The 61679-nt window shown below is 42.4% G+C and overlaps 3 protein-coding genes and 3 pseudogenes across 6 annotated transcripts in view; 4 read left to right on the forward strand and 2 right to left on the reverse strand.

The window, feature by feature from the left end:
• Positions 1 to 6: 6 nt before the first annotated feature.
• Positions 7 to 3900, reverse strand: LOC146969764 (uncharacterized; annotated as a pseudogene). The gene is made up of 4 exons (XR_015038064.1): positions 3077 to 3900; positions 970 to 1269; positions 780 to 851; positions 7 to 223 (listed from the first exon to the last, which is right to left on the reverse strand). The product of XR_015038064.1 is annotated as an uncharacterized LOC146969764 (transcript).
• A 9364-nt stretch (positions 3901 to 13264) lies between these two features.
• Positions 13265 to 15812, forward strand: LOC146969765 (immunoglobulin lambda-1 light chain-like; annotated as a pseudogene). Its single transcript, XR_015038061.1, has 3 exons — positions 13265 to 13895; positions 15234 to 15578; positions 15652 to 15812. The product of XR_015038061.1 is annotated as an immunoglobulin lambda-1 light chain-like (transcript).
• A 2701-nt stretch (positions 15813 to 18513) lies between these two features.
• On the reverse strand, positions 18514 to 21978 carry LOC146969766 (uncharacterized; annotated as a pseudogene). Its single transcript, XR_015038055.1, has 4 exons — positions 21594 to 21978; positions 19488 to 19787; positions 19298 to 19369; positions 18514 to 18741 (listed from the first exon to the last, which is right to left on the reverse strand). The product of XR_015038055.1 is annotated as an uncharacterized LOC146969766 (transcript).
• A 9108-nt stretch (positions 21979 to 31086) lies between these two features.
• On the forward strand, positions 31087 to 49943 carry vcpip1 (valosin containing protein (p97)/p47 complex interacting protein 1). Its single transcript, XM_085804316.1, has 5 exons — positions 31087 to 31625; positions 34666 to 35281; positions 38303 to 40190; positions 45781 to 45867; positions 47328 to 49943. The coding sequence occupies exons 1-5, from the start codon at positions 31306 to 31308 to the stop codon at positions 48101 to 48103; spliced, it is 3687 nt and encodes a 1228-aa protein (XP_085660442.1). The 5' UTR covers positions 31087 to 31305; the 3' UTR covers positions 48104 to 49943.
• Positions 49944 to 52775: 2832 nt separating this feature from the next.
• Positions 52776 to 55301, forward strand: LOC146969768 (uncharacterized). The gene is made up of 3 exons (XM_085805354.1): positions 52776 to 52957; positions 54040 to 54398; positions 54630 to 55301. Exons 1-3 carry the CDS (start codon positions 52776 to 52778, stop codon positions 54995 to 54997), a joined length of 909 nt encoding a protein of 302 aa, XP_085661480.1. The 3' UTR covers positions 54998 to 55301.
• Positions 55302 to 61198: 5897 nt separating this feature from the next.
• LOC146969769 (uncharacterized) overlaps positions 61199 to 61679 on the forward strand; it is a 7736-nt gene continuing 7255 nt past the window's right edge. The window contains exons 1-2 of the mRNA XM_085804528.1: positions 61199 to 61228; positions 61500 to 61656. Coding sequence (XP_085660654.1) covers positions 61199 to 61228; positions 61500 to 61656 — 187 coding nt within the window. The remainder of the gene's footprint in view (positions 61229 to 61499; positions 61657 to 61679) is intronic.

Raw genomic sequence — 61679 nt, forward strand, 5'->3', positions numbered from 1 at the left:
CAAAGAGATAAATGAGATGAAGTGATGAGATGTGATGGAGAGAAAAGAGGAAGAGGAAACAGTCAGTCAGCTTGTGTGCAGCTGGTGGACGGTCCCGTGTTTCTGAGGCTCATCAGCAGAGCGAGTCCACAGCAGTAGAGCAGACTCTTCACTATCAGCACTGTGTAGAGCAGACAGAGCAGCTTCACCCTGCACTGAGGCCGGAGAGGATCCAGGGGAACCACTGCAACAGAAAAGGAGTCAAAGAGAAACCAGTCAGTGCTGTGCTGCTCTGCTCTCTGTGACAGAGTCTCCACATGAAGCTGAATCACTGCTCAACACAGTCACCAAGCCTCCATCACCTTCTTCTGTCAACTGGCCATGACTATTCAAATCACTCCACCATCACATGGAAAGTCCAAATGGGAAAAGACACAGGTGGTTATTGATTCACAGAAGGACTTCACCACCACAGGTTCAATTTGACCTTTGACCTCACACTGAGTCCTTAGATTGACTCTTCAATAGAAACCTGACTGAGTGCAGCTCTAAGATTCAGTCCCTACAGTTGTTATATCTCCTCAGATTGAGTTCAGGGCCTCCAACACGTGTTATCAGTCGGAATGGGCCAGTGAAAGCTCTGGGACTGGACTTTGTTGTGCTGTTGGACACTAGGACAGAATCAGGGAGTGTGTGTTGAAGTGTGATGTGATGAGCAGAGAGTGAACAGACTGATACTGGGCCCTAACTGCAGCACAACATTGGAGCTGTCCATGCAGAGAGGCAGCAGGTGATCTTACAGTCAGCTTGGTGCGGAGCTGCCAGGTGTGCTGGCTGTCTCTCTGGAGGACAGGGGGCTGGAGCTGGAACCTCTAAAACAGAAAAGGAGTCAAAGAGAAACCAGTCAGTGCTGTGCTGCTCTGCTCTCTGTGACAGAGTCTCCACATGAAGCTGAATCACTGCTCAACACAGTCACCAAGCCTCCATCACCTTGTGCTGCCTGGGCCTCCACCGTGCCCCCCTCGTGCTTGACGTAGCAGCGGTATTTATACGTGTAGAAGGCGTCCCGATCCACCAGCAAGATGCCGACGGAGCGTCCCGGCTCTGTGAGCTGCAGCTGCTCTCCCTCAGCAGGAAGCAGAGGACCATCCTCCTTCTGTCTTTTCCAGGAGAACTGGACCAGAGGAGGAGACATGGCTGAGGCCAGACACAGCAGGGAGCTCCTCCCCTCCAGGTGGGCTCTGGATGCTGCTGGGTACACGCTCACCACGGGCTTCACTACCTGCTCATCTGAAATTTGACAGCAGCAACAAGCAGCACAGACACATTCACACAGTCAACAGCAGCTTCCAGCACTGCACTGCATTCAGTCTGATCCTGGACACTACATGGACTCTGATCACTCAGCTCCTCATCAATACAGCACAGAGGTCACCACCTGTCCTGGACTCACCTCCACACACATTTACTGTGCTGTACATCATGTTTATAGACGATGTTTATCATCAGACAAAGATCAGCTTCAACAAAGTCTCACATGGAAAAAATCTTAATTTTTATATTTCCCTTTATAAATAGTCAGCACAGATCATGTCCTCATGATGTAATATATTTACTATTGAACAACTATAGAATATTTTAAACTTCTTAATAAAATACATATTTACAATATTAATATGATGTGTAAAATATATAGTCTTAAGATTCACATAAATAATTAAATAGATAAATAAAAAGGTAAATTATTTGAAAATCCAATTTAATGCTAATACAAAAAACACATAACATGTAATATATATTCTGACAATAAACAGTATAATGACAAATTAAGTTGTTCGGCTAAGATTTAATTTCTGCACAACCATACATTTTATACATTAAAACTTAATTCTATTTATTATTAAATAAATTCATCAAATATGTATTATAATCATATGATTAAAATATGAACATGTAAATGATTTTAGCTAAATTCTACATTATACTAATTTGTGTTTCAGATAAATAAATATTGATTCATATGATTAACTGTTACTACATAACTAATGCAATAAGTAATGTAGTACTTCTTAAATTAAACTTCTTAATATGATACATATTTACAAAATTAATATGAAGTGTAAAAGATACAGTCATAAGATTCACATGTAAATGAATAATTTAAAATGTAAATAAATAATTTAAAAATCTAATTTAGTGCTAATACAAAAATTACATGACATGTAATATTATATATTCTGACAATATATAATGACAATTTAAGTTGTTGTGTCTTCTTTTTAAAAAACCTGCCAAGGTTTAAGTGTAATTCTTCTGTGTATACATAACCATACATTTTGTATTTATTTACGCTTATTTCTTAAAACTAGATTCTACATTATACTAATTTGTGTTTCAGTGAAATAAATATTGAATCATATGATTAACTGTTACTACATAACTAATGTAATAAGAATAATACATAGAATCATTCTCAAAACATTTATAAATACATTTCCCAATTAGTTAAATATATTTTACACAATCAGAAATGCATTTTTAACACGACACAAATTATGTTTGTCATAATTTTTTTATCTAATCAATTATTAATATTGACCGCCAAATAAGCAATACATATTTTAGAAAATGTGTCTTTTGTCATATTTAAAGTGCACTTATGTATATTTATCATTTAATTTATTATTATATGTAATATTTTGAATGATATACATTTTGTTGTTCTTTAAATAAATATTTTATATTATGTGAATTGATTTTAGGAGAAGAGAGAAAAGAAAAGCCGTGTGATGGTTGATGAAGCAGCAGCTGATGAGAATCCAGACTGAACTCACAATATCTCAACTTTTTAGACTCTTCACAAACGTTTCAGCTGCAGCAGAAATAAAGAAATAAAGAATTCCTTCTGCTGTTCAGAGATTCAAACCTCTTTTCACTCATGGTTGAACTGTGTCATTGAAGAACGGCTGCATCAGAAACTTTGTACTAAACTCTGAACAAACTAACATGTAAAGTCTGAAACAGCAGAAACTGACTTCAGACACATTTTAACTTCTTCAATAAAAACAACTGAAGGGAAATAAAAGTTTGTTCTTACCTGTTACAAACAGTTTAGTTCCAGAGCCAAAGATGTCGTAGATGTGCCACGACTCTCCTCCTCCACAGTGAGAAAGACTAATACAAAAACCCGTCTGCTGCTGAATGTGTCAGCTGAGCTGAACGAGTCCACATTATGAACCAGGATCATGTTTCAGCTCCATCATGTGTTTCTCTAACGTTCACATCAACATCACTGTCTCTTCTTCTCTTTTCTTTTGGCTTCACACTGAAACATATCAACAAATATTCACATTGAAGTTGGTCCAGACGTTCATGTTCCCCTCAGGATGAACCGTTGCTCCAGTTTTATCACATGATTTAAAGTTGGTTTGTTGTTTAGAGTTTTTCTGTTTGATATGATTTTATTCATTTAGCTCCTTTGACTGTTTCTGTTGCTCTTGTTTTCTCATTGAGCTTCTGTGTTTCTTCTCTGTCCTCAGTGTGTGGAACAACAGGAAACCTGCTGAAATATCTGATAACAACATGGATCAACATCAAAGAAAAGTCTAGAAAAAGTGTGTGATGTGGAGGTGAAGTGTGTGAACCTGGGCTGTGGTTTACTGCTCTCTTCCTGTCACTGACGCTGTTTGACACCTGTTCATCTGGAGGTTTTTGTTCAGGCTGCAGGGATCATTTCTCACTGTGGAGGATCATCCTTAAAACACCAGCAGTAGTAGGAGGCTGAATGAGAGAGTTTAACTTTCTCTATCTTCAACTCACAGCTCACATTCTGTTTATTAACAACTGTGAAATCATCTATCTGAGGATGATTTGACCTTGAATCTATTTCACCACTTTGCCTGTTAATATCAAGAATCCGTCTAAATGGTTGATTTTCTTTCGTCTGTAACCAATGTACCCTTCCACTGGTGTCACACAGCTCGGTTCGTTCACATCTGAATGAGGCAGATTCACCAACTCTCCTGGTCAATGATAACTGGTCCTGGACCAGCTCTGCTGCCATGGCAACCAGTGCTGCAGAGACACAGACAGGTAGATGAAGGTCAGTGTGACGGTGGTAGTGACAGGTAGAGTGTGTGGGCTCCTGATTGGCTGGAAACACTCACCTGAACACAGACAGCACAGAGCAGCAGCTAGGAGGAAAAGCATTTTGTGAATCAGTGGTGTTTCCTCTGGAGAAGCTGAGGAGAAGTGGAGCTCTGATGCTGCTGAGGCCAAACAAGGACGAGCTGTGAGCTCAGACGAGGCCACGTGGTTTCTGACGGCTCCTCCAACTCCCATCAGCCCCTGCTGCTGCTGATTGACAGACATTTGTCCCTTGCCCTCATTTCTGTTATGTCTGCCATTTTACTTTGTTTAATTCAGGGATTAGCTTTTATTTCTTAGCTTTTATATTTTTTTTTTTGTTTTGTTTTTTTTAAAAACCTCATGTGTTCCCTCATTATAAAGTAGTGTTAGCGTTTCCTCAGTTCACTGTGGTTTTAACAGCTCCCTGTCATGAAAGCATTGTGGGATGGCAGGTGGGTGGGGCTGTGGTCTGTCTCTCATGTCTCTGTGTAAAGCACTTTGAGTTACAATTACTGTATGAAAAGTGTTGTACGAATAATTTAATTTGATTTGATTCTGCTTATTTTGTTGAAATTGGTTTAAACTTTTCTTATTTCCAAAATGTGAAGTAACTTGTTTGATTTGAAATACAGGTTGATGTGTTTATTTAAACCCAAATGAAAATATGTTCATTTGGGTTATAGAGTAGAGTAGAGTAGAGAATACTTCATTCATCCCTAGGAGGGAAATTCAAATTAGTCCAGTAGCTCACACGACAATGACACAAAAAAGAAAGAAAGATGGAGCAGGGCCGCCAGGTGGAGCAGGACCGCCGGATGGAGCAGGACCACTGGATGGAGCAGGACCCCTGGATGGAGCAGGACCACCGGATGGAGCAGGACCACCGGATGGAGCAGGAACCGCTGGATGGAGCAGGACCACCGGATGGAGCAGGACCACCGGATGGAGCAGGACCACCAGGTGGAGCAGGACCTCCAGGTGGAGCAGGACCACCAGGTGGAGCGGGACCTCTGGATGGAGCAGGACCACTGGGTGGAGTAGGACCGCTGGGTGGAGCAGGACCGCTGGATGGAGCAGGACCGCCGGATGGAGCAGGACCGCCAGGTGTAGTAGGACCACTGGATGGAGCAGGACCACCAGGTGGAGCAGGAAGCCGCCAGGTGGAGCAGGACCCCCGGATGGAGCAGGACCCCCGGATGGAGCAGGACCCCCGGATGGAGCAGGACCACCAGGTGGAGCAGGACCACCAGATGGAGCAGGACCACTGGATGGAGCAGGGCCGCCGGATGGAGCAGGGTCACCAGGTGGAGCAGGACCCCCGGATGGAGCAGGACCACCAGGTGGAGCAGGACCACCAGGTGGAGCAGGACCACCAGATGGAGCAGGACCACCAGGTGGAGCAGGACCCCCGGGTGGAGCAGGACCCCCGGATGGAGCAGGACCACCAGGTGGAGCAGGACCGTCAGGTGGAGCAGGACCCCCGGATGGAGCAGGACCACCAGGTGGAGCAGGACCCCCGGATGGAGCAGGACCACCAGGTGGAGCAGGACCACCAGGTGGAGCAGGACCGCCGGGTGGAGCAGGACCGCTGGTGAAGTGGATGATCCAGGCCGTCCAGAATGGCCTCCTCCATCCTCAGTGCTCATCTCTCCACCACACCCCCCAGTGAGTCCATCAGGGAAACATGACTGAAGTATGTCGTCATTAAAGGTGCCTCAGGATGTTTAGTCTGTATCCTAGCAACAACTTTATGGAGAACTTCAGATGGAACTTAAGCAGTTGCCATTGGGTGGGATGTACACAAGTGTTGTTATGATGCAGAGAGTTGATATTTCCAATGATGACTGACCTGACCTGCTCTGTATATTAACACTCTCAACTCAACTCAACTCAACTCAACTCAAAATTTATTTCTATAGCACATTTAAAAACAACCTTTGTTGCCCAAAGCAGGACTCTCACAACGGGAGGGAGGAACAAACACCTGTAAACATAAACAGCCCACAAAGAGGGAACGGTTTCGCATATTTTTAAATCAACATCAGGTGTATCCATGGGGGGAGGGATGGGGAGGTAGCAAAACGGTGTTGCTCTAGTTTATTTAGTTTAATTGAATAAAACTTCATATTTAAAAAGCAGCGCTATTAGAGCTGTGAGAAATTAAAAGCAGCCTCCTCTTTCGTCATATTCTGCAGCAACACTGTTGCTTCAGGCTGCGATCGTGCTTTTTTAAAGGGATAGTTCACCCTAGAATGATATTTCGCTCATTATCTACTCACCCTCATGTTGACTAAGGGCTGGAAGAATTTTCAGAGTCCACCGTCCCTTCTCTGAGTTACAGGGGGTCTTGGCGTAGCAGTGCATTTCAATGCAACGGTTGCAAAGGGACACCAGAGCTCACCAGAGCGGAAGCTTCTCGAAGCTCCTCTTCCTGGTCCGTCCAAATCTCGCGTGATTCGCAGTAACCGCACTGACGCCGGCGCAAATCACACGAGATTTGGACGGACCAGGAAGAGGAGCTTCGAGAAGCTTCCGCTACAAACAAGCTTAAAATATAGACTTATTTAATTTTTTTCGGGACAATTACGCAATTTGGGGCTTCAGCACAAGACGGACATTACATACGAGCATCATGGAGGTATTTGGATGTTTTTTTGTGTGTGTTTTTTTACGAAGAGCTCTGGTGTCCCTTTGCAACCGTTGCATTGAAATGCACTGCTACGCCAAGACCCCCTGTAACTCAGAGAAGGGACGGTGGACTCTGAAAATTCTTCCAGCCCTTAGTCAACATGAGGGTGAGTAGATAATGAGCGAAATATCATTCTAGGGTGAACTATCCCTTTAAAGCAGAAGTAAGTGGTCCGGTCGTTTTCGCTAATGCTGCGTTCCAGGCAGGCTTTTGAAATCGTAAATTACAGCTTCAAGTCACAACTTACGACTTTGTAGCGTTTCAGGCAACCCACTCGTGTTTTTCCTACCTGTTTTACCGGTGAAAGTCACTATAACGGCCACTCGTAACTTCCGACCGGTGAACTCGTACCAGATCGAACTGGTACGATTTCACAGGTCGGAAAAATACGAGTTTCCTTGAACGCACCATAACAGTCCTCGTCCCTACGTCGCCACATTCACGGCGTCCCTTGGCTGCACACACAGCCCTGCATGCCGTTCTCTCTCCTCATTGGATAAAACTTGTAGGATACGATAAATGTTTTCTCCTCGGCTCAGAGCAGAGCAGAGGGACTGAGAGACCCGTGTTTCAGACCAAACACTCTATGTAAGTGATTGCTGTCGGAAGATATAACTATTTAAGACTTATATTAACACAAATATATCACTTACTTCTGCTTTAAATTGTATTTTATTTTATCACTCATACTGTTCATTAAAACATATTAAAATAACCTGCTGCTTGTGGCTGAAAATCAGCCCATTGTCACACCATTTCATGCGGATATAGAATCTTATGACAGAAAAAAAAAAATCCCTCCTTTGATTTGAACACGCACAGTGTGTACAAATCTGTGAGCTGGGTTAACAAACCGAGTTGATAATCGCCCTGGGATGGAGGGAGGTAGCAAAACAGAAAGTCTGTCAACATTTCCCCTCCACAAAAGGGATCGGATGCGGTTGGTTCAAATAAACATTTTAACAGACTAATTCATTTCTCCGTGAAACCGGTATAGTGGGCGGATGCGCATGGTTCAAATAAACATTTAACAGACTAGTTCAATTCTCTGTGAAATCTTTGATTATTTGCTAGCCTATGTCGCATCATAGGTTACAGCCAGATCAACTGGTTTATATGTAAATTCCAGACCACCACATATATAGTATGTGGCCTTACAGACCCCAGTCATTACTCGCCATTTCAGACCCTCACACACATCGCGGAGGCTCGCTATTTTATCCACACACTGAACTGAAGACCCGGCTCTTTTTTTTTTTCTTCATCCCAAGAGAAATGGCTGCTCGTAACGGTGAGTTTTAATTATATTAAATCCGATATTCTATCTTTTTTTTATATATAGCCTATATAAATTATTTACACATTATAAATAGTCTTTTTTTATTAAGGCTACATTGTGTCTGGATGTGGCGCTATTGACATCTATTTCCCGAAACCACAGGAGCTTCTACAACCAGTGTATACGTTTATTTTTAAAAAGCTGTGGTATTGAGGGTGGTTGTATGTGCTTGCTAATGTAGGCTAATTTACAATACAGTCAGGCCGACCCATAGCAAAAACAGACTATCCTTGAAGAGGAATCGCGGGATAGAAAATAAAAACACCGCAGAATCTGTGTAAGTATCATAATAAAATAGCTTCGCAATAAAATGATTGAAAATGTTGGTCCATGTTATTGATTTTTTCTTTCTCTATATAGCTCAACACCTAAGAAAAAAATGCATTGGGTGCAGGGAAGCCCGGTCCTCGGAGAAATCGGTAACGGTGAGTGTTTTGTTTTTGTTTTATTTTTGTTTTTTTCACTCTATCCTCATCTTAGTGTTATTATGTAACAACTCTTTTCTGTGTTTAAAATAGGTCAGAGAAACGGGGAAAACCAGGAACCCTGCCATTTTGCGGCTCTGAATAGATCTCTAACCCAGCTCGCCAATAAAAACAAAGCCTCCTGTCCACAACCCAGGTATGTATAGAAACAATGCTCAGCCCATTCAGATTTTAAAAATACGTGTATGCGTTTTTCTTTTGTTTTTTTTTTACCTGCTTTTTTTTTTTTGGTGTTGTTATATTAAAGGTACAGTATGTAAGAAATCTAAAGCAACTGGCCGTAAAATCCTCCTAATATGTCACAGAGACTCAGGAATAATGTTCATATAACATGATAAACTCACCAATAACAATAGTACAGCCAGAGTATTCGCATTAAAAATCTTTTTTGCAGACTGCAAATCATGTTTATGTTTTGAATTTACGTGTTTACATGTTGTGCCACCTAGCCCTCTCTCCCAGTCACGGCGGCGTCAGTGGTATTTCAGCCTCAGTCTGCTTCCACTGAGCTGCTGCTGTGGCTGGGAGAAAAAACGAGGTCGCTGTATTTTGAATTTGACTGCAGTAACCGTTTTTGGCCACATTCTTACATATTGTACCTTTAATGCTTGCTCTCTATAGTCCTGTGACAGAATCAGCAGAGGGCCACAACAGCCCCACACCTGCATCACCACCCCCATCACCAGCACAGCCGTCTACAACAGCAACATCTGCGGAGCTTACGGACGAGGAAGGAGAGGCGGGCAGAGAAGCGGTCGTTAATACCCAAGATTCCATCGTTTCGGACTTTGAATGTGCACAGCGGCTCGAGACGGAAGCGGATTGGTACGGTAGGGTTCACAGTCCTATACCCACAGCCCCCACCCTGCTAGTGGAGGACAGTCTGCCACCAACACAGCCCAGCAACTCAGCACCTGCTATCGCTATCCCGGTAATAATGCCGCCACTACCATTCTACTAGACTTGCTAGAATAGCCACAAGCGATTTTTGGAGGCCCCACAGCCATGATGATCACCACAGACTATTTGAACAGCATTTACGTGATCTGCAAGTGTTAATGCAAGAGATAGATGCGCATTATGTGAGACTGGGCATAGGCCGTCACACATCTGTAGGGTCTGTCGATGAACCGCCGTGTCTGCAATCAGGGTTTGATACACAGCCCCGTAGCCTACAACGCAGTGTCAAACACAACAAACAGCATCACACCCAGCTGCATCAACACCTGTAGTAGCATCAGCTAACAACACCACCGCCAGCATCACCACCCCCATCACCAGCGCCACTAACACCAACAGCAGCAGATGCGCCAGCAGTGTGCTTAGATGTGTTAACAGGGTGCGGCCCTGTAGATGTGAGGGAGATCAGGCCTTTTAACTCACTACAAATGCACCAGCGTATCGATATGAGATTTGTACCCATTGATCATCCGGAGCAGGTCCCAGCAATAGTCAGTTAATTTATTTACTTATTTATTATTTTATGTATATTCTTTGTTTATTTTTCGTTCTACATACTATTGATTAACAATGTGATTTCATTTAATTTTATATTTAAACCCTGTATTCGGTCTTTATAAAACTATGAAATTGTTGTTGTTTATAATAATGCTGTTACATTGTTAATGTTTTTTTTTTTTTTTCTGTCATAAGATGTTGTTGAATAAATACAGTACTGTTTGACAAACGAATACACACAATATACACTGATACTGCTTCCTCGTCTGTACAAATGTAAAATTGTACCCTCTGCACACAGTTACACCATGTATTATGTTAACAAACTTACAAACCATGACATTATTACAAAACAAATCATCTTTATACATTTTCATCACTCTGTCATAAGACAGTCCTTTTTGTATGTTATACAGAAAAAACACGCAATGGGCTCCGCACGTCCCTGTATGCTCGCTTTGCACACGCTTCTTAGTCCATGAGCCAAAACCCCAAAATCGGCCTCCCGCAATGGAACGGGTGGGCAATTTCTGGTTTGTTTTTTTGACTTGGTAGACATCTCTAGTGAACAGTTTGGCATGATAACCATTGCAAACAGGTAGCTTAGTGGTGGTTTTCATGTGTTGAATAGGTGGACTGGTAGAGTGGAAACCGTGTATAGTGCTTGTTCGATATTATGCTGTTTGTTGACCACTCAGGGTGCCTAAATCACTTCAAGGATGTTTTTCCCTTTTATCAAGACCCTACTGTAATAATAATAGACTCACCTCAGGAATATGTGAATGAAAATGTGATTTAAAAAGATTAGAACATACACATGAAATAGCCTACGATTTTAGAGTGTTTTACTTTTCATGCAATAACAAGAACAAACAAATGTTTTTTTACACAATTAAAATAAACTAAAGAGCTTGCTCCTTCTGTCACAAATAATGTGGAGCAGTACAGTATTTCAAGTGTCCCTCTGTCAACGACCTACGCCTGGCCAACAGCCTGAACGAGTTCTACTGCCGCTTTGAAAGACAATGGGACAGACCTGATATCCCCCACACCTCCGACCACATAGACCCATAGAATTTTGCACAAAATTTGGCCTACATGGTCTGATAGATGAGTTATTACACTAATGTTAGGACCCACACTGGGCTCAAAATCTATTTTCTTTTCTGCACAGCTTTAAATACTGTTTCTTCATCGGTACAAGTACTACATGGTATCACAGTAGAGCTGGTGTGGAGCAGTGTGTCACTGCAGCCATGAGAGGGCAGCAGAATAACAGTTTTATTCATTACAACAACAGGAGCAGAAGAGGAAGATGTTGATTTAATTCATTGCAGCTCATTTCATTGCAGGTGAACTGAAGCAGTGTGTTGTTTGAACCAGCAGAGGGCAGCAGTGTGAAGGTTTCACTCCTGACAGCAGGAGGAAACAGAGAGGAGCTCATCAGAGACTGAAAGATGAACTGATGTTGATTCAAAACTCATTCAACACTAAACAAACTTGATTTTAATTTGTTGTTTTTGCTTCTTTAAGATCACAGCTGAGGAGCTCTGTGGATTTGTACTGTTGTGTTTCCATCACAGCTGTTCAACAACAGGTGACAGTGTGTGTTACTAAACTCACCACTGACCTGAATGTGTTGTTGTGTTTCTGCATCATGGTGACCCAGATTCTTTTTTTATTTGCTTCCAGATTAAAATCAAGAGCAACTTTCCACTGATTCACTTCAGAGAAACAGAGAATTTCATTAAAACAATCACCATTCATAAAAAACAAAAAAAAGGTGGAAATAATGAGAATAAACCAAGATAAAGAGTTGAATTAGTAAATGAACCTCCTCTGCAGGCTGCCACCTCCCACTCAGAGGAAAAACCACACAGCAGCTTCAGCTGAAGACAGACATGAAAATAATGTTAGAAAAAAAGATAAAGATATTAGATGTTTGAAATAACTCTATTGAAATACGTAAAGTAGTGGAGGCCAGTCTGTTTAAGACCAGAGAGACTCCATGTCCTGTCATTTCCTCTGACTGTTTCATGCAAAGAGTGTTAATATACAAACAAGAACAAACATCCATTCAGATAATATTCAATATAATCTTAAAATAATCATCAGGTTTCAATGGATGATAACACATTTTCATTTTGAATAAAAACATTAACCTGTATGTCAAATCAACAAAGCAGAGCAAGTGACTTCACATTTTATAAATATGAAAAGCTTTAACCAATTTCAACAAAATAAGCAGAATCAAATCAAATTAAATGATTTGTACATCACTTTTCACACAGTAATTGTAACTCAAAGTGCTTAACACAGAGACATGAGAGACAGACCACAGCCCCACCCACCTGCCATCCCACAATGCTTTCATGACAGGGAGCTGTTAAAACCACAGTGAACTGAGGAAACGCTAACACTACTTTATAATGAGGAAACACAGGAGGTATTTAAAAAAAAACAAATAAAAGCTAATCTAAAAAAAGTAAAATGACAGAAATAAAATAAAATGCAGTCAGAGGCGTAGATCACAACAGAAATGAGGCCAAGAGACAAATGTCTGTCAATCAGCAGCAGCAGGGGCTGATGGGAGTTGGAGGAGCCGTCAGAAACCACGTGGCCTCGTCTGAGCTCACAGCTCGTCCTTGTTTGGCCTCAGCAGCATCAGAGCTCCACTTCTCCTCAGCTTCTCCAGAGGAAACACCACTGATTCACAAAATGCTTTTCCTCCCAGCTGCTGCTCTGTGCTGTCTGTGTTCAGGTGAGTGTTTCCAGCCAATCAGGAGCCCACACACTCTACCTGTCACTACCACCGTCACACTGACCTTCATCTACCTGTCTGTGTCTCTGCAGCACTGGTCGCCATGGCAGCAGAGCTGGTCCAGGACCAGTTATCATTGACCAGGAAAGTTGGTGAATCTGTCTCCTTCAGCTGTGAAGGAACTGATCAGTGTGACTATGATTATGTGGGCTGGTTCCAGAAGAAAGAGACAGAAACATTCACTGAGATTCTTGGTATTAACAGGCAAAATGGCAACTTTCATGGAACTTCAAATCATCCTCAGAAAGATGATTTCACAGCTGTTAATAAACAGAACGGCTGTGAGTTGAAGATAGAGAAAGTTAAACTCTCTCATTCAGCCTCCTACTACTGCGCCTGTTTGAAGAAAGTTCCCCACGGTGAGAAATGATCCCTGCAGCCTGAACAAAAACCTCCAGATGAACAGGTGTCAAACAGCGTCAGTGACAGGAAGAGAGCAGTAAACCACAGCCCAGGTTCACACACTTCACCTCCACATCACACACTTTTTCTTGACTTTTCTTTGATGTTGATCCATGTTGTTATCAGATATTTCAGCAGGTTTCCTGTTGTTCCACACACTGAGGACAGAGAAGAAACACAGAAGCTCAATGAGAAAACAAGAGCAACAGAAACAGTCAAAGGAGCTAAATGAATAAAATCATATCAAACATAAAAACTCTAAACAACAAACCAACTTTAAACCATGTGATAAAACTGGAGCAATGGTTCATCCTGAGGGGAACATGAACGTCTGGACCAACTTCAATGTGAATATTTGTTGATATGTTTCAGTGTGAAGCCAAAAGAAAAGAGAAGAAGAGACAGTGATGTTGATGTGAACGTTAGAGAAACACATGATGGAGCTGAAACATGATCCTGGTTCATAATGTGGACTCGTTCAGCTCAGCTGACACATTCAGCAGCAGACGGGTTTTTGTATTAGTCTTTCTCACTGTGGAGGAACAGGCAATAACTACGACATCTTTGGCTCTGGAACTAAACTGTTTGTAACAGGTAAGAACAAACTTTTATTTCCCTTCAGTTGTTTTATGGAAGAAGTTAAAATGTGTTTGAAGTCAGTTTCTGCTGTTTCAGACTTTACATGTTAGTTTGTTCAGAGTTAACAGAGAATTAGTTCTGTAGCTTTCTAACGTAACAAAAAGTGGTTTAAATGGTTCAGCTCAGCTCCACATGAAGAAGAGACAAAGATATATCGGTGAATTATTTATAAAATGAGGTCATTTCTTTATATCTTTAGATTTTGACTCCTTACTCTAATATAGATTATAATATTTATGCTGATGTTGGTCGTTGTGGAATTCTTCACCTTCACATTCATTTGTAAAATGAAAATAAGTTTAAACATTTTTTATGTTAAGTTAAAATCTGACTTAAAAGAGTGGAAGTGCATGAAAAATAGGAGCAACTCAGGCAGTTAATAAATAAAACCTTTTGGGTTTATTGTGAAGCTTTACCTGCGTTACTGCCGTCAGCATTATGCCATTTCAAACAATTTTCCCTTACAACTTCTTCTTTTTGTTGGACAATTCATCCAAAACTATAACTTACGTATGAAAGTATGAAAGCTATTTATTTGTACTAATTAAATGTTGACTATCACTGTCTTTATTCTGTCATTTACAAATAAGTCTAGGTGAAATAAAAAAAATGCCACCTATAAAAGTAAGTCTGTTCTCTGTAAAACCTTAACTTTTAAGGTTATACATTTAATAATTAAGGAAGTTAATTATGTTTAACAAAACATAAGTTCAGTGGCATATTTCAGAAAAGCTAAATAGATTCCAACTTTGTTGTCATGTAAGTGCAGTTTTGCGCGATGGAAACTGTTCATTGTAAAAAATGAAATAATAATAATAATAAATCATAAAGATAAACATTTAAGGATATATGTATATATCATTGATAGTAGTGAGGATTTTTAGATAATAATTTTCTCCAATGTATTAATTTAAAACAAATATTTCTGACAAATTATGTTCATTATGATTTTATGTAGAAAACGTGTATAAATCATACACATTTTCCCCCTATTATGCGCAGAGAAAAAAAATCGTATATATCTTTTCATATGAAATAAACTGACCATCAGCAAAGATAATTATTATATGGAACTGAAATCCATTTCTCAGATACATATTTATCTGTTATGTGACAAACAAGACATTAGATGATGACTGGGTTTGATGGTGACCTCTGTGCTGTATTGATGAGGAGCTGAGTGATCAGAGTCCATGTAGTGTCCAGGATCAGACTGAATGCAGTGCAGTGCTGGAAGCTGCTGTTGACTGTGTGAATGTGTCTGTGCTGCTTGTTGCTGCTGTCAAACTTCAGATGAGCAGGTAGTGAAGCCCGTGGTGAGCGTGTACCCAGCAGCATCCAGAGCCCACCTGGAGGGGAGGAGCTCCCTGCTGTGTCTGGCCTCAGCCATGTCTCCTCCTCTGGTCCAGTTCTCCTGGAAAAGACAGAAGGAGGATGGTCCTCTGCTTCCTGCTGAGGGAGAGCAGCTGCAGCTCACAGAGCCGGGACGCTCCGCCGCCATCTTGCTGGTGGATCGGGACGCCTTCTACACGTATAAATACCGCTGCTACGTCGAGCACGAGGGGGGCACGGTGGAGGCCCAGGCAGCACGAGGTGATGGAGGCTTGGTGACTGTGTTGAGCAGTGATTCAGCTTCATGTGGAGACTCTGTCACAGAGAGCAGAGCAGCACAGCACTGACTGGTTTCTCTTTGACTCCTTTTCTGTTGCAGTGGTTCCCCTGGATCCTCTCCGGCCTCAGTGCAGGGTGAAGCTGCTCTGTCTGCTCTACACAGTGCTGATAGTGAAGAGTCTGCTCTACTGCTGTGGACTCGCTCTGCTGATGAGCCGCAGATACACGGGACCGTCCACCAGCTGCACACAAGCTGACTGACTGTTTCCTCATCCTCTTTTCTCTCCATCACATCTCATCACTTCATCTTATTTTTTGTCTTTGATCACGGCTCAGACGTTTAAATCCAACAAATCTTTTTACATGTTTAGATAAAGTCAACCACAAAGATAACAACATACATACAGATCCATGTTTTCACTTCTTGAATATGGTTTTCTGGTTTTAGCTGTATTTTATTTCTACTTTTAATAGCCATCATTAAATTAACAGAACATCAAACCAAATCATCAGTTGTCTGGTAAATATTCTGTTTTTTATTAAACCTTTGCATGCTTTGTACATTTTCTTTAGAGTGTGGTTGTTTTGTCAAATGAATTCACTGTAACATCCTCAATTTATTAATAAATCACAGTCTCATAGAAAACAAAGGATGGATATTAATTTATTTTCTTGTTTCAAATAATAACAGACAGATGTGACTATGTTGTTCACACATATTGACACCAACTAGTTATTTGCCCGTGGCTGTAAACAGCTCTACCTTCATAAACCTCAAATACAAACAGAGGAAGATTCAAACAGGATCAAGAAGCTGAACTCAGACAAAGTTAAATCAACACCAGCACAAACACAAACACAGTTTTCATACACAATCAAGGAGGGGTGAATGTTGATGTAGCAACAGGATCAGTATTGTTTGTATATATCATTTAGCCTACACGTAAATCATCTTTTACAACCCTGTCAGTGTAAATATAAAACTCTACGCTGATGACACTGCTGTTTAAAGACAAAACCGCTGGCAAGTTGTTATCATCAAGTTTCAAATAATCTGAGTTGTAAGAAATGTCACAAACAACCCTGAATAAATATAAATGCACATCAGTGGCATTATTCACAATTAGTTTAGATTTATACTGTTCTCAGTGGTTATTAGGACTCATAAAAAACTGTTGACAGCGAATCAACACTTCCTCTCCTGCAGCTCTCAGGCTGTGTGGTTTCAGCTCTGCAGCCTCCAAACTGTGAGCTGTGGCTTTTCACTCTGATAATCACCATGACAACTACAACCATCCACTCTGTTAAAGACTCAGGAAGCATCTGTGTAACGTTACACAAACATTCAGCAGCCTCTTAATTATGTCTCACTAATATCTAGACTTGCATGGATTTAAAAGTGTTTGGAAATATTGTCTCATTTTTTAAATCTGATACAAATGTAGAGTTTCCTCTGAATTATTTCTGACTAACTTCATATGAATTCGTAGTAAAGAGTTGTTTCACTTGTGGGTGCAAACAACAGTGTCATCAACATCGAGTTTTTATAATCACTGACATTTGTCAAAGATGGTCTGTGTTCATGTTACTGTCAATGTGAGACGTTAAAGTGTTTTCAGTCTTTACTGAGTTCACAAGACAAATGACAGAGGCCTGAACATTTTTGTATGAGGTGTTGGTATACATCATTACTATAATAATTATTATAATAAATAATGAAGATATGTCTCAAAAGTAGTAATATTCAATACCAAATCAGAAATATTTTAATAGAAAGAGCTCAAATTAAACAATCAGAATTTTGATTGTTATTCTTTTTTACACAACTAAACACATACATGCAAAGATATATATAGTGTATAGTATAATGTGACAAACAAACCACAAACCACACAGAGACAGAAACAGCACTGACACAAATAAATGTTTTTCTTGTTGAAGCTAAACTAGCGCCTCCATGTTGGTTCACCTCAGCTCTCATTATTTCAGTACATCATAGTTGATATAAAAAATAAAAGCTGTTGTCAGAAGAGTCTGTTCATCTCAACCAGAGCCAAATGTTAATGAGTTCACTGACCTCTACTGAATCATGTTAAAGTTTCATTTGTTACCCATGCAGCTGTCGATGCTCCTGTGTATCAGATAAATATTGTGTATTTAGGTTAAAATTGTATTTGGATAATTCAGACATTATCAAACTAAACATTTTAACTTCAGCTCAGACTGTTCAAGCTGCAGTTTCATCATTTTTATAACAGCTGGAGTTTCACAGCTACTCGATCTGCTGATGGTTCATGTGTGTAAACAACAGTGTCGTCAGCGTAGAGTTTAACAGTCGCACCAACACAACTGTAAAAGATGATTAATGTAAAACCTAAATGATGAGAGGACCCAGTATTGATCCTGGTGGTACACCCACAACCACATGTGTGTAATAAACAGCTACATGTTTATATCTGTCTGCTTTTCCTGGTGTTGCTGTAATTGTTTAGCTCTGGACATTGTTATGAGGTTTGTTCTGTGACAATACATTCACACGCAAAACTAAACTAAACTAATTGTAGGTGTCAGCATCAACATTCAATAAAGGTTTTTATTTTTCTGATGATTTGTTCTGCAGCCAAATGGAAATCAATGATAAAACTAGTCAAAAAACCATGAACACAGCATTTTTTTTTTTTTTACTTTATTCAAAGAGTAAAATTGAAACAATTCAACAAAGTCATTTTAAATGAATAGACTATTAAAATGAGAAACAGGATGTGAAAAAGTACCAGAGAAATTGCCAAGCAGCTAACGATACAACTTAATTCTATGTTATTTCAAGAGTCACTCTGAAGTGAAAATAAAAGACAGCATCAACGTAAAACTATACTGTAATAATTAAAAAACTGAATTGTGAGTACATTTCAATGTTTATCTAAAGCTGTATAAAGATTTATTAGATTTAAATGTCTGAGCCGTGATCAAAGAGATAAATGAGATGAAGTGATGAGATGTGATGGAGAGAAAAGAGGATGAGGAAACAGTCAGTCAGCTTGTGTGCAGCTGGTGGACGGTCCCGTGTTTCTGAGGCTCATCAGCAGAGCGAGTCCACAGCAGTAGAGCAGACTCTTCACTATCAGCACTGTGTAGAGCAGACAGAGCAGCTTCACCCTGCACTGAGGCCGGAGAGGATCCAGGGGAACCACTGCAACAGAAAAGGAGTCAAAGAGAAACCAGTCAGTGCTGTGCTGCTCTGCTCTCTGTGACAGAGTCTCCACATGAAGCTGAATCACTGCTCAACACAGTCACCAAGCCTCCATCACCTTCTTCTGTCAACTGGCCATGACTATTCAAATCACTCCACCATCACATGGAAAGTCCAAATGGGAAAAGACACAGGTGGTTATTGATTCACAGAAGGACTTCACCACCACAGGTTCAATGTGACCTTTGACCTCACACTGAGTCCTTAGATTGACTCTTCAATAGACACCTGACTGAGTGCAGCTCTAAGATTCAGTCCCTACAGTTGTTGTATCTCCTCAGATTGAGTTCAGGGCCTCCAACACGTGTTATCAGTCGGAATGGGCCAGTGAAAGCTCTGGGACTGGACTTTGTTGTGTTGTTGGACACTGGGACAGAATCAGGGAGTGTGTGTTGAAGTGTGATGTGATGAGCAGAGAGTGAACAGACTGATACTGGGCCCTAACTGCAGCACAACATTGGAGCTGTCCATGCAGAGAGGCAGCAGGTGATCTTACAGTCAGCTTGGTGCGGAGCTGCCAGGTGTGCTGGCTGTCTCTCTGGAGGACAGGGGGCTGGAGCTGGAACCTCTGAAACAGAAAAGGAGTCAAAGAGAAACCAGTCAGTGCTGTGCTGCTCTGCTCTCTGTGACAGAGTCTCCACATGAAGCTGAATCACTGCTCAACACAGTCACCAAGCCTCCATCACCTTGTGCTGCCTGGGCCTCCACCGTGCCCCCCTCGTGCTTGACGTAGCAGCGGTATTTATACGTGTAGAAGGCGTCCCGATCCACCAGCAAGATGGCGGCGGAGCGTCCCGGCTCTGTGAGCTGCAGCTGCTCTCCCTCAGCAGGAAGCAGAGGACCATCCTCCTTCTGTCTTTTCCAGGAGAACTGGACCAGAGGAGGAGACATGGCTGAGGCCAGACACAGCAGGGAGCTCCTCCCCTCCAGGTGGGCTCTGGATGCTGCTGGGTACACGCTCACCACGGGCTTCACTACCTGCTCATCTGAAGTTTGACAGCAGCAACAAGCAGCACAGACACATTCACACAGTCAACAGCAGCTTCCAGCACTGCACTGCATTCAGTCTGATCCTGGACACTACATGGACTCTGATCACTCAGCTCCTCATCAATACAGCACAGAGGTCACCACCTGTCCTGGACTCACCTCCACACACATTTACTGTGCTGTACATCATGTTTATAGACGATGTTTATCATCAGACAAAGATCAGCTTCAACAAAGTCTCACATGGAAAAAATCTTAATTTTTATATTTCCCTTTATAAATAGTCAGCACAGATCATGTCCTCATGATGTAATATATTTACTATTGAACAACTATAGAATATTTTAAACTTCTTAATAAAATACATATTTACAATATTAATATGATGTGTAAAATATATAGTCTTAAGATTCACATAAATAATTAAATAGGTAAATAAAAAGGTAAATTATTTGAAAATCCAATTTAATGCTAATACAAAAAACACATAACATGTAATATATATTCTGACAATAAACAGTATAATGACAAATTAAGTTGTTCGGCTAAGGTTTAATTTCTGCACAACCATACATTTTATACATTAAAACTTAATTCTATTTATTATTAAATAAATTCATCAAATATGTATTATAATCATATGATTAAAATATGAACACGTAAATGATTTTAGCTAAATTCTACATTATACTAATTTGTGTTTCAGATAAATAAATATTGATTCATATGATTAACTGTTACTACATAACTAATGCAATAAGTAATGTAGTACTTCTTAAATTAAACTTCTTAATATGATACATATTTACAAAATTAATATGAAGTGTAAAAGATACAGTCATAAGATTCACATGTAAATGAATAATTTAAAATGTAAATAAATAATTTAAAAATCTAATTTAGTGCTAATTCAAAAATTACATGACATGTAATATTATATATTCTGACAATATATAATGACAATTTAAGTTGTTGTGTCTTCTTTTTAAAAAACCTGCCAAGGTTTAAGTGTAATTCTTCTGTGTATACATAACCATACATTTTGTATTTATTTACGCTTATTTCTTAAAACTAGATTCTACATTATACTAATTTGTGTTTCAGTGAAATTAATATTGAATCATATGATTAACTGTTACTACATAACTAATGTAATAAGAATAATACATAGAATCATTCTCAAAACATTTATAAATACATTTCCCAATTAGTTAAATATATTTTACACAATCAGAAATGCATTTTTAACACGACACAAATTATATTTGTCATAATTTTTTTATCTAATCAATTATTAATATTGACCGCCAAATAAGCAATACATATTTTAGAAAATGTGTCTTTTGTCATATTTAAAGTGCACTTATGTATATTTATCATTTAACTTATTATTATATGTAATATTTTGAATGATATACATTTTGTTGTTCTTTAAATAAATATTTTATATTATGTGAATTGATTTTAGGAGAAGAGAGAAAAGAAAAGCCGTGTGATGGTTGATGAAGTAGCAGCTGATGAGAATCCAGACTGAACTCACAATATCTCAACTTTTTAGACTCTTCACAAACGTTTCAGCTGCAGCAGAAATAAAGAAATAAAGAATTCCTTCTGCTGTTCAGAGATTCAAACCTCTTTTCACTCATGGTTGAACTTTGTCATTGAAGAACGGCTACATCAGAAACTTTGTACTAAACTCTGAACAAACTAACATGTAAAGTCTGAAACAGCAGAAACTGACTTCAAACACATTTTAACTTCTTCAATAAAACAACTGAAGAGAAATAAAAGTTTGTTCTTACCTGTTACAAACAGTTTAGTTCCAGAGCCAAAGATGTGGTACCACAGGTCTGTTCCTCCACAGTGAGAAAGACTAATACAAAAACCCGTCTGCTGCTGAATGTGTCAGCTGAGCTGAACGAGTCCACATTATGAACCAGGATCATGTTTCAGCTCCATCATGTGTTTCTCTAACGTTCACATCAACATCACTGTCTCTTCTTCTCTTTTCTTTTGGCTTCACACTGAAACATATCAACAAATATTCACATTGAAGTTGGTCCAGACGTTCATGTTCCCCTCAGGATGAACCATTGCTCCAGTTTTATCACATGATTTAAAGTTGGTTTGTTGTTTAGAGTTTTTATGTTTGATATGATTTTATTCATTTAGCTCCTTTGACTGTTTCTGTTGCTCTTGTTTTCTCATTGAGCTTCTGTGTTTCTTCTCTGTCCTCAGTGTGTGGAACAACAGGAAACCTGCTGAAATATCTGATAACAACATGGATCAACATCATAGAAAAGTCAAGAAAAAGTGTGTGATGTGGAGGTGAAGTGTGTGAACCTGGGCTGTGGTTTACTGCTCTCTTCCTGTCACTGACGCTGTTTGACACCTGTTCATCTGGAGGTTTTTGTTCAGGCTACAGGGATCATTTCTCACTGTGGGGAGCTTTCCTAACACACCAGCAGTAGTAGGAGGCTGAATGAGAGAGTTTAACTTTGTCTATCTTCAACTCACAGCCGTTCTGTTTATTAAAAACTGTGAAATCATCTATCTGAGGATGATTGTAATCTGACTTTATTTCACCACTTTGCTTGTTAATACCAGGGGCGTCACTAGACCTAATACTGTACTGGGGCACACCTGGGCATAGGCGGCCTTACCTATGTTTCAACCGTTTCAATTGAAACGGGCCCCAGCCACCAGGGGGGCCCCCAGCTGCCAGCCACCAAGTAAAAGACAGAACAATAATTCATAGGTTTCACCTTATCATACACACACACACACACAGGCCTACATCCACCACACAACAAACAGCTCTGTCCACCGTGCGGTCACACACACGACCCCTGATCCGCTCTACAACCACTGATGCGCGTATAATGCCACACCGCGACTGTAGCCTACTAGTCGCTCCTAATTAATAATACGGCAGGAAATATCAATAACAACGTAGGCTTACCTTTGAAAACGGCCCGCAAACTATCAATAGACCCTCGTTTTCCTTCTCCCAGTATTATTCCTTTTCTCTTAGCGTTTCTAATGTCCTTTTGTTTTTCCTGCTTTTCTCCTGACGTGCGCCCAGTTGCGTAACCTGATGATTGACGTCTGTCAATCACTTTCCTCCTCTTTTCTTTTTTTCCTCGGGTTAAAATGCCTCCAAACAGGCGATCTATGAGTACACTATGAGCACAGCGAGAGCACAACTAAAATGTGATATTATTGGCAGCTTATTTACAGATTTTAATAATGAAGGAGACAGCTGTCTGTCTACTGCTCCAGCACCGCAGCACCTGTAGACGTCTGTCTGTCCGCATGTCTCGTCCTTTCCTTGTCCGTGGTGCTGAAATAACGCGGAGCACTTTGCTCTCATTACTTTTGTTGCCAATTTAAATTCAGTTAAAGCCTGTAGTTTGTCTGAAAATGTACATAATGATTTTGCTTTTTGATGAAAACCAACTTCAGTCCTCGTTTTTTCTGCTAAGTCCTGGTTTCTTGCCCTGATAGTGATTTTAACACTTAATGTGTTGTGCGTACCTGGGATGCATGGATAGTGCGTTACTGCGTCCTTTCAGGGTTTAAAGCATCAGCGACACATGGGCACATGGCTGGCAAATAATTTTATGTTTAACAGGGTCGGGCCTCATATGAAATATTGAAACGGGCCCCCAGATGTCTAAGGCCGCCACTGCACCTGGGGCACAAAGAATTCATGTGAGCGCGCAAAGTGCACGAGCAAAAACATTTTTAGCACTTATTTATCATAAAAAAACATAAATAGTGCTTTAAACTATACATGTCTACAGTCTGTAGATGATGATAAACCAAATTTTACACAATTTTACAGTTCATGTGGCACATAATGTACCACAGAAACAACTTTTGCAGTCACCAACAAAATATTCTAGATCTAAACTGCCAGCAAGTGAGACCCCCACACACCCTCATTTCTGTTCAAACACAGAGCCACAAAATGCTGAACCAGAACCAAACACACTACCTACATAGCAAAGATGATGGCAGATGTGTTACCATACATGCTCTAATCCAGACAGATTCACATCCTGTACTGGTCCCAATATTGGAACTAAGGATAAGATAGGACTCTATCTATAGGCCCAAAAGCCAGAGCTATGGTGAATCTCATCTTTACCATTGATTCAGAAGTGAGAAACATATTAGAGTATTTTAAGAAAACAGCTCACAAAGTTTGATTTTTTCTTTTTTTCTTCTTTTTTTTTAGGCCTATTAAAAAGATAAAAGCCCAACTAAACCACCACTCAAAGACTATTAAAATGAAATGATAAAACTTTTTTTTATGTGCTACATATAGGCTACACAAATAGCCCAACACTGCACTACAAACACGCAAACATCTACATTAAACTCATTAACTTAAATTATGTTGTTTCCAAAAGGGGGGAAATGTCAAACCTGGCAACGCAGCATGCGGCTTTGTTTACAACCTCAGCGCAGTGCAGCTTGCAGGTTACGATAGCTCCGCTAACCAGAGTGACTGCACAGGGCACAAAATGGATCGATTTCTAATAAGAAAAATCAAACGGACTAACAGGCGGCGTGGTAAGGAATAGTGACAAAGAGTCAGAGGAAGCAGCATTATGAAAATCAACATAAAGACGCCAAAGAAGGACGAGCAGGTAAAGGCCAGGTGTTCCTAGCAAAAAAGAAAGAAAAAAAGGTAGGAGGCATGTACAAGATGAACTGTAGACACCTGACACAATATAATTCTGAAACTCTTAAAGTTAGTCAGTATGTGTATTAAATAGCTTCTTACATTAATTTACAGCGCTCCATGAGATGGCGTGAAGTCTTTTTTTTTTTTAATGCACGCGCCGACTTGGAAGTGAGCCAGTCACTCCTATGAAATGGTTTAGTCCACTAGGGGTGTCTGAAATTTTACTGCAAGCATCTTCCTGGCATAACTATGGAAAATACTGTTTATTGTAGTATTTATGATTACTAATAAGAAAGATAAATGTTTCAACCCCCCTATCTGTTATTTGTACCTATTTTAGGGGAGTCGAAGTCGCAATTGGGGGGGTCAAACCCCCCAAACCCCCCTGTAATTCGCACTATGGTTGTCGGCTAACGTTACGTGCCTCACGCAGCTGCTTCACAGCGCCTCTCTCTCTCTCTCTCTCTCTCTCTCTCTCTCTCTCTCTCTGTCTGACAGCGGCTTCAAATCAGCTGAAGTCGCTACACATGAATAAATTAGGCTACCATATGAAGTAGTTGTGTGCGCATTCCGTAGCCTATGCTATGTAGACTTAAAACTCTGAAGTTAATTTTTTACTGGTGAAATTTTTACTGGGGCACTGCAGATCAATACTGGGGCACGTGCCCCAGTGAAATCTGTCTGGCGACGCGGCTGGTTAATACGTAGAATCAGTGTGAATGTTTCTGTCTCTCTCTTCTGGAACCAATAAACATTTCCACTGTTATCACACAGCTCAGTTTCTTCACAGATGAAGGAGACATTTTCACCAACTTTCCTGGTCAATGATAACTGGTCCTGGACCAGCTCTGCTGCCATGGCAACCAGTGCTGCAGAGACACAGACAGGTAGATGAAGGTCAGTGTGACGGTGGTAGTGACAGGTAGAGTGTGTGGGCTCCTGATTGGCTGGAAACACTCACCTGAACACAGACAGCACAGAGCAGCAGCTGGGAGGAAAAGCATTTTGTGAATCAGTGGTGTTTCCTCTGGAGAAGCTGAGGAGAAGTGGAGCTCTGATGCTGCTGAGGCCAAACAAGGACGAGCTGTGAGCTCAGACGAGGCCACATGGTTTCTGACGGCTCCTCCAACTCCCATCAGCCCCTGCTGCTGCTGATTGACAGACATTTGTCTCTTGGCCTCATTTCTGTTCCTTCCTACTTTGTTTAATTCAGGGATTAGCTTTTATATTTGTTTTTTGAAGAAAAAAAAAATACCTCCTGTGTTTCCTCATTATAAAGTAGCGTTAGCGTTTCCTCAGTTCACTGTGGTTTTAACAGCTCCCTGTCATGAAAGCATTGTGGGATGGCAGGTGGGTGGAGCTGTGGTCTGTCTCTCATGTCTCTGTGTAAAGCACTTTGACTTACTTACTGTATGAAAAGTGTTGTACAAATAATTTAATTTGATTTGATTCTGCTCATTAAATGTGAAGTAACTTGTTTGATTTGAAATACAGGTTGATGTGTTTATTTAAACCCAAATGAAAATATGTTCATTTGGGTTATAGAGTAGAGTAGAGTAGAGAATACTTTATTCATCCCTAGGAGGGAAATTCAAATTAGTCCAGTAGCTCACACGACAATGACACAAAAAAGAAAGAAAGATGGAGCAGGGCCTCTGGGTGGAGCAGGACCACCAGATGGAGCAGGACCGCCGGATGGAGCAGGACCGCCGGGTGGAGCAGGACCGCTGGATGGAGCAGGGCCGCCGGATGGAGCAGGACCCCCGGATGGAGCAGGACCGCTGGATGGAGCAGGACCGCCAGATGGAGCAGGACCCCCGGATGGAGCAGGACCACTGGATGGAGCAGGACCGCCGGATGGAGCAGGACCCCCGGATGGAGCAGGACCCCCGGGTGGAGCAGGACCCCCGGATGGAGCAGGGCCGCCTAGTGGAGCAGGACCGCCAGGTGTAGTAGGACCACCAGGTGTAGTAGGACCACCAGGTGGAGCAGGGCCGCCTAGTGGAGCAGGACCGATGGTGAAGTGGATGATCCAGGCCGTCCAGAATGGCCTCCTCCATCCTCAGTGCTCATCTCTCCACCACACCCCCCAGTGAGTCCATCAGGGAAACATGACTGAAGTCTGTCGTCATTAAAGGTGCCTCAGGATGTTTAGTCTGTATCCTAGCAACAACTTTATGGAGAACTTCAGATGGAACTTAAGCAGTTGCCATTGGGTGGGATGTACACAAGTGTTGTTATGATTCGAAAAAAAAAAAAAAAAAGATCACTACTTTCTGAGTCCTCACCAATATCTCCAGCTCTTCATCACTCTTGTTGGGCAGAGAGTTGATATTATTTCCAATGATGATTGACCGCAGAAAGGACCGATAGGACATCTCCACCTCCAAGCCTTTAACCCTCGCACCACCAGCAGCACGACAACCACCACAAAAGCACCTCTCAGCTGGGACAGGATGGCGTCCTCCAGATCTGTTCATTTTCAATGAAAGAAGCTCATCTCTGAAGAATCTCTTCTCTCCACAGAAGCATCCATCAGTAGATGACAAAAAACACAACAAAAATAAAGCAAATGTTGAGTAAAAACTCAAAAACTCATAGCTACCAGACTTTGCTGCTCCCAGTTGAAGCGGATGTTCAGAACATCCATTTCATCCATGGGTCATCCATTTAAGCCCAGAGCTGCAAAGAGGCCTGAGAACTATGATATTGAATATTATCTGAATGGCTGTTTGTTTGTCTGCTCTGTATATTAACACTCATTGCATAAAACAGTCAGAGGAGATGACAGGATGAATATTTCAAAGGATTTTTTTTCAAGTATCTAATATCAGTTTTATTTATTTTCCAAACATTATTTTCATGTCTGTCTTAAGAAACAGAGCCTCGGTCTCGGTTTACACAGTGAGAAGCTCTTCCTGTGTTTCTTCTGAAATCATCGGCCCACAAAACACAGAAGAAGCCCGCCCCCCTGTGGTGAGGTCGAAGAAGTGCAAGGACATCCAGATGACGCTGACTGCGGTTGCCATGACAACACAACGATGCCCTTCTTGCCTTTTTTTTTCCTTCTGTTTTTTTTTTTTTTTTTTTTAAATCTTACTGGAAGGCCACACAAGCAACCTACTATTAGAAATACTTTGTTATTATACCTGAGCAGGTGTTTATGTTATACAGTCCTATATTCTTGTCTTAACATCCATATATATGACAAACAGGCTGTGCTCTGGGACAAAGTGCAGCTTTGTGGATCAAATGTCTACTCTATTGATCACTGGCGTATTGAAATGTATTCTATTATGGACTGAGATGTCTGTGGACTGAGATGTCTGTAGGCTGTAGGGTGCTGTTCAAAAGTATTAAACGTCTTCTAATTCTGTCAGTTATATAACACACAGATGACTGAACAATCCAGTTTACCCAGTTTTATTTGGTTCATATTTGGACATATTATTGCATATTGACCGAAAGTACAATTCATTTTGTGTAGTTTTTTAACTCGTCTTTAGGATAGTGAAAATTGGAAATAGGAAAATTGTCACATTTCTGAATGGAGTTCGGCGACTGTAGCTTTCTTTTTTATATGCTTTGGTCAGACAAATAGGCTACAAACTGTTACATTATTACAGTAACGTGAATAAGAATAACATTCATTGTGTTCTTTTTCAAGATCTGCCCAGTCTTTTTTTTTTTTTGCAAAAATAAAAAAAATGTAATAAAAAGGAGTCTGCAGTGCAGCAACAACATCAAGCCAGACCTACAACACAAAACATCCCCAAAACAAAAAACAAAGCAAAAACACGACACCCTAGGAAGTCTACATAGTATAAACATCCTGTAACTGAACCAAATAAAAAGAAATATGCAGAGGTAGGTAGTGTCATCCTTTCATATCCAGCAGTTGAGTGATCGTAGCTTTACTTTAAATTCAAATGATGTTTATTTTTTATTTCATTGGATGCTGATAAGTTAATAGGCTACACCGTGTTCAGGGTGATTCTCTGAATTCGGTGCATTTTGCGTCCCACAGGTTTACCTCAAAGATTCAAGAAGATTTAACTAACTCAAATAAAGTAACAGTAACATTTTGCATTTTAAAGTTATAGACTGATGGATCCATATGTCTTTGGGTTATAAAACAAAACAAAAAAAGTAGAAATCTTCTTTTCATTTCATTTTGTTAAAGGTGTACAGAAAAGAAAACTGAATTTGAGCCCACTCTGGATCATAAAATTAATGTGATAACTCATCTTTCAGACGATGTAGGCCAAACTTTGTGCAAAATTCTATTTTTGAGTAAATCCGGGCTGAAAGTGTGTATTTTTCTTTTCGCATTGGATAATGCAGGCGCACGGATTATACGTCTTCCGCTGCCAGCGCGCATGCGCAAGGTTCGCACTGAGACCGACTCGAGTCTCAGTCGGTCTCAGTATCAGTGCGAACCTTGCGCATGCGCGCTGGCAGCGGAAGACCGGACAACAACACTAGGAGCTAATGCTACAAACATGCTTGGAATGTGGACTTATTTAATTTTTTTCGGGACAATTACGCAATTTGGGGCTTCAGCACAAGACGGACATTACATACGAGCATCATGGAGGTATTTGGATGTTTTTTTGTGTGTGTTTTTTTACGAAGAGCTCTGGTGTCCGTTTGCTACCGTGGCATTGAAATGCACTGCTACACCAAGACCCCCTGTAACTCAGAGAAGGGACGGTGGACTCCGAAAATTCTTCCAGCCCTTAGTCAACATGAGGGTGAGTAGATAATGAGCGAAATATCATTCTAGGGTGAACTATCCCTTTAAGGAGTAGGGCCTAGCCTACTCACTGTTTCATGGTTTTGTTCAAACCCTGTAACAACGTACCAATTCCCCTGTTTAAAAGTTCAACATCCTCAGCTTTGAGTAACTGACATAACTCAAGTCTTTAGAAGAACAAACTGTAAAGACAAGAAAGAGTTATCATCATCTTTTCTTACATAGGCCTATGTTTCATCGTGAGATTGTCACATCGTCATGTGTTGTGTGATGCTACATGCCTCGGCTCATTAAAGGGATAGTTTAACATTTTGGCAAATGCCCCTATTGCCAGTGAACACAATGGAGGTGAACAGTAGGCTACAGGTCCCTTGTCCCTCATCAAATACACAATCCAACAACTCCAAAACGCTCTGGTGGACAAGTTGTGACCTGCACATTCACCATGCTATGAGACAGAGGCAAATGCAACCGGAACTACATTCCAGACACGGCTGCTGGGCGGAGGGATTTCAAAAGCGCAAAGTAATTCTGAGTATTTGCTTCATGTGTCGTAATGTTACATAATTATTTCCTAGCGTGGTGAATGTGCAGGTCACAGTTTGTCCACCAGAGCGTTGTGGAGTTGTTGGATTGTGTATTTCATGAGTTTGATGAGGGACAGGGAACCTGTAACGTTCAGCTCCATTGTGTTCACTGAGCAGCTCACGTCTCTGCCCCGCCGATCTCAAAACAACATGCACCGATAATTAAAGGTGATGAACCTATACTGCTGTGACTATAGGGATTATGTAGCCTGGCAAGCCAGACTATATCATTAACATGTCTAGTCTGGCAACGACCAGTAGACCTCGGCTCAATCCAGGGGCGTGATGAAGGCTGTCTTTCAAACTGCCTCTGCACCAATAGGGTAGCGCTACGACCAATCAGAGCAAAGAGCAGGATGACGTTAGCCTGACAAGCCAATTAAAATGTATGTCGTCATGGCGTTAAGCCCGCCCAACGACTCTCTAAACAGATAGAGCGCTGTGATTGGTGAACACAAACGGTGTTTGAGACTCAAAAAGTTCCTATGGCTCGTTTCTAGACCCACCTACGGAGCAAATATATTTGCTGCCGCTAGGGTGCAGCTAGATTTCTAGGCTAGGGATTATGGTGAGAGGACGATCGTCTGACTAAATGGTGAACTGTCCCTTTAAGGATCTTTGGCTTCCTTTTAGCCAAAATCCTCAAACCCGTAACAAAAACCAGTCATTGTTACTGGGTTGAAAGTTTTTTTGTTCTTTTCTTCTTCAAAAATCAGTATGAACTATTAGTATTTTCAACTATTTTGTTGGAGTTGCCACTAAACTCCGGTTTCTGTTGTTGTTATTGTTGTGTGGATGAGAGTTTAGCTCAAACTCGACTTTATCTGTTCGAAACACACAACTCAACGACACCGTGAGAGTAAACGCGACAACATTTATATGTTTCCCCACACATTTTACGGTCAAATTCATTAAAAAAATATACATATATAATCCGTCCACTACTCTGCCGACACAGCCGTCTTGCTCTTTATTGACTTCCGGGCAAAACAAAACGTCGTCACACCGCGTTGCATTCTGGTCAACGTAGTCAAGTGAGCGACAAACGGTCGATTTCAATCATTTAACACAAGATATTGGATTAAGTAAGTAGATTTTCTTTCGGGAGGGGATTATTATTGAACAAAGAAAAATAAAAAAAGATGTAATTCGTGTTTTCGTGTGTAAAACATCCAGACGTGGTTACGCGGGCGGAACTACAACTCCCAGAATCTGGCGTCATTGCGTGTTACGTTTAGCAACGGTCAGTCGCTCAGGAGGAGGAGAAAAAAAAAAAAAAACAGCCGCTTCCGTGTTGTTCTTGTGTTATTTTGGTTAATAACTGTCGTTAGCGGGGTCTCGGCTCGTAGGCTACCGACGGTCCATGAGATTATCATGGTCCTGTGAAGCCGAACACACGAGTTTACAGCCGCCTTGATTGTTTTTCCCCCTCTTCCTCCTCCTGTCCTGACCCCTTCTTGATCAAATCGAGAGAGATGTCGCTGCTACAACAGAGCTCCAAGAAAAAAGACAAGCGTATTTTGTCTGGTACCTGCCCAGACCCGAAATGTCAGGCGCGGCTGTTCTTCCCGGCGCACGGCTCGGTCAGCATCGAGTGCACCGAGTGCGGCCAGCGACACGAGCAGAAGAACCTGCTGAGCGTCGAGGAGGTGACCGATCCAGATGTGGTGCTGCACAATCTGCTCAGAAACGCCCTGCTCGGCGTCACCGGGGCCCCGAAGAAAGGCACGGAGCTGGTGAAGGTGATGGGGCTGTCCAACTACCACTGCAAGCTGCTGTCTCCCGTCCTCACCAGGTAATGGTATATTAGCTATACGGCATCACGTCAATCATTCAGGGCAGGCAGGGCAGGGGTGGTGCAGATTGGGGGGGTGGGGGCACACAAAACAATGCAACTCATACAACTCCACAGAGGCTCGGCATATCATTCAAAAAGTAGCTACTGCACAGGGAATCATTTATTGTGCTTACCTTTCTTGGCCTGTGCATATTCTCATTTGTCCAGGTCATAGTATCTCAAAGGAGGTTAAATCGAAAGCAACTGGACTTAGTTATTTGTCTGGGAAGACGTTTCACCTCTCATCCAAGTGATGAAGCCTGAACTGGGTCCATGCCTATGTTCCCACAGCCCTATGTTCCCACAGTTCTAAGATTTTTCTCAAAATTAGGCCCTATGTTCCCACTGGACTCTCTCTACCTATCTGGACTCTATCTATTTGGCCTGTCTAGCCTCTACCGGGTCTTTTTGGGACCAAAGGGCTGTGGGAACATAGGGCCTAATTTTCAGTGACAACAAAAGTTAGATATGTGGGAACATAAAGCTGTGGGAACATAGGAATGGGCCTGTGCATATTCTCATTTGTCCAGGTCATAGTATTTCAAAGGAGGTTAAATCGAAAGCAACTGGACTTGGTTATTTGTCTGGGAAGACGTTTCACCTCTCATCCAAGTGATGAAGCCTGAGCTGATGAAGCCTCTTGGATGAGAGGTGAAACGTCTTCCCAGACAAATAACTAGGCCTAAGTCCTGTTCCCACAGCTTTATGTTCCCACATATCTAACTTTTGTTGTCACTGAAAATTAGGCCCTATGATCCCACAGCCCTTTGGTCCCACCATTGGTTGGGTTTAGGCAATGAAGAAAAGAGTTGGTTAAGTTTAGTAAAAAGACCCGGTAGAGGCTAGACAGGCCAGATAGGTAGAGTCCAGATAGGTAGAGAGAGTCCAGTGGGAACATAGGGCCTAATTTTGAGAAAAATCTTAGAACTGTGGGAACATAGGGCTGTGGGAACACAAGGCTGTGGGAACATAGGCATGGACCCTCTTGGCCTGTGCATGTTCTCATTTGTCCAGGTCATAGTATCTCAAAGGAGGTTAAATCGAAAGCAACTGGACTTGGTTATTTGTCTGGGAAGACGTTTCACCTCTCATCCAAGTGATGAAGCCTGAACTGATGAAGCCTCTTGGATGAGAGGTGAAACGTCTTCCCAGACAAATAACTAAGTCCAGTTGCTTTCGATTTAACCTCCTTTGAGAGGCTTACCTTTCTTGTTTTATTTGTCCTAAACCGCCAACAGCACGTATCACTGTTATATTAGTAAATTATAATTTAAAGGGTCTCGGACATTTATGTACTGTATATCTACTCACGTTCTTATCTTTCGCCTCGCACCGACCCTCCCAGATCCCCAATTCTTCTCACCATCTTCCTTTTCTCCCAGTGTATGGAACTTTATTCATGATTAAAGCTGAAGTAAGCGGAATATTTGTGTTAATATAAGTCTTAAATAGTTATATCTTCCGACAGCAATCACTTACATAGAGTGTTTGGTCCAAAACATGGGTCTTGGGTTTCCTTGTATCCTACAACCTTTATCCAATGAGGAGAGAGAACGGCATAAAGGGGCAAGGCAATTTGGCAAGGCAATTTTATTTGTATAGCCCGTTTTTTTACAAACAGTTTGTCTCATAGGGCTTTACATGGCATCATAACAACATCCTCTGTCCTTAGACCCTCACATCGACTGAGGAAAAACTCCATGGAAAACCCTTTTAACAGGGAAAACCAGGAGAAAGTTCAGGGTGAGCAGCAGAGGAGGGATCCTTCACCCAGGACGGACAGACGTGCAATAGATGTTGTTACAGACAAGAAAACAGTTTACAGTTTATGACACAGAATGTGCGAAATATGGAAGTCTTAGCAAGAGTTGATGAAGGCAAGGCATCTTTATTTATATAGCACATTTCATACCAAGGCAACTCAATGTGCTTTACATAAAGACAAAACATTAAAAAAAGAAGCATAAGACAGAATAAAAACAAACAAAACACTAAAAACAGAGTTAAAAGCAATAGCAAATAAAAGTAAAATAAAAGAAAATAGATAAAGTTTTAAGTTCTTAGGTATAAGCACGTGAAAAGAAAAATGTTTTTAACCTGGATTTAAAAGTGCTGACAGTCGGGGCTGATCTCAGTTCTGCTGGTAGTTTGTTCCACTTGTGAGCAGCATCACAGCTAAATGCTGCTTCACCATGTCTGGTCTGAACTCTGAGCTCCACTATCTGACCTGAGTCAGTAGATCTCAGAGCTCTACTGGGTTTATACTCTACTAACATGCCATTCATGTATTCTGGACCTAAACCATTCAGTGATTTGTAAACCAGTAGCAGAACTTTAAAATCTATTCTGTAGCTGACTGGGAGCCAATGTAAGGTCTGAAGAACTGGGGTGATGGGATCTGAAGGTTTTTTTACTTGAAGCAAGTCAAGAGTTGATATTCCTGTGTTTATGACACAAACGGGAGCTTTTCCCACTGCTCCTGAACACACCGCGCACGGCAACTGGGTCTCGTGCGAGACTCCGGGAGACTTTGAATTAGATCTAGTTTTACAAACATGTCGGCTTGCTTGAAGTAAATAAACTTCTCGGTGCATGTTTGAGTCTCCATCTGATGCTGTCTGTGGAAAAACATTGCGGCTTTGAGGGATGGAAACAGCCTAAACAGCGGAACTTACATCCACTCCCATTCATTGCTGCCGTGGCGATGCGGGGAAAGACGCAACTACCGCAAAACAGGAGCGATTAAACTGAAAATCTTCAGATTCCTTCTTTTAGACCTAAAATGATATGAAAATACACCCCCGAGTTGAATTCGCCTGGAATTGTCCTTTAAGTTGATAAAAGGCTGATTTGGTGACTGATTTGATATTGCTGTTGATCTGAGTCTATCAGCACGCCAAGGTTTCGGACTTTCGGGCTTTCAAACTATTTTGTTGGAGTTGCCACTAAACTCCTTTTCCTGTTGTTGTTGTTGTTGTTGTTGTTGTTGTACCACCAGGTACGGCATGGACAAACAGACGGGCAAAGCCAAGCTGCTGCGGGAGATGAACCAGGGCGAGATGTTTGACTGCTCGCTGCTCGGAGACAGAGCCTTCCTCATCGAGCCGGACCACGTGTCCACCATGGGCTACGGCAAGGACCGGTCGGGCAGCCTCATCTACCTGCACGACACCTTGGAGGAGGTGAAGAAGGCCAACGGGAACAGGGAGTGCCTCATCCCGGTGCACGTGGACGGGGACGGGCACTGCCTGGTCCACGCCGTGTCCAGAGCGCTGGTGGGCCGCGAGCTGTTCTGGCACGCGCTGCGGGAGAACCTCAAACAGAACTTCAAGCAGAACCTGGACCGCTACAAGGCGCTGTTCCAGGATTTCATCGACGCGGCCGAGTGGGAGGACATCATCAACGAGTGCGACCCCCTCTTCGTGCCGCCCGAGGGCGTGCCGCTCGGGCTGCGCAACATCCACATCTTCGGCCTGGCCAACGTCCTGCACCGGCCCATCGTGCTGCTGGACTCGCTGAGCGGCATGAGGAGCTCCGGCGACTACTCCGCCACCTTCCTGCCCGGCCTGGTGGCCGAGGAGCAGTGCCGCGGGAAAGACGGGAAGCTCAACAAGGTCAGTGATTGGTTATACAATTCACGCCTCACGTTAAAGGGATAGTAGCATTTTTTTTAAAGTGGGGTTGTATGATCTACAAATAGCCCCTAAGTACTTTAATTGCAGTAGAAGACTCTCTGCACTCCTCCCGTTAGCAACGCCAGCCCATAATAGCCCTGCCCAGAGATTTACAACATACAGTGTTGTGAATGGACCCAAAGAAACGGCCTATTTTCACGGCCTAAAAGAGGTTTTACCTGAAAATAAATACACAGTTCCATTTTTCGCTATAATATAATTTTTTCCAGCCCCTCAAAGTGCAGGAAATAAAAAGTTTTTATTTGGACCTAACCAACTGCTGATCGGCGGGCGCTAACCATAGACTGTAAAAAGAATGGACGTAGCGTCCGTGACGTCACCCATTCGTTTTGGGGAGTCGTTTTTGTGACTCAAATATGGCGGCCTGAACAGCGCCATGTTGGATTGGCCGGCCGAGATCCCGCCCACTGGCCTCGAAGCAGCTGTCCACGGAGCTGCTCGGACCTGTCACTCAACGTTTCCGCGCCCTAATTGGCCAGAATTTTAGACCTAATAACAGTAAAACGGTAGAGTTAAAAAAAAATTCACCCCCCTCAGAGTGTGTGCGGGGGTAGAAACTATCGATTGAGACAAAAAAACGTTCTGACACCAGGCTTTTAACATGTTTACTGAGGATGTAAAGTCGGCGATTTTAACATGGGGGTCTATGGGGAATGCTCCCTTCTGACACCAGCCCCCAGAGGAATTCGAGGGGATTGCAGTTTTTTGAACGCGGAAGTGAGCTTCACTTCTCAGACCGACAACTGCCCCCTTGGCGCTAACCCTGGGCGGAGGGATACGTGAGTTGGTTAGGTCCAAATAAAAACTGTGTTTTTCCTGCACTTCACATTTTTCAGATAAAACCTCTTTTAGGCCGCGAAAATAGGCCGTTTCTTTGGGTCCATTCACAACAATGTATGTTGTAAATCTCTGGGCAGGGCTATTATGGGCTGGCGTTGCTAACAGAGAGTCTTCTACTGCAATTAAAGTACTTAGGGGCTATTTGGAGATCATGCAACCCCACTTTAAAAAAAAATGCTACTATCTCTTTAAAGGGACAACGAGGAGTTTCTATTTGGTTATAAAAAAAGTCTCAGGTTAATGTGGATGAATCTACGTTACCACTTGTTAATGGGCCCATTTTCGATAAATATATCGTTCTGTCTCTATAAGGGGTGTCACGATTTCAATTTTTTATCGAAATCGATCGAAATTACGTCATGGTCTCGAGCATCGAAGTCAAAGAGAGGATCGACGATCACAATTTATACCGTTTTATCACCCAGCCCTGGTGGGCTACTGTCCCCCTCCTACCTGGGAAACAGGAGGGAGACACAGCTCCAACTACACAACACCGACAAGCACTGAGAGCCGCATGTTGCAGTGACGTTATAAGATAATAAAAAATAAAAAAACCCGCAAATAATAACCCGACGAAAAGGTGCAACTTTCCACTTAAAGCAGATATCAGTGGCACGGCCGTTTCGGCTAATGCTGTGTTCAAGGCAGGCTTTTGAAACCGTAAGTTACAGCTTCAAGTCACAACTACGACTTGGTAGCGTTCCAGGTAACCCGTAGCTCGTGTTTTTACCGTCCTGTTGTCTGTGAAAGTTCCCTATAACGGCCACTCGTAACTTCCGACCCGTGAACTCGTACCAGATCGAACTGGTATGACTTCACAGGAAGGAAAAACACAAAGTACGAGTTTCCTTGAACGCACCATGAGTTAGCAGCCCCCGCCCTTGTCAGGCATCAATTGGTCCTCGTGCTACGTCACCACATTCACGCGCATCCCTTGGCTGCACACACAGCCCTTCATGCCGTTCTCTCCCCTCATTGGATAACACTTGTATCCCACAAGGAAAATTTTCTCCTCGGGTTACAGCAGAGCAGAGTGACGGAGAGACTCGTGTTTAGGCTGAAATACTTCATGTAAGTGATTGCTGACGGAAAATAGGACTATTTAGGACTTATATTAACAAAAACATTCCACTGATATCTGCTTTAACTTGTTGTCGATATAGGCTATTATTAGCGGGGGCTTTCGGGGGATCTGTGACGGTGGAGGAGGTGGAGGATCCAGACTGATTCACTGTGGGCCACCACCAGTCTGATCAGGTCCATCGCAGCGCTGCAGCACTGCCCCACTGTCTGTCACATTACTCATGTGTATCAGCGCAATCTCGTTTACATTACATTAAGCCGACATCAGGAGAATAATGACGCAACGGTAAATTAATGAAAATAAAATTATGATAATGTACAGATATAAATATATTTGTTTCGAAACCTTGGGCACAATTTTGGGCCCTGGATCATGATTTTTGGGGGCATTCTGGGTAAAATTGGGGGATTGTTACCTTTATATTGTAAATAAATTATTTAAATTTGACCATTAGTGCCTAATGTGATACATTATGGAAATTGCATCACTTATACGTAGCCTTTTGAAATAAGATTTACTGTACAAAATTTGATGAATAAAACCAATGATCGTAGACTAGACTAGTCTGAAAATGGCATAGACCTGTGCTGTAAGAAAAAGAAAAAAAATCAAGAATCGAATCGAGGATTTGGAGAATCGTGACACTCTTAGTCTCTATGGTTATTTTGTTATTATTAGTGGTGGCGCAGATGCTGGTCTAGCTAGAGCGTTTCTTTACTTTCGGTTTCGTGGCGAGTCATGAGAATAACGCCGCCGAATCTCCGTTTATTGTGGGAACTACGACGGTATGTGATCGTCTTCCAACCTCTGACTTTAATTCCTGATGAATGAAAACATGAGTCTGTCTTGCGCCGGTCAAAGAAATGCACGGTGCGGAGGCTCATAAATGTAGTGTGAAAACGCTTCGCTTTTTCCAAAACTCCTTGTTGTCCCTTTAATGTTTTTTGTGCATTGTCCCTGTTTTAAATAAATAAATAAATTCATTCATTCATTCATTCATTCATTCATTCAACAAGCCGATCTGCATCGCCTGGAGCAGCTCGGGCCGGAACCACTACATCCCCCTGGTCGGCATCAAGAACACGGTGCTGCCCAAGCTGCCGGCGCGGCTGCTGCCCAAGGCCTGGGGCGTCCCGCAGGAGCTCATCCGGACGTACGTCAAGCTGGAGTCGGACGGGAGCTGCGTGATCGGCGGCGACCGCAGCCTGCAGGACAAGTACCTGATGCGGCTGGTGAACGCCATGGAGGAGGTGTTCATGGAGAAGCACAACATCCACCCGTCGCTGGTGGCCGACGTGCACCAGTACGTGTACCGGCGGACCGGCGTGATCGGCATCCAGCCGGAGGAGGTGACCGAGGCCGCCAAGAAGTCCATCGTGGAGAACCGGCTGCACCGCTGCCTGATCTGCGGCGCGCTCTCCGAGCTGCACGTGCCGCCGGAGTGGCTGGTTCCCGGCGGGAAGCTCTACAACCTCGCCAAGTCCACGCACGGCCAGCTGCGGCCGGACAAGAACTACAGCTTCCCGCTCAACAACGTCGTCTGCTCCTACGACACGCAGCGCGACGTCCTCGTCCCCGACTACAAGCTGAGCTCGCTCAACACCTGCAGCTGGTGCCACGGCACGTCGGTGCGCCACGTCCGCGGCGACGGCTCGGTGGTCTACCTGGACGGGGACAGGACCAACACGCGCTCCCAGGGCGGGAAGTGCGGATGCGGCTTCAAGCATTACTGGGAGGGGAAGGAGTACGACAACCTGCCCGAGGCGTTCCCCATCACGCTGGAGTGGGGCGGCCGCGTGGTGCGAGAGACGGTGTACTGGTTCCAGTACGAGGCGGACGCGGCGCTGAACAGCAACGTGTACGACGTGGCCATGAAGCTGGTCACCAAGCACTTCCCCGGCGAGTTCGGCAGCGAGATCCTGGTGCAGAAGGTGGTCAACACGATCCTGCATCACACCGCCAAGAAGAACCCGGACGAGTACAACCCGGTGTCCATCGACGGCGCCCACGCGCAGCGCCTCACCGACAACGCCGCGGCGGACCCGGTGTTGTCGGTGCAGCAGCAGCAGCAGACGACGACGCCGTCCGACACGCAGCCGCCGACCAAGATCATCCTGACGGGCCAGAAGGCGAAGACGCTGCACAAGGAGGAGCTGACGATGAGCCGGGCCGAGCGCAGCATCCAGCAGAGCATCAGCGAGCAGGCCTTCGTCAGCCAGAAGCGGCGGACCGACAAGCTGAAGCAGCAGGAGCAGAAGGGACACCACGGCCGAGCGGCTTCCCCCGGCGGCGGCGGCGGCAGCAGCGGCTCGCCAGAAACCTCGTCCTCCTCCTCGGCTCCGGCCACGCCCACCAAGTCCTCCTCCTCCTCCTCCTCCTCGCCCTCGCTGTCGTCGTCGTCGTCCCAGTCCCACAGCAAGGAGAAGAAGATCCGCGTGACGACCAGCGACGGCAGACAGGCGATGCTGACGCTGCAGCCGCGCACCACCTTCTCCGAGCTGCGGCGGAGCATCGCCAACCAGTTCGCCGTGCCGCCGCCGCAGCAGTGCATCCGCTACGGCTTCCCGCCCAGAGAGCTGCCGCCGCCCAAGGACGGCGAGGAGAACGAGCCCGTGGCGCTGCAGCACGGCGACAGGGTGACGGTGGAGATACTGAGGGGCGCCGGCGAGGACAAGAGCCCCGCCAACGCCACCGCCACCGCCACTGGCTCCGCCGCCGCCGGCACCGCCACCGCCACCGTGGCCGCCACCATCCCCCGCGCCTCCAGCTCGCACTCGGCCCTGCACTCGGTGAAGAGCGACGACGCCGCCGTGACGTCCGGCCGGATGAGCAGCAGCAGCCGGGAACTCCAGGACAGCATCGACCTCGAGATGTCCTCCCTCTGTCTCCTAGCAACCTTGATGGGTAAGAAAAAGTTACACGGAAGTAGTGTGAAGTAGGGGTGGGAGAAAAAATCGATTCATTTAAATATCGCAATATCTTTTTAGACGTTTTTTAAATCGATTTTTTTTTTTCAAAAATCGATTTTTTATTTTTTTTTGAATTTTTTAAAATATTGTGCAATGTGCATTTGTTAGACTTTTTTACATACAGAGAGTACAGGTTTTGAAAAGGATTATAAGGGTATAAAGTTCACTTTATAATGGGGTATGTTAATTTATAGGCTCCTACAGTATTTGTGTGCAGATAAATGTTAAAAATGCTAAAGACTAAAAATCGAGAGAATCTGCAATATCGTAGAATTGCAATTTAAATCGAATCGCCATCCAAAAAAATCGTTGAAGAATCGAATCGGGAGAAAAGCATATCGTCCCAGTCCTAGTGTGAAGGCAAATCAGAGTTGAACACTTGGTAAAACCATCCCAAAAAAAAAAAAAGAGCATCAGAAACGTTATTATTGTTGCTTCAGGAATTAGATTTAAAGATTCAAAATTCAAGAACTTTATTTGGTCATTTTGTGCAGGAGTCAGACTGAGTTACAAGAGTTTAAAAAGTTTAAAAATAATTTAAAAGGCAAAAAAGATATAGAAAATATCAATGAATAACTGACATTGATCCGGCCGGATGATGAGCAGCAGCAGCATCGACCTTGAGATGTCCTCCCTCTGTCTCCTAGCAACCTTGATGGGTAAGAAAGAGTTACACGGAAGTAGTGTGAAGGCAAATCAAGAGTTGATCACTTGGTAAAACCATCCCCCCCCCAAAAAAAAACCCACCACATACAAATTTGTGAAATTCGCATCAGAAACTTTATTATAGTGACTTCAGGACTTTGATTTCAAGATTCAAAATTCAAGAACTTTATTTGGTCATTTGTGCAGGAGTCAGACTGAGTCAAAAGAGTTTAAAAAGTTTAAAAATAATTGAAAAGGAATAAGTCGACGCAAAAACGATAAAGAAAACATCAATAAATATCACAGATAAATGACATTGAAGAATAAAACACGGATTAAGCTGCCAAAATATATTATATACACAGAAATTTTAATATGTTGGTTTGTTCTCTCTCCAGTCTGAAAATATAAAGTTTAATGTTAAATTATCTGAAGCGATAACACAAGTTGGAGATATGTTTTGTTGATTTGAGTCGGCATCAAAGACGTTTAGATGGTGAATGTTTTACAGTTCACTATCGTCTATTTTATAGTTCCTATAAATAATAATCTGCTGATTAATCACTCATGATTAACAGATAGCTAATCAATCGTCGCAGGCCTCATGATAGAAGACTTCAAAAACCATTCATCCAGTAGATACTTTACAGTTAAACATTACTCTCTCTGCTTTTTCTCTTTTTAAACACAGATTAAAATATAAATTGAAGAAGTAGAAAATCCTGGAAAAGTGAATCTGTAATCTGATCTGCTCACTGAAATTTACATTAAATGATTAATTGCACATTAACTTGGAAATTAATATAAAGTAACGTAAAAATGTAAACCAAAATATATAATGTACACTGTGTATTATTATGTTGTGGCGGGACTTATTGAGTCAAGTAATGGCAAAAACTTTTTTGATTACTCATTACCAAAAACTAAAGAGGTTAGTACCGCCGTTCTTTTGTGCTGCGGTTACTCCCATCGCTGCACCTGACGTGGCGTCTGCAGGGCAGCGTTCGCTAGACGGAGCAGGTTGTTTCTGTACTGACAGGAAACTTCAAATTCTAATTTGAAGAACTTTATTTGTCCCAGATGGGTTATTTAAAAAAAAAACGAGAATACAAAAAAAAAAGATAAATATTTAAATAAATTAATAAATAGTCTCTTTAATGTATCTACTGACTCTCTAATGTCTCTACTGTACATCATGGTTTAGGCTCTGTTTACATGACAGCGTTCGTGAGTGAAAACAACCGAATATTTTATGGGATGTGCCTTTCGTTTAGACGGCGACAGCGTTTTTGTGGCTTAAAAATGCAAAAAAAAAAGAAAGAAAGAAACCAGCCTCTAGAGTGGAAATCTGAAAAAACGCTCCATAGTCGCGTTCCTGTCCAGAGGGTAAAAACACAAAAGTCTGTGTGTGTGTGCGCTGCTCACGACAGGCAGGTGAAGGCCGCAGGCGACACAGCTCACGGGTCGTAGGTGACGCCCCGCCATCACTGTGTCTGTCTGTTTCTGATCCGCTGCCCTGAATCCTGCCAGAAAAACTGTGTGTGTTCATGTGTTCGTGTGTGTGTGTGTGTGTTCATGTGTGTTAGTGTGTGTGTGTTTGCTGTAAATGTGCTGACTCAGGCGTCTCACCTGCCAGAGAGGTCAAAGGTCGCGGCTGCATTCAGATAAACAGATCAGCAGGCCCGCAGGCAGCGTGACCGAGAGCGTCTGTCGATATTCAGGAAGGATTCATGATCTGCTGCAGGCCTGACGCTGCATTTCCTGTTTAGCAAGAGCTCATATTCAATAATCCTCCTGTCCAAGGAAGAACAAAACAAAACAAAACCAACGCTCATCGGGGGACGGACGGGTCTCTAACGCTCATGAGACTTTGAACATGTACAATATTTGACAGATGGCGCCTGGTTTGACATCTTTCCCTCTCCTGTCGGATCAGTTCTGGCTCCAGAAATCAAAAAAGCGTCTGTGACAGAAGAAGCTGCTGCCAGAAAAAGGAAAAATGCACCGTCACTCATCATGTGTAATTTAAATAATGAGTCAGCGCATCATCAGTGCTGCTGCTCCCCTACGGATTAAGATATCTTAGCTTTATCGATGCGTTTTTTTTCTACTGTATGCATTCATCAATGAAATCAGTTGATCTCTGAGCTGAAACAACAATAAGTCAATTAACATTAAGATGCTGTGAGTAGAAGGAGCTCCAAACATTTGCTGAGTCAATGTACGTAGTAGAAGCGGAGTAGAAACGCAGAGACGACAGTCAGACCAGATGGGAATCGGCCCAAGTGCAACAGAGGAAATAAGAGAGCAGCTCGTCTGCTTCTAATGGCTTTAGGAAGTTGTTATGAAGCGATTTATAAACCTGGAGCTGCACATCTCCTCTTCTGAGCTGAAGGTGTCAGGATTAAAGATCTGAGTCTGACTTTAAAGATAAAACGCTCACACCGGAGACTCCTGAAGCTCCAAGAGTTCAAACTTGGGTGTTTTTTGTTTTTTACTCTTTATTCTTCTGGACTTTGACTCTTGTTTCCACACTCAATGATTTTTTCGGTTTTGTCTTAAGGTCAGACACTACAGGTGAATAGGGGGGAAAAAATTAACTAACAACAGCAGATATCACCATGAAACTTCCCAGGTTTATCACTTACATTAAGACAAATGTTTTTTTTATTACAAGTTTAGTCAAATTGTATGTTTCAATATGTAAATGAGGCAATATCTAATTAAATTTGCACTAATTTCCAGAACAGAAATCTGAACAATGGATAAAGCTACTTTGTTTTATTTTGTTGACATATTAGAGTCAGAAGTTTTTACAGAGGAGGATTTTGGATATCTCTTTTTATCACTCTGTAAATGAGAAAATACTGTCACCAGCCCTAAAAAAAAAAAAAATCTAATGTCTCCATGTTTTTAGTAATAAAATGTTGTATAAATGAGGCTGTGAATGATATATCAACAATCCCCTCTGTAAAAACCTTCAGAATATAGAAAGGGATCAAACTGGAAGGTTTGGTGCCTGTTAAGTGCTAACTTTTAGTGAATTTAGGAGAAATCTACAGACAACAGAAACAAAAATTTAGTGATATAAAAACCTAAATGTGGATTTTCTACCATTTCTTTCCACTAATCTGGAAGAAGACATGATAAGGAAGAAAAATAGCCCAAAATGCGAAAAACTATGTTTTTGCCTGTTCGTGTCTCGCCTTAATTTAAGTGAAGGAAATGTTTTTACAACCAGACTTTTGTCTCTGTCATCATCTGTGGAGCTGTAATAATCATCGTTATTCTGCATGGATGCACATTAACTCTTTTTTTCCACCGATAACAGATAACATTTTTAATTGTTTACATACAAACCAAAGGTGAAGAAAGGCTAAGGTGTAGTGAGTAAAGGTGAATTAAACGTTATAGCTCTGCCTCTGACAACAACAGTTATGACTCTTCAAAAATCAGCATTTGTTATTGTTTCAAATCAACAGCTTTAGTCATCGTCAAAAATGTAATTATCTAACTTATCTGTGTATTTTTGCCGATAATTATCTGTACCGATGGTTATCGTGCATTTCTATTATTATTATTGTAGTAGACTGGTCTGTCTGCATTAATGCGTCTAATTTGCACATCTGAAGAGGACAGAAGATGCTGTGTTGACACCTCGAGTGCTTTAACTTATCAGTATCTGCAGGGAAACAAACATAGATGGATCATTTTAACAGAAACAGTTTCCCAGTCGACCGATGAGGCTGTGTTTCCCTTCATGCACAGGTTGAATAAATAACAGACCATTCAGAAATGAAATAATGAAATAACAGATAATTTATACTAATGTTATTTAATGGCTTTATCTGTTTTATCGTTGCAGTAGAGACGTCTTGTTCTGCAGATGTGGTTTTGTAAACAACGCGTCGTTCTATTATTTCTCAAGACAGGAACCGAGACTCTCTCGCTCTCTCGCTCAGTTTGAGTGCTTGACTTTCAGATCGGTGGGGTTTTTTTAAGACTTTAACTGCGTCTAAGTGGCGGTGTGGTTATTTTAACTTCGTCTGCCTGGGTGATGATCGCTGAACAGAGCGAACGGCTGAGACAAAAACCCAGACTGGAGGGGAGGGAGGCGTCCTCCTCTCAGGCAGCTGTCAGTTCGATTCTGTTGTAATTTGCTCTGAGAGTCAGCTGTTCCTTGTTTTATTGTTGAGTGGCAGCGGCTTCGTACAGACTACGAATATCCTCAGAGGTCCGAGCCACAGTCAGTCCTGATGTTTTCCTCCTGTTTAATCTGGAGAATCTCTGACAAGCGACAAACATACGGGTTGAATTAGATTATTTGAATGCGAGGAAGGTTGTTTTTTGTTCTCTACATTTAAAACCTCTAATCTTAAGGGATAGTTCAACATTTTGGCAAATTGGCCCATTGCCATAATCCCTATAGTCATAGCAGTAGGTTCGTTACCTTTAATTGTCGGTGCAAGCTGTTTTTAGAACGGTGGAGCAGAGCCGTGAGCTGCTCAGAGCTACGCTACGGAGGCTCATGGGATTTCTTGGTTTCCCTCATCAAACTCATCAAATACACAATCCAACAACTCCACAACGCTCTGGTGGACAAGTTGTGAGCTGCACGTTCACCACGCTATGAGATAATAACACAACGTTCAACTCAACTCAACTCATATATAAACTCACAACTCTGCATTTTCAAAATAAAACACAATGTTTAAGGCAACAAAGTGGACGCACGACGAAACACAAAGGTCTACAACAAACATGAGGGTTGAAACTGTCCCAGCTCCATCAGGACTGATGAGATGATCTATTACTTCTCAGTCCAGATGTGTTGTTGAAGCCTCATTAACCTGTGTGACCTGTTCCTCTCTCTGCTGCAGGTGAGGACGTTTGGTCGTACGCAAAGAAGCTGCCGCACTTATTCCAGCAGGGCGGCGTCTTCTACAACATCGTCAAGAAAGACATGGGTAAGTGTTTTATGATGCAGCATGTTTTCATTACATCACAGTCAGCTGGGTCTGTGCATTTATGCTTTCTGTTGTTGCGTGTTGTGGAAAGTGGAGAGAGTTAGTTAGTTTGACATCAGAGCAGAAGGTCTGGAAAGTCTGGTCAGGATGTCTAGATTTCTGTAGGACGGGGTCGTTACGAGCAGCAGGCAGCGACGCTTTCCTCGCATTCAAATAATCTAATTGAAACTGAAACGGATGCCAAGTCTGGGCCACAACCATCAGAGATGTTTTATTTAATCAGGAGGTCACGTTGAGATCAACATGGCATCTACAAGTGAGATACATTAATAATAAAACAAAAAGAAATACTAAAACCAGCTATTCAGATTTACACTCAGGTGTGTTTTATATAAAAATAGAGGTCAGTCCATATACTATTTAGGTGTTTGTTTTGCCTTCCTGGCCCCTAACAATGTGAGACTTGACAAATAAATCAATAATTTTCAGGATCCTGAGGTTGAAATCCGAGGGAACGTTAAACGACGCAGATTCACGTTAGATGAACAGACAGAGAGGAAACTGAGACGAAGCAGAAGGAAGGAAAAGTTTTGCTCAGACGACGCCGCTGTAACAGACTTGAAGTTTTGACCGAAGCATGTCACAGACTATCAATGAACTATTTATATTTGTGGAAAAGGGACAGAATGACTTTCCTTTAGTGGCATAGTTCAACATTTTGGCAAATTGGCCCATTGCCATAATCCCTATAGTCATAGCAGTAGGTTCGTTACCTTTAATTGTCGGTGCAAGCTATTTTTAGAACGGCGGAGCAGAGCCGTGAGCTGCTAAGAGCTACGCTACGGAGGCTATTTCTTGGTTTCCCTCATCAAATACACAATCTAACAACTCCATAACGCTCTGGTGGACAAGTTGTGACCTGCACATTCACCACGCTATGAGATAATAACAGAACGTTACCAGACAGAGTTGTTTTAGAGGGAAATTCATGCAAAACCGCTGATGCATCACGTTGCCTTCAGGGACAGTTTTTCATCAACAGTCTCTGCATTTCCCTCTAAAACAACTCTGTCTGGTAACGTTGTGTTATTATCTCATAGCGTGGTGAATGTGCAGGTCACAACTTGTCCACCAGAGCGTTGTGGAGTTGTTGGATTGTGTATTTGATGAGTTTGATGAGAGAAACCAAGAAATTCCTTTAGCCTCCGCCCTCCGTAGCGTAGCTCTGAGCAGCTCACGGCTCTGCTCCGCCGTTCTAAAAATAGCTTGCACCGACAATTAAAGGTAACGAACCTACTGCTATGACTATAGTGATTATGGCAATGGGCCAATTTGACAAAATGTTTAATTCCCTTTAATGATGAACAGTGATCAGATGTGTAAATCAAGACTTTTTTATTTTGATAATTTAAAGTCGTTTGAATATAACTGAGTCTCTACGTTTCCGTCCTCGCTCTCAGGCCTGATGGACGGGAAACACTGCACGCTGCCTCACCTGACGGGGAAGACGTTTGTTTACAACGCAGCGGAGGAGCGTCTGGAGCTCTGCGTCGACACGGCCGGCCACTTCCCCGTGGGGCCGGAGGTGGAGGAGCTGGTGAAGGAGGCGCTGGTGACGCTGCGCTCCGAGGCGGCCACCAGGGGCAGCAGAGAGGGCAGCCCGTCGCACGGCGTGCTGCGGCTCGGCAGCGGCGGCGTCGTCCGCAAGAAGGAGCAGCTGCAGAGCGTCACGGCCTTCCAGGGCAAAGGTCACTCCCTGGGCAGCGCCGGCGGCTCCTCCTCGCCCCCGGAGCACCACCGGCCTATCACGCGCCAGCACAGCAGCGGCGTGGACCTGAGCGCCAGCGTGTCCAGAGGACCGCCGGACCTGTCGGACATCCCCGAGGACACGACCCGGGAGCTGGTGCGCATGGCGCCGGGCTTCGTCACCACGAAGGACGGGCGCGGCCTCGACCCGAGTCTGATGGAGCAGCAGCGGAGGAAGCTGCAGGAGATGGTGTCGTCCATCCAGGCGTCCATGGAGCGCCACCTGAGGGAGCAGCAGAACGCCGCCGCCGCCGCCGCCGCCGGCCAGGAGCGGACAGGCGGGAGTAAGACGGGCGCGGGCCAACCGGCGGCCGCGGAACCTCCAGCCGCAGCCGGCAAAGCAGACGGCGGGAAGGCGGAGGAGCCGGAGGAGATGGAGAGTCAGGACGCCGGGCAGAGCAACGCCACCGAGCCCATGGATCACTCCTGATCAGCCCTGACTCCGCCCCCCCTCGCCAACGCCCTCGCCGCCGCCGCCCAGCCGACCGGCGCCTGTGGGTCGTGACCGCCTCGGGTCGGATCCAACAGCTTTGGTCTTCATCGTGTTTCGTCGTCTTTTCTGCATGACTCTGGAGCGGGGCCGGCCGCCCTCGCCTCGCCTCGCCGCAGACTTGTTGGGGTGGGGGGGGGGGTGGGAAGGCGAGGGGGGCGGGACTTAACGGCGACAATGACGACGAAGCGATATATTGTGACGCGGCGTCTACGATACATCACGCCACTCACTGAAGCTGTTGCTGTGTGTGTTTCAACTCTATGCACTTTGGAAAACTCCCCCCCCCTTCATTAATAAATACGGCGTGAGATCGATTCCTGCGTTTGACAGAAATGATTTTTCCTTTTTAGGGTAAGTTTGTTTGTTTTTTTCGGTTTTGATGTATCTTAAACGACAGCCGCACAATATATCGCCGCGTCTCCTGTCGTTCACTCTCACTATTAAAACACAGCGGCGGCGGAGGAGGAGAAACTGTCCGGCCTCGTGCGTGAGAAGTAACGTATTCCTGTAGATAGATAGAAATAAATCCTCTCAGTCTTAATCTGCCGCCAGGGAAGAGGAGAGCTGCTGGTTCCCGACGTTCCTGTAAACATGCTTCCATCTTCGTCGTCGTCGACGTGCACGCTCGGGAGACACGTGCACCAGCCTCTTGACGCATCAACGCCTTCATCACCCCAATAAATCTGCTTGTCCCACCGTCTGTCTGCAGGAAAAACTCTGGGTCTTGTGTTTGCGCGACTGTCCGACGCCTTCACGTTTCACTTTTCTTTTTTTCTTTTTTTTGTCAAACAGTCACAGTTTATTTAATCCGGCTTCATGTCGACCTGCGCCACCTAGAGGCAAGAAAGAGCTGCTGCAAGTTTCGACACCTGTGCCACTTGAAGGTGAAGAGTTTTGGTTGGTTTTTGATGCAGACGTGTCCGTATGCTCAGTAACAGGGAGCATCGGCGCTTAAAGGCCAAAGAAGTTTCTGTTTTACAACCAGATGGCATTAACAAGTTTATTTTTACACTTTAGAATAAACTTTAAATTCAGATTAAAGGTCACGGCTGTTTTATAACCAAATTAAAATCACCTTCTCCATGAAATTCATAGGTTAACGATGCGTTTTTACGATTCATAATTATTATATTTTTGGGTCCAAGCCTTAAACAGACAGAGTTTGTGATACAGAGGAGATTAACGTCATTGGATCTAGTTCTGTTTCTAATTCTGAATATTTGAGCTGTACATTTTGGTTTTATTGAAATCCATAAAGTTTATTATTAGAGCAGATTGGACAGTGACTCTACAGATAATTAACACCTCGTCACCTGCATGTGGCACCGTTATATGAACTTAAACTCGGCATTTTCAAAACAAAACACAATTTTTAAGGCAACAAAGTGGAAGCGGCGACTGCCGCTCAAGAGAAAACGCAAAGAGAAAAGATAAAACTGTGTTAAACTCCTGTTTTTACTAATTAACCAACATCAAAGTGCTGATCAGTTCATCATCAGACTGGTTTTACAAAAGAAACATTTTGAGTTAAATGTAAACATCTAAAGGTCGAATGATGATGATGATGATGATGATGATGATGATGAAGAAGAAGAAGAAGAAGTCAGGTTTCTTTTTCCTTGCTCTAAATGTGCGGTCACATCGCCCCTCCCCCCTCCCCACTCTCAGCCAGGAAGTGATGTCATGGTTGAGACGATTTGAAACCTCCCACTTGAAAAAAAAAAAAAAAGTGTTAAAAAATTAAAATATGACCAAAGATAAAGGTTTGAGTTTGGAGTCTAGAACAAACAGTTTGTGTGTGGAGCAGATATTTGGTGAAGGAGTACCCCCCCCAAACCCAACCCCACCCCCAGCCCTTCAGGCCTCTGTCCTATGCAAAAGCTTAACTGAACTTCCAAAATAAAACGACAGCTTCAGTTTGGAGTTTGTGAGATTCACCACTGTTTGTACCGACACGGTTCAGTTTCAGCCTGGTGTTCCTAATAAACCGCCAACTGAGTGTGTATAAATATATATAAATGTAATATATATATATATATATATATACACACACATGTGGGAATTGTATTTTACTGTTGGTGGTGGTGACTCACCACTGGGGGGCGCTACAACCAAGGGGACGAGTGAGCGTGTGTGTGTGGGTTCAATATCCATGGGAAACGTCTCTTGACAGATTTTTTTTGTTTTTTTGTATTATTATTAATTTTTTTTCTGAAGCTCTGCAGCCAAACTGTGGGAGTCCTAACAGTGCCATAAAAAACAAATCGATACCTAAGAAGAAAATGAATGTGGAAATGCAAACAGGAAAAGCTTTAGGGTTATCAAGTAAATTAGAAAATATGGAAACATATAAAAGAGTTTTAAAATGATCTCATGGTTTTCAGTTACTCATTTATTTCATTAAGACAGGAAATCCGCCCCAAAGCCAGTTGATTGACAGCTCGGCTACAAAAGCATCTTTACTTATTCCTGCTTTTATTTGCACATTTATTTACCGGTACCTTTTTCTTTTAAAGGTTTCTCCTTCTTTGTCTTTTCTTTTTTTTTTTTGGCACTCCTATGTCTCCATACCAAACGTTCATCACTGAAATGAGACAAACAAACAAACAGCCGAGGACGTCTTTGTGACGTTCATGGTCTCCTCATGAAACATCAGGCCTGATTCATTTCCACAGCTAGCTCCTCTTCCTCCTCCTCCTCCTCCTCTTGCCCCATGAAGCTGAGTTATTTATAGATCCGTCAAAACAGAAACATCAGAGAAAAATCACACAGGAAAGGTTTTGATCTGTTTTGCTGCAGATCAAGGAGCTATTCATTCATTCATTCATTCATCTGGCGTTCAGGATGAGATGTAGAAACGTTTGGCGAGGTTTCTACATCTACAGGTTTAGCAAGAACAACTTCAGTTTTGGGTGTTTTTTGTTTGTTGTGTGTGTTTCATGAGGAGTTCATGGTCCGTCAGATGATGATGATGATGATGATGATGATGATGAAGACGTCCACACTGTGGTTTGAGTTGATCCAGAGCTTCACCTCAACCCTAAACCTCGTTTTATTAAAGGAACAGTCCGGAAAAGTTCTGGAAACTCGACTCTTCTCTTGCTTTTCCTCCTGCAGAGTTATTTCTTTAGTCGATGACTGTTCCTTTAAAACGACGAGAGTTAAATAAAAGTCCGTTTACGCTTCTGTTGCCAACTAAAGGTTTTTCCTCACGTCCATGTTGTCGTTGTTGTTGAAATGACGGAGGAACCGATCGTCAGGCCTTAAAATCACTTTGTTTTTACACTGAGGTTCTTTCTGTTTTACTTCCACCTGTTTCACTTTTGCCTCAAACTCCAATTTATTTGAATTTAACTCAAAAAACAAAAAAAAATCTCTTAGTTTGACCTTGTTGTTTTCTGGTTATAGCGCGCACACTCAAAAAAAAGAGAATAATAATAATCTCACTCTCAACATGTGATTCACAATCCTTCAGTTTTTTTCAGCGTTCTGAGGTTTATTTTCTGCCGTTGAGGCGAACAAATGTAAAGACTTAGCACTTTGTTTGAGAAGACGAGGGAACGTTAGACGAGACGCAGATTCACGTTAGCTGAACAGTCAGAGAGGAAGCTGAGACGAAGCAGAAGGAAGGAAAAGTTTTGCTCAGACGACGCTGCTGTAACAGACTTGAAGTTTTTCTTTTTGACTGCTGTACTAATGACATGAAATGTAATCCAGTTGTATAATAGTATATATTGTAGAATATTTGGACCTGTACAGAAACTACAGAAACACAGATTGTTCAGTTCCTTCAGCTCTTTTTTGTTTTTGTTAATTAATTTCTCTCTGGTTTGCTAATAAAATATTGATGATACACGGCTTCGACATTGCTGTTTGCATGTGTGATGAATTTTCAACCGCAACAATAAAATCACTTCCTTCACTTGTTTTTGTATTTTGTCGTCACTATCCAGTTTTTCTGTTTGTCTGTTGTGAAAGCGACAGCAACCCAAAAAAAAGAAAAAGGTTTGTGAGTTCATGTTTGAGACAAAAACATTTTTATCACTGTCCATTTTCTGAATGTCTGTAAGTGTTTTGACTGTGTTTTGGTTTCGGGTCAACAGAGGAAAGTGATCTGCTTTTATTTGTTTTATCGCCAGTCCATTGTTGCTCTGGTTGTGTGTTTAGGCTGGGTGAACTCCTGTCCCAGCCTCAAGTCTTTTGCTGCCTGCTTTTCTTTTTTTTTTTTTTTTTTTTACAGATCAAAGACCAAAACTCTGTCTGGTGGAAACCTCACGTTTTTTGAATGAAATCAAACAATCAAATCAAATTAAAATGAAATAATGAAATTTTCTAATTCCAATTTGGTCATAGGGGCAACTGTGTGTGTGATTTATTTTGTATTCCATGTATAGATTTACAACATAGTAACTTTTTTCCGGTTTGCTTTTGGAAAAGTTATATCCATTGAAAATTTGAGGCGGAAAAAGATCAAATAATTCACGTTCCCCACCGGAACGTCGCGGTGTGACACCCAGCGGAAGTAAACAAAGACCACGTGTGGAGTCAGCTTGAAGACGGTCGGTGTGGTCGTATCTCAGAGAAATATTTCAGTGTGGATGAAGCAACGATGTCTTCAGTTGAGTCTCTGAGAGAGTTTTTCACCGAGCGACTAACTGCTGCTGCTGAAGAAATATTCAGAGTCTTTAAACAAACTGTCGTCGAGTACGAGGAGGAGATCGACCGTCAGCGCAGACTGCTGGATATCGTCCTAAAACCAGAGATAAAGCTCCACAGGACAGGTCTGTATAACCAGGAAGGACTAACTAACACAGTGATGTGACTCAACTTGTCCGAAGAAAAGTTTCAAGTCATAACAAAAATCAAAGGGCCACTGCTGCACCATGGGCCATGACGTACTGTAAGCGGGTGGGGAAAACCTTGTCTCTACTTCTTTTTATCATGTAAAGCACTTTGAGCTGCTGTGGGCATGAAACGTGCTTTACAAATAAAGCCTGATTGATTGATACAGATGTCCAATTTCAACAAAAAAAAGGGGGTTTGGCAAGAAAATGAGCAAACAAAGGACAAAGAAAATTTCTCAGTTCCTCTCCAGCGCCCTTAACGGGGCCACATGAAGCAAAACACAAATAAACGTGAACACATCTAGACAATAACAAACAAACAGAATACTGGCAGAAATCTAATCATAATGAAATCAAATAAATTGATTCAGAATAATCAAAACAAAATACTAAATACTAACAATAAATGAATAGCTCCAACATAGGATTTGGACAAGTTTATGAGTGAGTTGCTTTAGGACAAAGGGCCGAACCTGGATCAGAGTTTTTCCATTATGGTCTAATTCTCATGTCTCCTTGTTGTTCCAGAGTTCTAATCTAATAATGACCGTAGGAGCCAAATTGGTCATTTTCTTTGTTTTATAGTGTTGTACACATTTTGTGCCAGTATGTGGCGATCTCTGTTCAGATGCTCTGAGTCGATAAATGGAGGTGGGTAATCAGTGCACGCTGAGGAACTCATACGGTTTTGACCGTGCCATGCCACAGGTCAGAGAATGTGTTGATTGTGTTAGTGAGTATTTGAGTCGGCTGTATGAATACATCTGCAACAAAAAGAGTATTGATTGCCTAGATAGTTGCTGTGTTATGTACTTAGGCTACACCTGCTACACACTTACATACTGGCACGCGTAAAGCCCTTTAAACCGTCAGCGTGCGTCGATAGTTACAAAGGGCGACTAATGACATCAATGAAATCAAAACTAAATACTAACTAAACTAAATACCAAACAAAACAACACCAAATACTAACAATAAATAAATAGCACCATCATCCATGATGATCTAATTCTAATGTCTGCTTGTTGTTCCAGAGCACCTACAGCAACATGTCTGTAAGGAGGAGGAGTTTGTTCTCTCCAGTCTGGAGCAGGAGGAGCCAGAGCCTCCACAGATTAAAGAGGAAGAGGAGGAGGTCTGCAGCAGTCAGGAGGGAGAGCAGCTGCTACTGAAGCAGGAGACTGACACCTTTATGTTGACTCCTACTCATGAGGGAAGTGACCACAGAGAACCAGAACCAACCAGTGACCAGCAGCTCCTCTCTCACAGCTCTGCTGTAGCTGAGAGCCAACATCAGGAAGGAAGTGGACATGTAGACCCAGAACCACCTGGAAATGTACAGACACAACCACAGAAGAGACGTCGCACAAGTGACAGTGACGGTGTACGTAGTCACGCAGGTGAAGGACCTTATTTGTGTGTAAAATGTGGGAAAGGCTTTATGCATCAAATAAACTTAAACATCCATCGGAGAATGCACGCCAGTGAGAAGCTGTACACCTGCAACACTTGTGGGACAAAGTTTACCCGCAAGACAGATTTCATTAGGCATACAAGAATCCACACAGGTGAGAGGCCTTTTTTTTGTGAAATATGTGACAAAGATTTTATCCGTGAAGAAAACTTGGTGAGTCATATGAGAACTCACACAGGTGAGAAGCCATACACCTGCAAAACCTGTCGGAAAAAGTTTACTCACCAGTCACATTTGATTAGGCATACAAGAATCCACACAGGTGAGAAGCCGTTCACCTGCAACACCTGTGGGAAAAAGTTTGCTGACCGGTTTTCTTTGAATAGGCATACAAGAATCCACACAGGTGAGAAGCCGTTCACCTGCAACACCTGTGGGAAAAAGTTTACTGACCGGTCAGATTTGAATAGGCATACAAGAATCCACACAGGTGAGAAGCCTTATTCTTGTGATATATGTGGGGAAAAATTCAGTTATCTGTACCAATCTGCGGCCCATAAAAAAAGACATTAAGGTGAAAAACTATAAGTCTGTAACACCTGTAGGGAACATTTGTAGTGAACAATCAGTATTAAGTAGGTTTATTAAAAACCACACAGGTGAGAAGCAGGTATGTCATCAGTCCCGGCACAAACTAATAAAGCACACACTTCCTTCCCACCACCAAACCAAACCATTAAATTGACCAGAACACCAAGTGTCCAATTGGCCTTCAGTAGGTAGATAGATAAAACCTGCACAAACAAAATGGAGAAAATAATTTATCCCCATTTTGTAATAGGAAGATGGATGTTGATATTAGACAATTACATGTAACACCAATAAGCGTTCAAATTTAAAAACTTTAAAAATACCTACAAAATCAACAGTACATGCTACAGTGTTGAAACTTTAACCAAACTGTAGCCCCAATACTCCTGAAACTTTTGTCCACTTAAAGCAGAAGTAAGCGATCCGGTCGTTTTCGCTAATGCTGCGTTCCAGGCAGGCTTTTGAAACCGTAAATTACAGCTTCAAGTCACAACTTACGACTTTGTAGCATTCCAGGCAACCCACTCGTGTTTTTCCGACCTGTTTTACCGGTGAAAGTCACTATAACGGCTACTCGTAACTTCCGACCCGTGAACTCGTACCAGATCGAACTGGTACAACTTCATAGGTCGGAAAAACACGAGTTACGGGCTGCCTTGAACGCACCATAACAGTCCTCGTCCCTACGTCACCACATTCACGGCTGCACACACAGCCCTGCATGCCGTTCTCTCTCCTCATTGGATAAAAACTGTAGGATACGATAAATGTTTTCTCCTCGGCTCAGAGCAGAGCAGAGTGACTGACAGACCCGTGTTTCGGTCCAAACACTCTATGTAAGTGATTGCTGTCGGAAGATATAACTATTTAAGACTTATATTAACACAAATATATCACTTACTTCTGCTTTAAACTCATTACAAATTATGAAGTCGAGTTTTTTTTTAAAAACTGTAAAACCTACAAAATCTCCTCACACAATTTTTGCTCAATTGTCGCCAAACTTGCTAGAGAGCACCTTTAGACTGTCCTCCACAAAACTTGTTTCTCAGATTTTTGATTTATCAAAAATTAAGCCTACAGTGCATCAAAATGTTTGACTGTAAACATAGGCCTAACATCCAATTCTTGCTAAATACATTTTTAATCTTCCTGAAAAAAATTGAGAATATTTTGGACTCATAGTTGATGAAGTTCTGCTCTCATGGGAACAACTGCAGTCAATGTAAGAGTGGTATTTTTAAACTGTAGTCAGTGTTGTAGTTAAGTAATCTCTTTAGTCACACTCGGTTGTCCTGTTGTGTTCTTTTGAGGTTAAAGGGATAGTTCACCCTAGAATGATATTTCGCTCATTATCTACTCACCCTCATGTTGACTAAGGGCTGGAAGAATTTCCAGAGTCCACCGTCCCTTCTCTGAGTTACAGGGGGTCTTGGAGTAGCAGTGCATGTCCATATAACGGTTGCAAAGGGACACCAGAGCTCTTTGTAAAAAAACACACACAAAAAAACATCCAAATACCTCCATGATGCTCGTATGTAATGTCCGTCTTGTGCTGAAGCCCCAAATTGCGTAATTGTCCCGAAAAAAATTAAATAAGTCTATATTTTAAGCTTGTTTGTAGCGGAAGCTTCTCGAAGCTCCTCTTCCTGGTCCGTCCAAATCTCGCGTGATTTGCGCCGGCGTCAGTGCGGTTACTGCGAATCACTCAGAGAAGGGACGGTGGACTCTGGAAATTCTTCCAGCCCTTAGTCAACATGAGGGTGAGTAGATAATGAGCGAAATATCATTCTAGGGTGAACTATCCCTTTAAGATATGAGATTAATGACAGTATTCAACAAAGTAATCAAATAATTTACTTTCTGAGGACCAATAATCTGTCTGAACAATTAAATTTCTTAATTATTTTTGTTTTTGTGATCTTGCTCTCCCCGGTCATAGTGGTAATTTCAGTCTCACAGGATCTGGCATTTGCTTTTGATATAGCAAGCCAATGATTTCTTGTATTTCAGTTTTAATCTCATCCATCTGTTCTTGCCTACCCAGACTGCATTATACACACTGAACACCAAAATAAAACAAGTCATTTCTGGCTCTAATGCTTCATTGAACTAAACATACTAACACCATGTACTGTATACCAGCCAAATATTATTCTTTAATTCACGACTTGGCTGTGTTGATCATATCACTTTGTTGAATAATTTTGTATTTAAAAAATTAGAGTGTATGTATAATGAAACATTATTATTTCACTTTCGTCACAGCCTGGGTGATTTTTTGTCTGTCATACCTAGATTTACAATACATAGACAGTGACGTTTTCCGGTTTACTTCTGAGAACCATCGAAACTTTGAGGCGGATAGAATAATTGACCTTTCGCAAAAGCCCCGCCCCCCTTGGTTACCGTTGCTAGCCCGACAAGCTTCTCGACGCTGCCCGAGTGTCAACAGTGTTTTTATATTGAGCGTCAGAGTCTCAGAGGCATATGAGCGCTATATTTATGAATATTAATAATCACTAAACATTCTGACACCACTACAAAATTGCGTGGTCACAATGTAAACATAATGGTGATCAAAATACGGCTTTTATCGATTCATAAATTGCATCATGTGGCGCATCTGCAAGAGAATATACGGGTAACAGAACGTGGTGTTTGTGTCGCGGACCGAGACCAGAGCTTCTTCTTTTCTTTTTTTCTCCCCACCGAGAGGATTCAATCTGTAGAAGTACGCTATAGTAGGCTACAGTGTTTCCTCATAGGTACAGCTCCTTCTGTTTTTTTATGTCGCAAATAGAGAGCCTATACACCGCTGCATGTCTTCCGTTCATTCGTCTCCTCATAGCTACGGTGGCCCTGAAGTGCAAAACACAACGGCAAATCGGACAACAACGTCAAAAGAGAAAACACAAGACAAAAAGAGAAAACACAACGGCAAAAGAGAAAACACAACACAAAAAGAGAAAACACAACGGCAAATCATAAAACACAAGACAAAAAGAGAAAACACAAGACAAAAAGAGAAAACACAACGGCAAAAGAGAAAACACAAGACAAAAAGAGAAAACACAACGGCAAAAGAGAAAACACAAGACAAAAAGAGAAAACACAAGACAAAAAGAGAAAACACAACGGCAAAAGAGAAAACACAAGACAAAAAGAGAAAACACAACGACAAATTACTAAACAACGGCAAATCAGAAAACACAAAAGCAAAACATTTTGGGCAATACATAGCGGCCTCTGTGCTAGTCCCGCTTGTCTGTCGCGCTGGCGGTGTTGTCTTTCCGGTTCAAAGCACGGACCAGTTCTTTTGTCCAATCAGCCCCGATTCATGTCGCCGAGGGTACCTACCTTTTCCGGTTTGGTTAATGTCGTTGTGTTTTCTCTTTTGCTTTTGTGTTTTCTGATTTGCCATTGTTTAGTAATTTGTCGTTGTGTTTTCTCTTTTTGTGTTGTGTTTTCTCTTTTTGTGTTGTGTTTTCTCTTTTGCCGTTGTGTTTTCTCTTTTGTCGTTGTGTTGTGTTTTCTCTTTTTGTGTTGTGTTTTCTCTTTTGCCGTTGTGTTTTCTCTTTTGTTGTTGTCTGATTTGCCGTTGTGTTTTGCACTTCAGGGCCACCACACATAGCACTGTTTGTTATTGACATTCACACACAGAGCTAGAGAGAGAGAGAGAAGCGTGCATGCTGCAGCAGTGCGTGGTGAAAGTTAAAGTTGTAAGGTCCGATCCCCCCCTTAAAAACAAATCCTAGAGGAAACACTGTAGTAGTGAGTGATTTGGGATGCAGCCCTAGTCCTGCTAGCTTACCTTGGAGCAGATGGAGGCTGTGTATGCTTGTTTATTTTCATGACATTTAGCTGGGAGTGGGAGAAGGGTCCGGCTGCGGGCTGCGGGGGGCTTCCACACGGTTTGACCAAGGGGGCAGTTGTCAGTCTGAGAAGTGAAGCTCACTTCCGCGTTCAAAAAACTGCAATCCCCTCAAATTCCTCTGGGGGCTGGTGTCAGAAGGGAGCATTCTCCATAGACCCCAATTGTTTGTGAAGTTTGAATTACTTTTAAACATTTAAAAAAGATTTTGGACTAAATAAATAAATAAAACACCAAGATCTAATTGTTTGTGAAGCTTGGATTACTTTTAAACTTTTTAAAAAATATTTTGGACTAAATAAATAAAATCCAAATAAAACACTAAGATCTAATTTGTGAAGCTTGGATTACTTTAAAACTTAAAAAAAAAAAATCTTTTGGACTAAATAAATAATTAACCGCTTTTAAATGTTCTATTGCATGGAGTTATAATGACAAAACAGTCTTAAAATAGCCTACAATGAATTGAATGGAATAAAATGGTTTCAAATGTTTTATTGCACAGGCTTTCACAAATAGTCTTTATATTATGGCAGTGCTCCTTCTTTCCTCATCTGCCCTTCCAGCCTCCTGCAGAACTCGTCCACTTCACTGAAAACAGACAAAATGATAAATACTGGAATAGAAGAACCATCAATTTACATTGTTGACTGATGCCTGCAGTGCATATACTTTCACAAGAACCCTTACCATGAGAAAAAAAAAATCCCACAGTCGTTCCCACATGTCTGGCGAGGCAAGCCCTAAAATGAATAAAAATAAAAGTGGACATTACAGGAAAAAAATTTTCCACAAGAATCATGTATTTATGATCATGTCCTGTCCCCTCTGTCCAGAGACCAGGATCCATTTAAATTTCCAATTTTTTATTTGCTGAGCAATTTGTCTAGAGAAAAAATACAAACGTCAATAAAAACAACATGTTGTAGCATAAAGTTGTACAGTACGTGAGTCTACAGTGGCAGTGCCAACGACCTACACATAGGCTACTTAGTTTTATTTTTGTTTAATTTAATGCACACGGTAGTTTCAGTTTAATTAAAAACAAAATGCCAAGACGTGCATAAGGCTAATTGAAACGTATTAAGTCAAACGTTCGTTACGCTGCAGATGCATTTTCAACAAAAACTTTTATGACATGAAACGAACGATGTGATTAACGTTCAATACCTTTTTTTACGGGGTCTGCACGTCCATGTTCCCAGTAGGTAACATTAGCATAACACAAACTAGGGGGCACTGTAGCAGAAAACCAAGGGGTCTGCTGAATGTGCGGGTCTCCGGGTCTGCAGACACATGCTACTCCATTATGTCATCACACATTAAGGTGTAGGCCTATATATATATAGATAGATAGATAGATAGATAGATAGATAGATAGATAGATAGATAGATAGATAGATAGATAGATAGATAGATAGATAGATAGATAGATAGATAGATAGATAGATAGATATATTGTATCTTGATATTTTCTTGCTAACCCTGACCCTCCAGTTGAACTGGAAACATACTTTTTAAAAAATATATTTTTAAAGCAGCAGTAAGCGATCCGGTCGTTTTGGCTAATGCTGCGTTCCAGGCAGGCTTTTGAAACCGTAAATTGCAGCTTCAAGTCACAACTTAAGACTTTGTAGCGTTCCAGGCAACCCACTCGTGTTTTTCCGACCTGTTTTACCTGTGAAAGTCACTATAACGGCCACTCGTAACTTCTGACCCGTGAACTCGTACCAGATCGAACTGGTACGACTTCACAGGTCGGAAAAACACGAGTTACAAGTTGCCTTGAACGCACCGTAACGTCTTGTCAGCCGATGGAGTTAGCAGCCCCCGCCCTCGTCCCTACGTCACCACATTCACGCGCATCCCTTGGCTGCACACACAGAGAGGACCGCCCCTTTATGCCGTTCTCTCTCCTCATTGGATAAAACTTGTAGGATACGAGAAAAGTTTTCTCCTCGGCTCAGAGCAGAGCAGAGTGACTGAGAGACCCGTGTTTCGGTCCAAACACTCTATGTAAGTGATTGCTGTCAGAAGATATAACTATTTAAGACTTATATTAACACAAAAATATCGCTTACTTCTGCTTTAATTGAACACATAAGTCATATATAATTAAGCCCCAAGAAATAAAGTATGGTCATATGGGAAACTAGAAAATATATAGGTTCCTCCTGGTATACTCACTTTTAAATTATGTTTACCTACATTATATAATATAAAGCCCCAAAAAATAAAGTATATATCAATTGTTCTGTGCCCTGCCCTGAACGGCTTTCGAACCCGGGTCTCCAACACCGCGGGCGACGATGCTAACCATCTCGCCAAAAGCTCAACGGGTACTCTGCACATTGGTTACCACGTCTTTTAAGGGTGAGTGAGTTTAACTCGAGTACCGCTAACCACCCGCGGACCGCCGTTACACACACACACGGTATGGCCAATTTAGTTTTAATTTTATTCATATATTAAGCCCAGTGTTTGTCCATTATTGACCACTTTTTCTTATTCTTCATGTTTAAAAAAAAAACAACTTCACAAATACATGCTTCCGGTTTATTCGCTTTTATTTTGAAAAGCTTTGAATCAACTTCCGTCCCCACCGTGCAGGTGGCCTCACAGTGCAGGTCTGCAAGGAAGCGCCCTGACAGTGGAGATCTGCAGCCAGACCCTGTTGGTAAAACCAGGAGCAGAGACCCTGTCGTCTATGTCAGTGGTTCCCAACCTGGGGAGCGGGACCCCCCAAGGGGGGCGCCAAAGATCCAGGGTGGGTCGCGAAGCCCTCTTGAT

The sequence above is a fragment of the Trachurus japonicus genome, chromosome 17 (assembly GCF_045865225.1).
Source record: "Trachurus japonicus isolate A0001 chromosome 17, Traja_1.0".
Lineage (NCBI taxonomy): Eukaryota > Metazoa > Chordata > Actinopteri > Carangiformes > Carangidae > Trachurus > Trachurus japonicus.

Excerpts from the sequence above, each read along its gene's own strand:
- LOC146969768 (XM_085805354.1), top strand. The coding sequence starts at position 52,776 with ATGTCTTCAGTTGAGTCTCTGAGAGAGTTTTTCACCGAGCGACTAACT. Across the intron at positions 52,958-54,039 it reads CACAGGACAGGTCTGTATAA|TCCAGAGCACCTACAGCAAC; the intron begins CCAGGAAGGACT and ends TCTGCTTGTTGT. Across the intron at positions 54,399-54,629 it reads AAGTGACAGTGACGGTGTAC|AAAACTTGGTGAGTCATATG; the intron begins GTAGTCACGCAG and ends TTATCCGTGAAG.
- vcpip1 (XM_085804316.1), top strand. The coding sequence starts at position 31,306 with ATGTCGCTGCTACAACAGAGCTCCAAGAAAAAAGACAAGCGTATTTTG. Across the intron at positions 35,282-38,302 it reads AAGACGGGAAGCTCAACAAG|CCGATCTGCATCGCCTGGAG; the intron begins GTCAGTGATTGG and ends TCATTCAACAAG. Across the intron at positions 40,191-45,780 it reads TCTCCTAGCAACCTTGATGG|GTGAGGACGTTTGGTCGTAC; the intron begins GTAAGAAAAAGT and ends TCTCTGCTGCAG.